The sequence below is a fragment of the Lontra canadensis genome, unplaced genomic scaffold (genome assembly GCF_010015895.1).
Source record: "Lontra canadensis isolate GAN:19392208 unplaced genomic scaffold, GSC_riverotter_1.0 scaffold44, whole genome shotgun sequence".
NCBI classification, from domain to species: domain Eukaryota; kingdom Metazoa; phylum Chordata; class Mammalia; order Carnivora; family Mustelidae; genus Lontra; species Lontra canadensis.
The window spans coordinates 12768442-12840530 of NW_022631038.1; the positions used below are offsets into that span (position 1 = coordinate 12768442).

The 72089-nt window shown below is 38.9% G+C and overlaps 1 protein-coding gene across 1 annotated transcript; it reads right to left on the reverse strand.

Annotated features, from left to right (window-relative positions):
* Window positions 1–22412: 22412 nt before the first annotated feature.
* SERPINB7 (serpin family B member 7) lies at window positions 22413–52105 on the reverse strand. Its single transcript, XM_032872162.1, has 8 exons — window positions 52052–52105; window positions 46788–46973; window positions 40048–40098; window positions 39338–39454; window positions 30859–30976; window positions 27331–27473; window positions 25307–25453; window positions 22413–22869 (listed from the first exon to the last, which is right to left on the reverse strand). The coding sequence occupies exons 2-8, from the start codon at window positions 46953–46955 to the stop codon at window positions 22471–22473; spliced, it is 1143 nt and encodes a 380-aa protein (XP_032728053.1). The 5' UTR covers window positions 46956–46973; window positions 52052–52105; the 3' UTR covers window positions 22413–22470.
* Between the last annotated feature and the right edge of the window lie 19984 nt (window positions 52106–72089).

The window sequence follows — 72089 nt, forward strand, 5'->3', positions numbered from 1 at the left end:
TGGTCAAGGCCTGGGGTCTCATGTCAGACTTTCTGGATTTGAAAATCCAGTCTGTCTTTTTTTATCTGTGTGTTGAATGACTAAGCCCAAGCCTCAGGTTCCCATCTTTAAAACAGATGAAACTGATTTCTGCCTTTGAGGGTTTCGATGAGAATTAGATGAATTCATGCCTGTGAGTGACAGGCACATGCCTCATGCCCAGCGAGGGTTAGCTCAGTCACTAATACCATACATAGTTCAGTTACAGATGAGGTAAATGAGTTTTGAAGAATTCATGTGGTGACCTAATCATACTAAATAACATTGTTTCTTTGGAAAAAGGCATTCTGAGTTTTAGCACCCTATGAATGAGGTTTCTGAGTGAGTCAAAGACTACCAAAGAAAGAAGCAGTGTTGATCCTAATTTTTTAGTAAGTACAACTCATGGCATGCTATAACTTCTTTAACCAATGTAAACCAACCCAAGGACGAATGAGTTGGATATTCTACACGAGATAGTTGAAAGAAAAACATTGCTATGAAGCCTGATTTACATCCTTCAATTGGAACTCTCCTGAAAGTTTTCTTCAAGTTCATAAAATCCAACTAATTTGAAGAATGAGAGTGGTTTGAGTATAAATTCATTCCCTTCCTTAAGGGGTGTAGATTCTGCCACAGAAGAGAAATGTCTTAGTTTCCTTGTGTAAGATAAAGAAGAGGAAAGGACCACCCACCTTGAAGATATCAGGATTTTCCACTTTGCTGGTTTGGTTGGTAAGTGTTAACTCTAACCACCCTCAGAAACCTCGAGCATGGCCTTACAGGTTATCCTGGAGACCACAAAGCCTCTTCCTCCAGTTTTGCCAGACAAGTTAGCCCTCGAGGGTCAAAGACATCATCATTCCCAAAGCCATTAATACGGAAGTTACATTTTCACGACACCCGTCAAGTCCGAGCGGGTGCTGAGCCACAGCTGTGTCATTCATGTCAGCTGAACCTATCCAGTACTTCAATTTCTCCTAAGTGATTTCCTTGGTAACCTATGAGAAAGAAAGCAGGAAGCAAAATATAAAAAAATGTTTTTAGAAAAAAAATATACACAAATGTGAAGCATTCTAAGGGCTGGGTGTGAGGTTCTGAATAGGTCAGATCACTTTCCCTTGTCATTTTGGAAAGCAGGTTCTATAAGAACACGTGGGGGAAATGCAGTCGTGTGCAGGAACTGCACCTGATGCATGTGAGCCCTGGAATCTACGCCTTGACACACCATCCCAAAGTCACGCGGGAAAAAATAAATCATCACAGGGAATTGTTACTCTCTTCCCTTTATGACCCCTCTCTAAGTAGCACAACATGTATAATAATTGTACATTTTATGTAAGTGCCTACCCCTTTCATCTACACTAAAAAGACACCCTTTAAAAATAAATAAATAAATAAAAATAAGAAGACACCCTTGAGGGACACCTGCATGGCTCAGTCAGTTAGGCATCTGACTTTGACTCAGGTCATGATCTCAGGCTCCTGGGATTGAGTCCCCCATCAGGCTCCTTGCTAAATAGGGAGTCCGCTTCTCCCTCTGCCTGCCACGCCCCCTGCCTGTGCACTCTCTCTCTCTCTCTGACAAGTAAGTAAAGAAAATCTTTTTTTTTTTTTTTATAAAAACACCTTTGGAACCTGATATCCTCTGATCTTAATGACATAAATTATAACTCTAGAATCACCAATTTACTTTTCTACCTCAACTCAAACCAACATTCTCATTAGTCAGGCATCTACAGAGGCTGAATTTATATCAAAGCAACATTCGTAAATGATTAGAATGAAATAATCTTAAATTTGAAAGAGACCTTCGAGGAGTGTCTCTCACAGCATTGGTGTCACCAACCAGCACCCACATGAGAAGCCCTTGTGTCAGTGTTCCACCTCTTTATAAAAATAGCTGGGTTCTGTGTTTGCCCAGCTCGGCTTGCAAGAAAGGCCCTTCCCATTTTGGCCACTTCTTCCCTGTAATTCCCACCTATTTGTCTTAATTTTCATTTGGGGAGCCACAGAACACTATGCATTCCTTCTTCCACAGGGCCGTAAAATATTGTAAGACAGCCCACATGCTCCCTAACACCAGGCCGCTGTCCTCATTCCCTCTCCACAGGGCATCTTCTCCGGCTTCTCCTCATTCCAGTTGTCCTTGTTGGGAGGAGGTTTAAGTGTTCCATGTCTCCTTTAGATTGCCTTGGGGTTGGAATCTATCAGGAGGTAGGCAGACTAGACACAAACCAATGCAATCTCAAGCAGAAAAAAAAAGTTTGTTTTTCGTGGAATTGACATCTGCCATATACTGCCTTCAACTCATACTCATTTACAAAACCAGGGATGACTGTCCTCACACACAGAGATGAATTAATATGATGTACCATAACAGGAGATAATTGGTTGACCACAAAGACCTACTAATTGTACCCCATTCCCTCTTTAAGATCATTTCATCCAACTGTGATTGTACTTCAGAATTTGCTTACTTCTCATAGATCTTAACATTATTCTAAAATGTTCCAATTTTATGACTCCTGTCAAGGAAACTGAAGGACACCACAAAGTACTGACAGTGTAATCATGTAGTTTATTTTAGTTGGATGCCACTTGACTGAGCTTTTATGAGATTATCAAACTTAAGAGCTAAAAGGAACCATAGGAATCATTTATTGTAACGTCTTCATGGTGTGAAAAACGTGAGGTTTGGAGAGATTAACTGACTGTCCCACAGCCCTGCAGTGAGTTTGTGGCAAAAACCATGGTCAGGTTTCAATGTTGCCACCTACAAATTCAGCATTCATGCATTATCTAACCATGGGAAAGGAAGTCTATAATAATAATACTACGTAGCATTCATAATTTTTAATGAGCAGTAATTCAAACCTCACTTATCAAAAAGGTTTTCCCTTGTCCAATATAAAATATACGCTCACCAACCCTGTCTTTTCCATGTCTGTCTTGATTTTCTTCACAGTCTACAGCAATCATATTTCTACATTTGCTTATGCAGAAATATATTTATATATAATAAATGAGATTTTGATTTTCAGCCATGTTCACAACACATCTGAATAACTTGAACACCAAGCCAGAGTGGACTGAGAAGCCAGGGAACTGGGCTCTCGTGACATTATAGACACAAGTTTCTATGAAATACTGAGCAAATCATGGCTTGGTTTCTTTTCCAGGTTTCTTTCCCCCTGATGGGCTGCCAGTGCATGCCTGTTGTCTCACAGGACCAGTGATCCTTGCCACCAGGGATGAAGAAAGAGTGAAGGGAAAGATGAGAATTCTGTAGCCAGAGAGAAACAGATGGGAGCAATGTGAACTTGAGAGATGCATAAAATGCAGAAGCAAAGGAGGAAAGAGGGGGAATTTAAAGAAAGCTGCAGGGGCTAGATCTTTTCAATGCTGGGAGCAAGAAGACACCATCACAGTGTGGAGCAAAACACCCACTAGGGGCTCAGGGGAAAGTACCAGAGAAGGTAGCACAGGGAAAAGCCTGAACATTGAGTTTGTATGTTTGGGCCCTGTGCATTCATGGAAGTCAATTTAGTTGGTTGGTAGCAGGTCCAAAAGACATGTCAATGTGTAATATTAAAAAAAAAAAAAAGTGTAAACCAACAACCAGCCATGAGCCAAGTAAAATGTGACTAATCTGTACTAATTATAGTTGACTATAACAAATTTCAAGTTGACCAATAATTTCAAGCATTTGTTGGCAATGCAATTGAGAGAATACACACATTTGATAGTTTAAGGACTGAGTTATAAAATACAAATCCATTCTTTCTTATTAAATGACATGTCTTATTTTGGTTTCAGCCTGATATCTTGGACACCTTTGGGCGACTAAGAAAAGAAGTTGAAGAAAAGAAGACTGGAGATAGGAGTAAGACAGCACACCTGGAAACTTCTATTGTGTTTGTGAATCTTGTTCCCCAGTTTGGCTTTGCTTAAGGTCACACCCATTTTACAAATGACCTGCCCATTATTTCTGAAAGTGTCAGTTCCTTATTCTCCATCATCTGCCTCATTTCCAATTTGCAGTTAGAGAATTCTTTAATAATGATTCAAGCTTGACCCAAAGCCCAAAGCCATTTTAAACTTTTCCAAGACCTATATTTTATACCACTTCTTCATTTTAAAACTGGAATCCAAAAATAGTGTTTCTATTTTCAGATAGTGTAAAAATACCATGAAGAATTTAGAAGAAGGCTTAATAGCAAAACCAACATTTTACAAATCCAACACTGCACTTAGTTGAGTATGCAGGTAGGACAATCACTTGGAAATTCATTATCTGCCTAAAGACAGAAACAATGTAATATGTTTTAAGGACAAAATTGTTGAGAATTACCTTGAAGAGAAAAATTAATTAGGACACAAGATTACCTCATCCAACCTGAAAGCCACAGCTTTGGTTTGGTCTTTCTGAAAGGCACAATGATGGTGCTAACCAGCCATCAATAATGGGGCGCCATGAGGTTGTTGGGTGATGAGGGTCTGCATTTCACCTTTGGGGAGAGAAACACACCTAATCAGCCATCAGTTAGGAATTAGCCCCACTGGCTTTAGATGAGACAGTAGATGTTATAAATGTGAAAGACAGAACAGTCTGTGATGTAGATGAAATGTCATATGAGGATTCACCACCACCACTATTTAACAGATAGGAAAGGGGTTTAAAAAGTTAGGAATCCTGTTGAAGTTTAAAAAAAACAAACAAACTAATGTACATGATGATTAAGTTGCCCAGTTAGGAGGTGGTTTAGAGATACTAACACATTAACCATTCGGCTCTGGATTTCCTGTCACGTTTCTCCTCCTACCACCATACGCTGAAAACATGAAGGTTGGAGTAGGTGGTTTTGCAGATCATCACTGTCAACTGAAAATGACTTTCTGCTCAAATCAAGCAAAAGAGAAAATGCAGAAGAAAGATTTTATTCTTGTTATGCCTCCTTGCTTCTCAATAGTGAAATTAAAAAGAAACTGTCATGGGTTTTCATTTTATGAAATGAAAAATGTCTTTAGATTGTCATCAAATTATTTTAAAACTACTGGTTATTCACATGGAAAAAAGAAAGAGCCTTTACCCTTATTTCACCTCCTACGTAGAAGTCAATTTGAGGTAGATCATAAACCTGAATGTAAACACTAAAACAATAAATGGAAAAGAAGACTAAAGAGAATATCTTGGTGACCTTGGGATAAGCAGAACTTTCTTAGAGAATATACAGAAAGCACAAACCATAAAAGAAACATGCTGATAAATTGGACTTCACTGAAATTAAAAACAACTGCTCATCAAAAACACAAAATTAAGAAAATAAATACACAAGACACAGACTGGGAGAAAATATTAACAATATATGCCTCTGATAAAATTATTTGCCTCCAGAATATGTAAAGAGTTCCCATAACTTAACAATCAAAAGAAAACCCAACTGAAAAGTCTTTATAAAGAAAAATATATTAGGGCCAAGAAACATATGAAAAATGATAGTCGATGTCATTAGTTATCAGAGAAATGTGAATTAAGGCCATAATGAGATACTCCTACAAACCTACTGAAGTGGTTAAACGAAACATATTCACAATGCTAAAAACTGGAGAGGATGTGGAGCACCTGAAACTTTCATATAGTGCTGGTGAGAATGTAAAATTGTTCAACCACTTTGGGAAAAAATTTGCCAGTTTTTAAGAAGTTAAACATGTCTCTAGACTAGGACCTAGCAATTCTACTATTAAGTACACAAGAAAAATTAACAGATATGTACACAAAATGCCTTTTACAAAAATGTTCACAGCAACTTTACTCATCATAACCCCAAAATGAAAACAGCTCAAATGTCTATCAACAGGAGAATGGATAAACAAACTGTGGTATATTCATACATGGAGTTCTACTCAGCAATAAAAAGGCACAAGCCATTGATACATCTAAAAACCTGAGTGGATCTAAAAATAACATGCTAAAGGAAAAAAGAAGTCCACAAAAAAGTGCATACTGTATTATTGCATTTATTTAGAATTTTAGAACAGACAAAACTAACCTCTGATGATAGAATCAAATCAATGGTTGCTTGGTGGCACAAAGAAACTTTTCAGGATGATCAACATATTCTGTGTCTTGATACACATTTGCCAAAACTGTCCAAGCATACTTTTTAAAATCAGAGCATTTCACTGAATGTAAATTATTCCTAAAAGAAGAAGAAGGGAAGAAGGAGGAGATTGATAAAAAGAAGTCTTAGGTCTCTTACCTTTTGTCTTATTTTCAATCCATGAGTTAATCTGAATCCTGGCCCCTTCCAAATTATTTTTGAAATCCAAATTTTCAGGTTTCAGTTTATATGATTTTTCAGCACAGTCTAAATATTCCTACACAGTGAACATAGAAAAAGAAGAGACATGGCAAATAAATTATTATTTTAATACATTTAGACCATACATGGTAAAAGTCATACATAAATAAAGGCAGAAATATATAAAATGCAAGTATGCAGGACTAGGCCCAACTAATAAAAATACATGCATTTGTCATGTTTGAAGAATATAGTGAAGTAAAATTAACAAATTACTATAAGATTTTTTTTTCAATGACAAAGACATTTCTCATTTTTCTCAGACTCAGAGGGTGAACTGCATAATTAGGAGAATCTGACAGGAGAATTAGTGTCGGATATCTTGGGTTCCAAGATACCAATTCCTTTTTTTATTATTACTGATACCAAGATTTTGTCAGTGTCATTTTTAATCATAAACTATGTAAAATGTATTATGTTTTGATATATCTGAAACATGATTGAACCTGTCACAAATTAGCATCTGAAAATTAGAATCCTAAACCCTTCTATATGAAATAAATGCATATATAAATTATATTGTATATTCTCTACTTAGCAATATCTATATCTATATATATATATATATAGGTGTATCTTTTTTATTTTCCTACACTTTTGAAAACATAAACAGTGCTAGAATAAATTAAATAAATAAAGGAAGGAAAGTCTTCTACCTTACTTACAGAAATATGTTTTACTTTATCTCCCCAGGAGGAACTTCTGCAAACATCCCACTTGCCATGTGGACTTGACTGGACATATTGATTTCTGGGGAAAGTGTTTGAATGTGTGAATGGACCCCAGTTTCTTGTTCACACTAGGATGAAGTTAGAAAATACTTGAAAACAGGGACCTTAGTATCACCCACCTAACTGTCAGCTGAGGTTAGATGAGAGGGTTTTGTGTTTGCATTAGGACATGAAATTTCATGAAAAAAAAATGGAATCAAAGAATACTTGTTCCACCATTTGGACATATTGAAATTTTTGCCTTTCACTGACCATGTTGTCTGACAATTAGACCATGCTCGGAGAGCAGGTGCCACGACATGTCACAATCACTTAATGGGCATGAGGGATAATAACACAGCCCATGCCTTGGGCAGAGCTTGCCCTGTGTCTTTCACAAGATGGGCACACATTCATACGGACATATTAATTACAGTATAGTTAGCATTAGTGAAGAACGTGTTTGCTATATTTTGTAATAAATAAGTATTCTGGGCAATGAAGTTTGGTCTTAGTAGCCCACCAGATAATAATGGGAAGGTCATATCTTCTAAAAAGCAGTAGACAGGGTGCTTGGGTGGCTCACTTGGTTAAGCGATTGCCTTCAGCTCAGGTTATGATCCTGGAGTCCTAGGATTGAGTCCCACATCAGGCCCTTCTCAGCAGGGAGTCTGTTTCTCCTTCTAATCCTCTCCTCTCTCATGCTCACTCTCGTTCTCTCTCTCTCATTCTCTCTCAAATACCTAAATAAATAATCTTAAAAAAAATAAAAAGCTATAGATCTCCTTACATAAATGAATACATTACCTTGTATCTTTAGAAATTACTAATATGGAAAAGCATTTAACAATAAAGCTTACAAAAATAAGCCATCTTTAGTTATCTTTTCAGAAAATAATATAATTATATATTTTGAGCACTTACTATGGTCCAGGCACTTCTATTGTCCAGGTAGGTTTTGGATTCCACTATGAAGTCACTCTGACTCTACACTCCCTTCTGCACTTACTGTTCAAGGAAAAGAATAACCCTTCTTAAATATTGTCTCTCCCTCAATTTTTTGACAGTGTCATCGTCTCCTGTTTCCAGACCTCAGGATGATTATTTTAACACAGCATGTACAGGAGTTTAACTATACATATCTATATTCTAGACTCAAAGGACATGTGTAATAAATGTCCTCTTTTATTGCCTTAAACCTTTCATCCTCATGCACTAAAGATAAACTGCCATAAGAGAAATGAAAACAGAAGTAGGAATTATACATATCTCTGTGTTTAAAGAATTTGTCATTCTTATTAATTCACTCAAGTGAAGCACCTACCATGGAAAACAAAGAATTATTTTCAAAGGCTATTCAAATGCTACTCCAAGAGACCCAATGGTGACATAGGAAAACAATTTCTTGCCATGAATGTTAAGCTGTTTACATCTTTATGAAATTTCTGTTATTCATTGTACCTTTCTCATATCTATTTCTTAGTTTTGTTCCACATTTTAAAAAAAAAGAAATTATTTCAAAGAGGAAAGGTGAGTTTGCAAATCAAAATCTTTCATGTGTTCTTAAGCAGGAGTCTGAGGTTACAGTGTTAGGGATGAGGTGTAGGTACTTAGCCGTGTGTGTATTTGCCTGTATATTCCCTGTGATAGAATGTAAGACAGGTTTAAAGAGGTGCTTAAAAGTAATTCAGGCTTATTCATTTGTGTTTTCACTTCATTTTTTTTTTCTTAGGGAAGTACATATATTTCTTCTTTTTTAAATTTTTTATTTCTTTTCAGCGTAACAGTATTCATTGTTTTTGTACCACGCCCAGTGCTCCATGCAATCCATGCCCTCTCTAATACCCACCACCTGGTTCCCCCAACCTCGCACCCCCTGCCCCTTCAAAACCCTCAGATTGGTTTTCAGAGTCCATAGTCTCTCATGGTTCACCTCCCCTTCCAATTTCCCTCAACTCTCTTCTCCTCTCCATCTCCCCTTGTCCTCCATGCTATTTGCTATACTCCACAAATAAGTGAAACCATATGATAATTCTCTCTGCTTGACTTATTTCACTCAGCATAATCTCTTCCAGTCCTGTCCATATTGCTACAAAAATTGGGTATTCATCCTTTCTGATGGAGGCATGGTATTCCATAGTGTATATGGACCACATCTTCCTTATCCATTCATCCGTTGAAAGGGCATCTTGGTTCTTTCCACAGTTTGGCGACCGTGGCCATTGCTGCTATAAACATTGGGGTACAGATGGCCCTTCTTTTCACTACATCTGTATCTTTGGGGTAAATACCCAGTAGTGTCACTTCCTTTTGTTCATCTGTACATTCTCAGTTGTGAAACATAGTAGGAAGGCCATAAGTATGTGCTGAATGAAGAACGAATTATTATGCAGATTAATGAATGGATCTTAACGTCATTTGCACACTTTTAATACTATTGTTACTCACCAAGCATGCAAAGATAATCATTAAATTCATATAAGAGGTAATTATTGCCAAGTTATGTTCACAAACATTATCTGATTTGATGTTCATAGTATCCCTTTGAGATTCCAGTACCTTCTATCATTTTCTCCACAAATAGTTAATAAGTTTCCTGAAGTCCTATTGACTAACCCAAGGTGAAACTGTAGTTTCCTAAGACCTTTACAAGAGAACAGCTGAAATAAAACATTGCAACTCTCTTCAGATCTTGAAAGGGTGAGTATATTTAACATGCTTTGTAGAAATGGGATAAAGAAATAGCTGATCCAGAGCAGCTATTTCAATTTTCTTAAAATACACATGCAAGACAGGGCACCTGGGTGGCTCAGTGGGTTAAGCCTCTGCCTTCAGCTCAGGTCATGATCTCAGGGTCCTGGGATCGAGTCCCGCATCGGGCTCTCCGCTCATCAGGGAGCCTGCTTCCTCCTCTCTCTCTCTCTCTCTCTCTCTGCCTGCTTGTGATCTCTCTCTGTCAAATAAATAAATAAAATCTTAAAAAAAATACACATGCAAGAGGATACAATTTTTGTGTACGTCTTTTAAGAATGGAAAATGATAAAGGAGCAATGGTTACAGAGAGGTAGACTTTAGCTCAAGGCTAGGAAGAACTTTCTACAATGTTGAACTCTCTGAACGTTTGTTAAAAAGCTATCTCACCCTCTCAAGCTCTGCCTTATTGGAGGAACTTGAAGAACTGACCAGCCTCTTGCCTGCTGGCTTCCAGTGGAGATGGAAGTGGGGAGCGGAGAGTGACTCCAGCTAGCTCTGAGCTGGCCTGGCAATTTCCTATATCATAGGACAGAACTGGTCCATAATCCCTGAACTCTGCATGAATGGCACCCCCTGGTATTGTTTCAGTGGTCCACCTTCTCTTCATCAAAAGAAAGTGCAATTGTGTGTATCTGGCTGGGTCTGTGAATGCTGTGAGGGAGAATCATTAAGGGGACAAAAATATAAGGGATTTTTCTCCATTTTGTATGGGAAGAAGCAAGGGAAAAAATGTGAACTCTTTGGATCTCTGCAAACTCAGGCTGCTTGGCTGCCAGAAGAGACAATGAATTATACCTGCTTCAGGCTCTCTGCTTGACTTGTACCCTCAGCACAGTGGGCCAGACCATCTCTCTGGTGGCCAAACCCAAAGAAAGCAGCAGTGTAGAAGGAGCCCCCAGCCACCAGATCGTCCCTTGTTTTGAAGGAGGGGTGACAGGAAGAGATGGCTCTGCACATACTCATCCTACAACGTGTACAGAGTCCTCAGCACTCCCTTATGCTCCTATTTCTCGCCCACCACAGACAAGTATTTATTGAGCACCTACTATGGGTAAGACACTTGGAACCTAATCTCCCAATTCACAGAAACAGGATAAAATTGAACACAAGAGCTTTTACATTTAATTTGGGGGGATTAAATATATCACTAAACTCAGAGTTTGACTTCAGCTTTTCAAATTCATTCTCATTTTAAATCCTGACTGGGGAGAAGCTTGGTTCCACTAGTTACCCATTCCCTCTACAATAAGCAGAGAGATGATGAAGGCATGTTGACGGAGTATGTACATAGGACTATTTCTCCCAGTCACCCAGAATCATTGGCTGAATTAAAGCACTCATAATCTCTTTGAAAATGTAACTGTATAGATTGTAAATCTTTGAAAATATTCTTTATGTGACACATCAGAGGAAGGCCCTGGGAGGATGCATCTGGGTGGGCATGGAGGTACGGATATCAATTCTGCTGTGGGTCAGACTTGCCTCGATGAGTGCCTCCCCTGTTTGGCTTCTGCTGTGCTCTCTTATCACTTGCCCCCCAGAACAGAGCTATGGGAAATCCTACCTTTTGAACTCTTTTTGAAAGAGCCAATTTGATAGGTAACTTGAAGTGAAGGTGGACACTCCCCTATGTTTAGATTTGGGCATCTATGGGTGATCCTCTCACAGGACAGTGCTTGGAATCATCACGTGATTGTCTTCTAGACATGACTGAAAGCGTGACATACCTTTTCCATCTGAGATGCACTGGTGGCTGCTAGCCCAGAAGACAAGGGAAAAAAGAAGAGATTCTCAGTGTTGTCGTCATAGCTTGTCTTCTTAAAAACATCAAAGCAGAACTGTGCATTTTCTCCATGAGTGAGCTCATTCCTTTAGCTAGGTTTGGAATACAAAGGCAAACACAAAAGTGTACCTCAAACCACCACTATGTAGCGGTTTATTTCAAATCAGGGAAATAGTTACTTTGATTTTGTGAAATCAAAATGCTCTAAAAGGGGCTTTATGCGAGCAAAAAGAACACAGACTTTGGGACAAAATGCATTTTCATCTCAGCCACCTTCTAGCTTTTTGATCCTGGGAGAGTTAGTTCAGTTCTCCCAGTGTCTACGTTCTCTCTGGTTGTGGCTAAGTAAACAGCTTTCTTACAGGATTCCTGTGAGGATGAAATCATGTAATATCTGTAAATTTCAGGAAGCACTGTGCACTCAGAGTCAGACGCAGGGCCAGCACCTAAGAATGGGTGCCTCCTTAACTTTTGTTCCTTTGGAAACTTGCTTGCCTGCCCCTGCTCCTGGCCCTGCTTGGGATGCCACATCAGGGTTTTGGATGCAGGAGGCTGGCTGCAGGTCTGTATTTCTGCTGGCTGTAGTTACATTGTTCTATGGACATGTTAGGGGCTTCCACTAAGATATTCAAATCAGTGTGAAATTCTCTCTTCATCTGTTGTTCATGTAAATGGAGTATCTCAGTCTTAGAAAGTCTAAATGTTTTAGGAAGATGATTTCTTGATCCTATCCATTTTAAGAGGAGATAGAACCCAATATGGTACATTTCTTTAAAAAGCATCTGAAAAGGAAAACATGTTGTTACCAAGTTTGAGTGAGGATACAAATAGAAAAGTCGTCATTTTTTCTGCTGAAGTATTTAAATTATACAATGTCTTGCCAACATCAGAGGCCCAGAAGCAACTTTTCCAGCCCAGGGGTGTGGTTCCAATAAAACAGACTTAAGAGTTCCTACACAAAGATCAAGTTTGAATAATTTGGACAGCTAGGTCGCATTTCAAAGGGACTGGAAATGTTACCACTTCCTTAAAAGCTACCACTCTCTTCTCATTAACACGAAGTAAAATCTTCTAAGACAATGTATTCCTGTATGTTCTAGAAATGGAATTGGGGGAGGAAGAAAAATATGAGTCAGATGGGTTTCAAGTTCACAAGAAACTAGCAACAGATGAACAAACCAAGATCTGTTCCTCAGAATTTGGGAGACACTGACCCACTGTTTATCCCCCACCCCTGCTGCACACACATACTCAACTGTTTGGGAAGTCTATTTCCTGGTAACACACCCAGTCACCCTACAATCAAAAACCATCCTCTGGCTATACCCATTAATTCTAGTTGGATCCAAAGAATCTGAAAAATAGGATTGCTCTGCTGAAGGGACAATTAGTTGAAATGGCCAAGCATGGGTTTTGATAACAGAGAGCCTTTAAACCTGAAAAGGTTGATTTCTTTTCTTTTTTCTTTTTTCTTTTTTTTGAGAGGTAAAAGGTTGATTTCTAATGTGAACCTCACCTTCTGTTATGCATGTAACTTACTTGACTTCTCTGAACCTATCTATAAAATAAATATCTTATTATAAAATAGGAGTCACCAGACAAGGTCGTTCTGAGTGTGAAATGTGATAATATATATAAAGCCTCTAAATAGGAACATTATTCAATACTATTATCTTCCTTCCCTCTTCTAGAATTTATGGATTAACTCAAACTAGAGTCATAGATTTCAGGAGGAAAGAATAAAGTCCCAAAATTAATTCTACAAATGTGGAAACTGAAGTGAACCTAGAAGGGTTAGTATGACTTCCTCAAGTCTGCAAAGCTAGAAAACACCCAATTCAAAATGAACACCCAGTTTTCCTGACTCAAGACCCCGCATCTCTCCCCCTAATTTACCAGATAAAGACACAACCTAGAAAAAGAGGATCTAGATTTGGTACCACATAGCACAGTTTCCTTTTAGGTGTTAGAGCCATTTACTAGTAACTTTCTCACCTAGTCTCAGTTCAGCCATCCTGAAAGTCCTCACCTTGACCTGGTAATAAATATTGCTGACAGGAATGGCTCTCATCAGTACTGGAAATCACGACATCAGAAAGCTCCCTCAGTGAGTGTGAAGGGGGGAAAAGAGAACTATACTGCCTCGTTTTACATTCATGCCTCCCTACCGCTGTCCCCCAAACCATGGCACTTCCACTGCCCTTTTCCTTTGATTATAACTAAATATTTTCTCTTACACTTTTTGAGACAAGTTATCACCAGTTACAAAAATCATGTCAAAGTAGATATGACGATTTAGAGTTTGCATTTTTACCTTGTCTTCAGGTTGGCTGAAATTCTTCTCTGTGAGCCCACAGCTGTGTCTGCAACACACACAGACTACCTGGCACCCAGAGTTTCCTCCTCTCGTCTTCTCAGAATCTGGAGGCACAGGTCATTTCTCCTTGCACTGTGAAGTGATTTAAAGTATTTATACCAAGCATAGAGAGTGAGCCACCTGACATACACAAGGTAAAATACACTGTTTCTCTGGTCAACTGTGACCCAAGAGATGTGGAAGACTTAACAAAATGTTTAATGCTGTGGATTTTATACAATAAATTGTGTGCTATTTCATAATTATGGAATATTTTAGATGTTGAAAAATTGATTTGCATATATATATTACACGTACAACATATTATCAATGTTTAAAAGACAGAGACAAGGTGTTTTGTCTTGGGAACTGGAAACAGGTTTCTTTCCTCGACTCTTAAGACGATGAAGTGTTGCTCTGTCTGAAATAGAGGCATCCAGGGATGGAGTAACCCTTGTTTGGTAAAAATTTCAAGCATCTCAAGGCAAAGGCTGGCAGGATTCCCTCGGGAAGCAAGTTACAGATCAGTTGTGGCTCTAACTCAGACACTAATATAGTGTACTAGAATGTGAGAGATGGGACAACTTGGCATCTCTTCAGAGATTTTTAACCCAACAAAGAAGTACTTGTGATCCAGACCATGTGTTCAAAATGGAAACAAGAGTTCCACAAAAAATACTTCCTCTTAGAGTTAATGACACATTCTGATTGTTCTTTTCCTATTTTCTCCTTTTTCATGTTTCAAACACTGACAGCAATTCACTAAATTGTTTTTAAAACCCACTAATTGGTCCCATCCCGCAGCTGGAAAATGCTGATCTAGCCCAATGGTCTCATCTTGCAAAAGAGGAATCTAAGCCCTAATATAACTAAGTATTCATTTAACACAGTGCAGAGACTAGAATGGATTAGTGTTTTCAAATTGTTCAGTATAGAGAAGTAACATGGAAAAGATAATTGTGGGTGTTGGTGTTCAACTGGAGATTTCATCTATGTATTGATATTAGGCCTCCTGGTTGAGTTCATGCATTTCATCTGAATTCCCTAACCACTTTCTGCTTTCATTTACCCCTACTGGTTATAACCACTATACTATAAAAATATTTTTTGCTAAAAATAAAGGCACCTATTTTTGCCTTTTTTGTAAAGAATCCCCCCAATAAATGATTATCTGGCATTAATTGGGCTCAATTAAAGTCAGAGCTAACCATTTGTACTAACTCTTTTATCAAATTATACATACATATACATACATAGAGAAGCTTCTACTTTTAAAAAGTTATATCAAAAATACAAATATATCCAGAGGAAGAAGAGGTTAATTAATGGAAGAAAAAGATTCAAGACAGTGAAAAAGAAATAAAAAAGAGGCAGGATTTAAGTCTTTTGTATTTCCATTAAATGACACTTGATTTGTTTAGGTAACATAAAAACAGACACCAAATATAGTTACCACAGGACACAAATCCAATAGTTCCCTTTATAAAATTTTAGAGTGAATTGATAGCAAATTTTATAAAATTATTGTACACACAGGAATAAAAACTTGGATTGGGGTCTTCACAAAACAGAATTGTCAAATGCCCACCATATCGGACCACTAAGCAGTGTTTGGCTTCACCCTACTGAGTGAAAAGGCAATGCACACAAGAAATGCTTCTTTGTTCCACTGGGTTCTCAGATTCTCAGAAGGTAAAGTGAAGAAATGAAACAATTTAATTACATATAACGTAAGCGAGAGACATTCAGGATGCTCAGACTATATTCTCAAAAGTCCACTCACCTCAGGTTGCAATCCTCCCTCTGGGTAGAGTCCCATCTATAGGGGATGCAGGAGACGTGGTATCCTTCGTTGAGGAGCGGAAGTCCTCTGTAGGGACTCTGAAGCCAGGAAAGGGTCAGTGTTCTTCATGCTCCCAGAGAGAAAAGAACTACTAAATGACTCAAAATCTCTAGACTCTCAAAGAAATATACCTTGAATCATTTTGCCCACCAATAAAGAGAACTTTGCTTCTCTCATATACAGTCTTCAGGAGAATTTGGATTCAAGAAGGAGAAGGGGTTCACGATAAAAAAAAAAAATTCTATCAATCTCCTAGGACTTTGATTCATCTGCAGATCCTGTTCCCCAGGAGACCCAAGGAAGAGATACTTTTTTTTTTTTAAGTCAATAATTCACTTGTTGACTATTGACAAAACCAGGGGGTCATTTGCAAAGAGATGGCTGGGCCAGCCCAATAACTTCTGTGCTATTACCTTAAAAATGTTATTAACAAAGGAACATTTACTGGCTTCTCTTGCACATTAAAGCTTCTTCTCTATAAAGACTCTGACTCACAGATTCGAGTGAGGGTGTGTATTCCTGCCTATTGTACCAGTTGTTTAAATGGACAGGTCACTGTCTATGGTCACCCCTGGAGCCCCCATTCCACAGAAGTTGTACCTAGTGGACCATGGATCTTGTAGTTTTCTTGGTGTTACAGTGGACAGTTTCCACCCCAAGTGCATTAACTTAGGTATAGAAAACAATGACTTTTAATCTAGCAGATATATGGATGAGATTCAAGAGGTCTTTGAACTTAAATTTGTATACCTAAGTTCTTATATGTGTGCATGCTTTGATACTTTGATTCTCAAAGGGAGTATTTACTTCAAAAAGTGAAGGATCATGACTATCAAAGCTCCTAGTGGCCTCACATGCCCCCCCCAGCTGCACTTCAGCTTTCTCTTTCTCTGATGCCCACCCTCTCTGTTCCGGCTGTTTGACGTCACCGTCATTTAAAGACTGCCAGATCGAATCTTGAGAAGTCTTTATCTTTTGCCCTCAAATTTACTGTCACAAAGCTGTGATCCCAGATTCATTAAATCAAAGACTGCCTCCTAAATCTGTCAGTTTCTCTTCGTTCTGTCTACCTTACAACCTGCATTGTTGTCTAGACTTTTGGCGCTTCCCAGCTGGACCACTGCCCAGTTCTGCCAGTCTTGGAGCACTCTAGCTCAGCATCACACACCAAACACAATCCTTCAAAATGCAAACCTGAAAGTATCACTTCCCTCCTTGAAGCCCTTCCTGCCCTTGCACCAAACTTAGAAGAAAGATAAATTCCATATAGTGGTGCCCATGGACAACACCTGCTTCCCGCTCCTCCCAGCCCACCTTTAAGAGCCCTCTGCCCTCTGCATCCAATGGTTGCCCCTGCAGATTTCAGAGGAGCCCATGGTCTTTCTTCTGTGGGCCTTGAACATGCTCATGCCTCTAATGAGCCCCTCATCCCCTCTCCTCCCAGTCCCTTTACCTCCTCATTCTTTTTGGTTTGCGCTACAACGGTCCTTCCTCCAGGAAGCCTTCCTATCCTTCCAGGACTGATTTAGAAGCCCCTACTGCACCATCCCACAGCATCTCTTCCCTCATTTAAAGAACTCACCCTGTCACGACTTGCAAAATTTGTGATAATTCCGTCCAGCCTAAGACTCAAACTCTTAGCAACATTGACAAGTCTTGTCTGAACAGACACACTTGGAGAGAAATTTTGCATTTAAAAATGAACTATTTCTAAAATACCTAGAATTTCTGTTCATCTTCTTTTCCCTCTAAATACTTTCCATTCTTCTCCCTTTTCTCTCCCTCCCAACACTGAGTGTATCAAGGCATATTATTTTGCTTTGTTCAAATTATAAACCAGCAGTAAAAGTTAATATTTACAAAAGATTAGTCATCTTTGGTTTCACTAAAGAACTTTCATGTTTCAAGTTCAATGGTTTTCTTGTTTTGGTTCACAATGCCACAGGCAAGAAACAAGGAGAAGAAAAGAGAGTATCAAAGGAATGTCTCATGACACAATTAAGCTCTGATAGCCAACACTTTCCACTTTTAGGTAAGCTCGCTGATGCCTTCTCTTCTTCAAGGTGCTGCTGGGGTCTACAGGAAGATTAAGCTTATGAATGCTCTTCTAGTCCTGGGTCTTTACAAATTCTAGGATATCTGCAGGGACAGAAATGAAATATTAGTGCCAAAAGATAACAAGATGATTACAGAACATATGCTGCCTTTCTCTGCTAATGAGTAGAAGCTGTCAATCCGTGAAGGGGTATAGAATGTGCTGGAGAGAAATTACAAAGTGAGCAGAAAATAACTGTCCCTTGTTTCAGAGAGTTTATACTTAGGAGGGTTTATGATTAGAAGAGTTCGTACTATCATTATCAATCCTATATAACTCTCAAAAATTTATTATTCAGATAAATAATAGGCAGTCAGATTAAGTCACCCAAATCATAAAAGTGTAAATGACCCAAATATAAGAACACAGAGTCATTTAATTATGGATTTGCCCAAGTTTATAAGAGGTGTGGTGTCTCAGGAAAGCCTGAGCTCATCAGAGACACATGGTGTCAGCCAGTAGGTATGCCAAAGAAGGAGTGAGCCATGCGAGGCATTGGAGATGAGAGGACGCTGAGCAGAGCCAAGGCACAAGTGAGATTCTTGAAGTCCAAGGCAGCAGGGAATGATGGAAAGGGCGCATATGATCTTAAGCAATTGGCAACCTCTCTGACCCTAATTATAATTATGAAATGAAAGTAATATTAATAATCATAAGAGTTTCCATCTTAAAGGACTGTAGGGAGAATTGCGATGTCACAGTGAGTGGCACTGAAAACATTTTGTAAATAATAAAGCAGCGATGGTGGTGAAGAAGATGACAACACCGCTCTTCCTTTTCATTGAAAAATGGGTGGAAAAAAGCTTCTTTCTGCTCCTGCAGAGACAGAAGTTCTGACAATGCTCTTCTGTCCACTTTAGAGATCTTGCCTTATAGACGCTTTGGCATATGACTGGCAGAAAACAGCGTGCTTTCAAGGAGGCGCTGGTGGAGGTGGGACCAAAAGGCGAGCAAGGGCCCCTGTTATCTGGCCAGAGTCTCCATCTGCACTACACCCTCTGGCTGATTTTTGTCCTTTCTTGGGACCTTAAGGGAAATCTACTCATTTAAAATGAAGAAGGGATACCCACTGTATGCCATACCTACTGCCCTTTAAGAGCTTATACTCTAGCAAACCATGTGCACACCACACACAATGCACCACATATGCACATGTGTACACACACACATGCAAACAGAAGATAGCAGGAAATTTGAGCATAGCTCTCATAAAAGGAGGCATGGTGTGTTTTGTGAGTCCACATTTCCTGGGAGCTCTTCCAGGGAACATAAAAGTGGTCAGCTGCTTAAACAATTCAAAGATGGAGAGAGTGTGATATTTAGAGGGGACAGGTTGAACAACATGAAATAGTAGATTGGGTTTTCTTTTTTTTTAATTAAATTAAATTAAATTTATTTTCAGTGACTCATAATTCATTGTTTATGCACCACACCCACTGCTCCACGCAGTATGTGCCCTCCATAATACCCACCATTAGTCCATATTATGTTGAGCTCAGTCTTTGGCAGAGAATGGCAAGACTAGATGGAATAGAGGATAAGGAAAACTGTGGAAGGTCAGGAGGGTCATGCTGAAGTTTTGACTCCCTCCTTAGGTGGTAAAGAGCCATCGGTGCTTTATAAGATATGTTCCGATATGTGTTTCAGGAAGGTAACTGGTGTCTACAGATGAAAACATAGAAATCTGGGATGCCTGGGTGGCTTAGTGGGTTAAGCCTCTGCCTTCACTCAGGTCATGATCCCAGGGTCCTGGGATCGAGTCCCACATCAGGCTCTCTGCTCAGCGGGGGGCCTGCTTCCCCCTCCCTCTCTGCCTGCTTCTCTCCCTACTTGTGATCTCTCTCTCTGTCAAATAAATAAATAAAATCTTAAAAAAAAAAAACAACCATAGAAATCTTCATGACTTTGGGCTTAAGAGTGAAAGGGAAATGCATGTCACAAGAGGCAGAGAGAACAGGCAGGAAACAAACTACGGATGTGAACAGTCTATACTCAAGCAGTGCTGATGGGAAGAAAGAAAAGGAGATAAATTCAAGAGACATTTTCATGGTAACACCGGTGAACAGTCCCAGTGTGAAAAAAAAGAAATATATAAGCATAATCTTGATGGTTTGAGCTTGGTTTTAGACAATATTTGTCCTTTATTAGAAGCAGGCCCCCAAGATCATGTGGAGGATGGTGATGTGTTTTAGCTGAGACATGTTTAATTTTACTCCAGTTCAGTGGACTTTTCAGGAGGCAGTCGTGAATTTAGATGAAGTTAACCATATAGCTATGTGTCATCAGCTATCATGGAAGCCATGTATTCAGATGGGATCACATAGAGAATTTTGGGAAAGAGGAGAAAAGCTTTGGAAATACCTATGTTTAAATAATATTGAAAAAACATGTCCCTAAAAGATAAAAAGTCATCTTTGTTTGAAAAGAAATCGGTTACAAGATCAATGACTTGATCTTATACCAAAGTGGTCTGTGAGGTCTCTTGGGACTTCCAACTACATTTATCCTGAAGACACGCTGAGTGCCCACTATATGTTAAGTACTGTTCTATGGATGTTGGGATGCAAAACGAATCAGTCATGGCTTCTGCTCCAAGAAGCATGAAGCTCAATGCCAAGACAGAGGTTCAACAGCTGTTACTTCTGCTGTCACTGAGCTGAGGTGTAATGACAACGTTCACAGGAAACATCATGCTTCCACAACTGCCACAGTTTCAGAAGCTGTTCAGCTTGTGGAAGTAACACCAAATGAAGCCTGGATCATGACTGGATAAGGTAGCCCTTCTCTGCATGAACTGGGGCCCTTAACCATGAAGTAGACATGTGGATGGGCAGGACCAACCAACTGAAGTTGTAGCAAAAGATCACACCAGTTTTTCCATACTATTTCCTCACAGACCTGACCCTCACTCTCCCTGGATGCTTGCTTCAAACCTCAGCAGTTATGAGTCCTACCATGGCTGCCCAGGAATCCCTACCAACAGACAAGAATGTCCATGCTTCTGAACAGCATGGCTGCCATCAGAATTCACACTCCTTCACCCTCTTCTTATATCTTTACTGCCTAAGGACAGAGTCTAGAAATATGTCATTTTTGAATGGCAATAAGTGGGAATGGGGTTAATCAGAAAAAATCAGCTTCTTAAAAAAATACAGATAGATAGATAGATAGATAGAGACATACCACTGCATACTGGTTATTATCACTCCCCCCAAAAATAGTCTCTGAAAGACATAATAGTTATTTCAGGCATGGCAGGTTAGCATTTAAAATTATTTTGATTGGAAGCCTTTTTACATCTCTTAAATCATGTCACATTAACACATTTGTGCCATATTCATGGATTCTACATTTGCTGAAAATCGAAAAGCTGCAAGGTCTAGCATTATGCACCACAGTGACATGCTATAGACTATTCCAGATTTATTTCATTCCTATTCGGGTGAAAGTCTTTTGTGATAAAAAAAAAAAAAACAATTCAATAACCTGCTTATAAAATCCTAAGTGAGTTCAGCTTGGTCTATTGATTCTCAATTTATTTTTGATCTGTTTTGTGAACTTAAATCTTAGTACTTAAAATTGTTTAAAATGACCTTATCAGACTATGCATCTGTAAAAGTAACTTGCATGTGTAATAAATTAGCAACATTGAACCAAATCAGATTTATATTTTAAAAGCATTCTTTCTATTCATTGCTAATTTGCTTGGCCTAGCAAACAAAGGAAGTACTAGTAGTCCACAACTGGTCAGAGGAAAACAATCACACTGTACAGCCATGTTGTATTTATTTTTCTGACAAACAGAGAATAAACTATACACCACGTGAACTATATACTGTAAATAACAAATGGCAAAGTTCAAAGATACATAATGTTGGAAAAACTATGTACATGTTAAGTCTTTATCAAGGAAAAAAAGTCTCTATCAAGGAAAGCCCAAAAGATAGGAACTTGAAATTATTAATGAAATATCTCAGTTGTCCCCCAATCCCAAATCTCTATTTTTTTGGCATCTAAATTCAACACTGATTTCAAATCAGATATGTGGAAGGAAACTCTCCAGTGTCTTCTTAGGTCAGCAGGGAAAGGTTATCCTTCACACCGACATTCAGTAGCTGGGCTTCCTTCCAAGCCCATTTTGCAATGAAACTGGAATAACTGGGATAACTATAGAGTTTCAGGCAAATCCCTAGGCTGCTTCCACATTATCATTACCAGAAGTTCCCCGACGTGATGCCCAGCTCCAGGTTGCAAGGGGATATGGGGATGGGAGTGAGGAGGCGGGGAGGAATGATGGGAATGAGTTGGGGCAGAAAGAGAATGAACTTAGAAATACATGAGGCACACAGTGGTAGATAGGCTAAAGCAGAGTCAGGACAATCAACCAAATGTCTGCAAAGGGTCAAGTCTCCAAAGTCATCTGCCGATCGATATTAAAAGGAAATCAACACAAAGGAAACACACGTTTCAATTACACCTAAATCTATCCTCTTGTGGTGGTTCCTTAATGTGGTAGGGACTACTATAATAGAAACCAACTGGATTTTCAAGGGCAAGACACTTTGCCACTAAACAAGATGATGTCATCCTTCCTGATGACAAAGAGGAACGGGCGATCAGCTCTGAACACCCTGGACTCGGGCAGCTGCTTTTCTACGATGTTATTTCCTGTGGCAGCAGTGGCCTCCGTGCCCTCCTCAGTGACCTCGATGTAGGACTTATGCATCATTTTGGACACATACAGACGGCCTCCTGAAGCTATACCAGAGAGATCAGCTCTGGATTCATCAAAGATGTCTTTCAGCCCTAGGGCTCTTAAGTGGTGTTTGATTTCATAATTCTTCTCGATCTTGAACTGAGGAAGAAACACCTCAACGTACTGAGAGCTCATTTTTCTTGGATTGGTCCACTCCATTAGATTCTGAAAGGTCAGTCTGTTTTCAATCTGTAGGAATATTGAAAAGGCAATTCAATATGCTTAAGGGACAGATAAAACACCAACTACAAAGATAGATGGTTTTCCATAATTATTCTCTTCTGGATATTTGAGTGAAAGTATGTCAGTGGGTCCAGAGGATTCTGAAAATGGGAAATTATTAGCACAAATAATTCAAGCACTCTTTAACAAATCATGTGTAATTTTCTCTGCTATGACAAGGTGTGACTTACTTGTATTTCAAGGCATTTCTTTTCTCTGCCCACATATGAACAAATACAGCCAAAGTGGAACAACGGGCAGGTGAAGGAATTAGGGTAGCAGAGATCATCAGAGGGTGAAAGGAGCTCAGTGGTCATTTAAGTCAGCATTTCTTGACCATTTCCCATCATGAACGACATAGAAAATGGTAATGTTTGCATAGCTTGCCAGAATAACCAATGGAACGGCAGGTGGCCCAAAGCAAGGAGCCCAGAGCTCTAGCTTTCAGAGTTTAGGTGATCAGTACCTACTAGCATAGTCGCCTACACCACTGGGGGGCTTGGATCCAAAAACATCCTCCTATTCCACACATGGGACAAGTGAAGTTCAAGACATTGTAGGAAATATGCCAAATTGCATAGCTGGACACGTCAGTTACATAGCTAGGAGCCCATTGCCCTCTCTCCAGCACCACTGCTGCCCTCAATGATTCCCAAATGGAATGCACCAACTCTTGAATACTGATAATTGATCAGGGACCAGTCCAGATGTACACAGGGAAGATTTTTCATGCACATTGCTTATAAATCTTATATGTAGATATTTATTCTCAAATTCAGTCTTACTGGAATTTTAAAGAGCTTTTCAGTTATCCTCATCAAGGACCTAAATTTGTTTAATTGAATTTTGTCTGATTAAAATTTTATGTGTGTAAATTATCTAGTTTATGGTTAATCTATAATAACTTCTCATTCTGAATTAGAATTGTTTCCTCATTTAGCTCACTATAAAGCCAACTTCCCCATTATTTCATTACATAGGACTATATAGGTCTATAGGATAATGTAGGAATGTAGGTTTATACTCATCTGATCTAAACATTATTAGGAAGATCTATTACAGAAAAGAAAAACTTAGACAATAAGTATAAGAACAAATCTATCTTTCATGTTATCTGCCATTTGTTTTATATGGGCTAATTTTTCTGTTATGGTAGATTATTTCAAGTTAAAATAACTGATGTATGCTATGCTAAAATCGAATTGTGATAAAGATTGTCAAGTGAATTATTGGTTTAATATGAGTATCAATATTTTATATTGTCACTTTAGGTTTAACAATAGCAACTTCATGACATTCCTCTTGCTGTTCATCAAAAAGAGGTAATTAAAATGAAACTAAATGAAAATCATTATAATGATTCAGTGGTTTTGTCCATTTAGAAACTGTATTTCTAAAGTTCTAAAATCATGTTTCTAAATCATAGAAAAAGGATGGATAGAAGTTATGCCTCTAGGTAGGAGGAGAACTTCTTTATATTCTTTGTAGTTTCCCAGTTATTTTACAAGGAAGAGTCAATATTTTACTAATCAAAACACAAAAAAATATTTTAAACTTTAGGTGTAACATTTTAGGGTAGCTGATAGGTGTGTACACACACACATATTTGTACATATGTATGTATCTATCAGATAAATTGATCAAATTCCATGACCCTCCTTTCCCTGCCCCACATGACTGCTGTATGGATCAAATGAGATAACATAAATGCAGCTCAGAGTACATGGCCTGGCACATAGTAGATGCTCAATGAATGGTGTCTATTATTACTTTTGATTGGAAATACAGAGAGGGATGTTGACAACCAGGCTTCTGGGATTTTAGGTCACAGGCTCAGGAGGCTATATTGATAGGCCTAAAAAAGGATCAGGATCTGAGATACGGTGATTCTTTCTGGCTTTGCAGGACTATCACTCTTTGCCTCTTGTACCATGCTGGTCTATTGTCCTAGTCACACCAGTCACAGGGCAGTCCCTAACTTCTGCTTTTCCCAGAGACACAGCAGCTCAGAATGAGACCATACATTTCAATGCAGACTCCAGATCCCACAGTATCATTCCTGCCTGAAAATTGTCTGTTCAAATTCCAATAATACATGAAACACTATTTTCATGGCCAAGTGCAAAGACCTAAACTCGTGCCATTTTCTCTCCAAAGCTGAGATTTGAGAGGGTTCCAATTTCATAGCTATTCAACTAAAACTATGTTAAATGGAAATAAGTCAATCTCAGTAACAACAGCACCTGGCACAGAGTAGGTACTCCTTAAATATTTGTCAAATGAATAGGGGTAAATCTCTAATTCTTACAACCCAAAATTGTAAAGTTGATGCATAAAAACACAATCAATAATATCCTACAAATCTTCTAATTCCCCAGTAGTGAAAGTGGCAGTAGCAACTTACTTGGGACAGGTCATTTTCAGGCAGCATAATGAACATGCTTATGCCACCATGATACTTGAGCTCAAGAACCTGTAGGGGTGGGTCTCTAATGACAGAAAAATTGAACTTCCGTTCTTGATGCATCATGGCGACTGATTTCCCAGTACACTGAAAGTCAAGTCACAAAACAATTTTTATTAATCTACCTTATTTCACTTATAAGAATAGTGTTTCAGTTTTCATTTGGTTGATCCTGTAGATTTTTCCTGACTTTTGCCAATAGTGGTTGCAGTGGTTCACGGCTTAGGGGTACAAGCACAGGCTTTGAGATTAACTGCCTGAATTTAAAACTTCCAGCATGCAATTTTGGGCGAGTTACGTCACCTTTCTGTGCCTCCCTTTCTTCATCAATATAATGGAGGTAAAACAGTCTCTACTGTTCAGGACTGTTGTAAAGATCATGTGAGTTAATGTACTTAGAACTTGGTTCATTTCTTTGCACTTAGCATTTTATCTGAAAATGTCTATATAGTAAGCAACAAATAATTATTAAATAGCATTGTATTCAAAAATGGATGCTATAGATTTTTTATTTTTATAAGACCTCATTCTTTTTTAAAAAAAGATTTTATTTATTTATTTGACAGAGAGAGAACACAAGACAGGGAGTGGGAGAGGGAAAAGCAGGCTTCCTGTTGAGCAGAGAGCCAGATGCGTGGCTCAATCCCAGGACCGTGGGATCATGCACCAAAGGCAGAAACTTAACAACTGAGCCACCGAGGTGCCCCTAAGACCTCATTCTTAAATTGTGTGGTTTTGATACTATGGGTCTGTAATTGACTTCTGATGAAAGAAAAAAAAATCTATACTATTCATAGCGATACTTATCACTCATTCAGCGATCTTTGATTTCTACCAGCTCTCACCACTCCTGTATCTAAAAGTTCTGATGTGGAAGAATGCAGAAAGAACATTTCAATAAATAAAACTAAATTTAAAAGTTTAATCTGAGTTTCTCTGTTTCAACACAAAAGGCTGAGTGACTGAAAGAAACTTTAGAGGTCAGTTAGTGGAATTGCCTCATTTGTGAGGATGGGAAGGTCTGCAGTGGTTAAGTGAACTTGCCTAAGACAAAGCAGATTGGCATTGGAGCAAGGCAAGGACCCCAACACGGTATTTCTGACTCCAAAGCCCCTGATGTTCCTTCGGCTCAGGTCATGACTGCAAGGTCCTGGGATCAAACCCCTCATCGGCTCCCTACTTGGCAGGAAGTCTGCTTCTCCCTCTCCCACTCCCCCTGCTTGTGTTCCCTCTCTCACTGTGTCTCTCTCTGTTAAATAAATAAATAAAATCTTTTTAAATTTTTTTTAAAAAGACTGACACTTGAGAATGCATAACTTTACTAAACATAACTTTTTCCTTTGTAAAAGGAAACACATCCTGGCTTTGACTCAGGAAAAACCACTGATGTTAAATGACTAGAATTATCTACCCCATAGTTAGAATCACAAAAAATGAAAAGCACACTTTTGTAATATTTTCTTCTTATAGGCATCCAACTAGATTATCTTAAAATGAATTCACATGTTATTACCTTTCTCAAATTTGAACATATTTTAAGAAATATCAATTTATTGGGCACCTCCAATAGTGTACCATAACCTGCATTATCAGGAAAATAGGTTGTTTTATAAGCAAGTCACCATATAGTATTGGGTAACCTATAGAAGAAATAAGTAAAGAAATAATGAATCCATCATTTGTCTATGCAAATACCATAATTTCTGCAAAGGAATATTATGACCAAAAAAAAAAACCCTTTTTTTAAGATCTTATATTTATTTGAGAGAGAAAGCACAGAGGAGAGTAAGAGGGAGAAGCAAACTTCTCACGGAGCAGAGAGCCTGATGTGGGGCTTGATCTCAGGACCCTGACCCTGAGATCATGACCTAAGCCAAAGGCAGATGCTTAACCAACTGAGACACCCAGGTCTCCTGGCAAAAAAAAAAAAAAAAAAAAAAAAAATCTAAAAAATATTCCCATACCTTGGGAGATTTGAACAGGCAATTTACAGTTTCATTCTTGGTGAAGGCCAGCTCCCACTTGCCTTTGAAGTACACAGCATTCACCAGCACCATTACAGCCGAAGAACTTATGCTACCTGCTCGAAAGATGTTCTTGATTTTGCCTTTTGAAATATAAATGGAGAAAATATGTTAAGTTTTAATGTATTTTTAAATTTTTTTTTAGATTCATTTATTTATTCGGGAGAGAAGAAGAGAGAGCAGGAGGAGGGACAGAGGCAGAGGGAGAGATAATCTCAAGCAGACTCCCCACTGAGGATGCCCCCTCCACCCCCGCTGTGGTAGGGCTTGATCTCACCACCCTGAGATCACAGTCTGAGCCGAAATCAAGAAGTGAATGCTTAACCAACTGAGCCACCTGAGTGCCCCATTAAAATAATTTTTTAAAAAAGACGTGAACATGATATTTTCCTTACAACATAATTATAATAACAATGATATTGTAATAACCTATGAGCAATTCCTCCGTCCAGTACTCTCTGAACACTTTATGTACAATGTTCACGATTTAATCCTCACAAAATCTCTGTGAGGTGGGCAATTTTCTGCTGAGGAAGGTGAAACACAGAGAAATGAAGTAATTCATACAAAATCACACAACAAGAAAGTTAGGGCACCAGGATTCTGACCCAGAAAAACAATTCCCAAAGCCCCTCCTTGCTGTTAAGCACCAAACTACCTTTACTGCCTAGGCAAGGCCACAGCACTTCAGATATAATTTAACTCCATTCTGTTGGACTAATTTCTTCCTTCCTTCCACATGAACAAGATTTTTCTGGATGTCAACCCTATTCTCGATACTTGAATCACAACCATGAAAGGCACAGTCCTTGCCATCGTTGGGCTCACGGTGCGCTGCAGGGGAGCAGCTGTACACATGGGTACCACAGCCACATGCTGAGTGTGCTGTGGGGGCACAGATGAGGGGCCCCCATCTCAGGCTTGGCCCTCTGCTTGAGGGGATGGCAAGGTGGGAGGGGGAGAGAATCTGCATACAGCAGAGGCTGTTTACCTGAACACATGGAAGCACGGAAGAGCACAGTATATTTGGAGAAACCCTAAGTCATTCCAATGCGTAGGGAAAGTAGGGTTGGAAAGGTTAGAGGCAGGGACCAATAATGAAGAGCCTTGAATGTCTGGTAATAATTTTGGGTTATCCTGAAGGCAATGGAAAATAGTTGTTCAAGATTCATTGGAAGATAAGAAAGGACATGGTCATGATGGGTCACATTTACCTTTGAAGAGGACTGTTTTGGTAGTGTGTGGAGGGTGGAGTTGGGGTGATAGGATTTGGGTGGGTTTGTTGAAATGTTGACAGCATTTTGAAGTGTGCCCTCCAAATGAGTATTGAGAACTAATGCTTATCAAAATAAGAATAATTTTTGAAATATATTTGCATGAAAAAAGAAAGAAGAGAAATGAATAATTGGTCCAGATGGAAAAAGATACTAGCAATCTGATACCCTTAAAAACTACACACTAAATAGAATTCCATTCAGTTATTAGGAAAAGCAATTACACAGTTCCTCTTCATTTGTGAATAGTATATTTGGAACATGTGGTGGCTAATGGTCCAAGTAACCCTCTACTGAGGTAATGATGAATGAATAAACAAAAGAAAACTGGGACACTGTATTCTTGTTCCCAGGATGAGTTGTAGTATGTCAAATGTTTTTAAGTCACATGTTTCATACTTTTGAGACAGAACCACACTCAGCAAATACTTGTATAATGTTCAGAGTATAAATCCAAGTCAAGCCTTAAGTAAAGAAATGACTAGGTTTGGGATCAATTGATTAACAAAATAGCAATGAATACATTTCCTTATTTGTTTTGAACTCAACAAGAACATCTGCTGGAACTCAGTTTTTAGCTGTATGAAAACACTTACCAATAAAGCAATGTACTTTTTCTGGAAGGTACCACTTTTGTCACATACATTATTTTGATACATGAAGAGGGTTTTAAATGAAAGATAAACAATGCATCTTTTAGAGGAAGCAATGATATAAAACATATTTCCCAAATAGTAATTTATGAATGGTCATAATGAAATCAATATTTGTTTCATAGGCTTGTTTCCCAATCCAATGAGATAATGTAATAGGTAAGATTTCTGAAAAGTATAAAGCATTCAAATTATTAAGATTATTCAGAACCACATTGTGGACAAATACTAAAGCAATTTTCTTTCTTCTTTTATTTAATAATTTATTTGATGTAACCAATATAACCTAAATATTACCACTCCACCAAATAGTAAATATAAAAAACTATTAAGGGTGTTTACATTCTTTACTTCATACTTGACCTATGCAATTAAATGGTCATGAAAATTGCAAAGTATTCTCTAAAATTATGGGAGATAGAATGTGAAGAAAAAAAATATAAACACAGATGTGAACGTAGACTCCGAACATAACTAGGTCAACTTATTTTTTGTGTATAAAGCCAAGGACTAGAATAGAAAATGGGAAAAGGTAGCATTGATTTTTTGAGGTGCTAGGATTGTGTTAAAAAACATATACCATCAAATTTACCATCTTAACAGATCAGTTGTATTAACCATATATGCCTTGTGGTATATCACATTTTCAGAACTTACTTCACTTTACAAAACTGAAACTCTAAATATATCAAACAACTCCCCTTCACACAACAATCCCCAAAGCCTAGTAACCACCATTCTTGGTTTTTTTTTTTTAATTGAAGTATAATTAACATACAGTGTTATATTAAGTTTCAGGTATACAATATAATAATCCAATAATTCTACACATTACTCAGTGCTCATCAAGTTAATTGTACTCACCTATTTCTCCCATCCCCCAACACACCTCGCCTAACCATCTGTTTGTTCTCTGTATTTAAAAGTCGGTTTTTTGTTTGCCTCTTTTTTTCTTTGTTTTGTTTCTTAAATTCCACACGTAAATGAAATGATATTTGCCTTTCTCTGTCTGACTTATTTCACTTAGCATTATACCCTTTAGGTGTGTCCACATTGTTGCAAATGGTAATATCTCATCCTTTTTATGGCTGAGTAATATTCCTATCTATCTATCTATCTATGAGATATATATCACATCTTATTCATCCATTAATCTACTGATGGACATGTGGGATGCTTCCACATCTTGGCTACTGTAAATAACAGTGCAATAACCACAGGCATACATGTATTTTTTCAAATCAGTGTTTTTCATTTCCTTTGGATAAATACCCAGTAGTGGAATTACTAGATGATATTGATAGCTCTGTTTTTAGTTTTTGAGGTACCTCCATTATGTTTTCCATAGTGGTTGCACCAATTTGTCTTACCACCAAAAGTGCATGAGTAATATTCAATAGCATCAATCATTACTTTGGATTAGGAGGAACTGTTCCTTGCATGTTTTACAAAAGATGTCCAGCTCTAAAGTTGGCCATTCTCAGTATTCACATATCACTGGCAAATCTTGTAAAAAAAAAAAAAAATAGGGTTGCACTCACCATGTGTTTCATTTTCAATCCATTTATTGATTTTATATCTGGTATCTTCTACATCATTTGTGAAGTCAACTCGTTCCACTTTGGCATTGTATAATTTTTCAGCACACTCAATATAGTTCTATAAATATAAATAATTACAGTTCTGTAAGTGATACATAGTTCTTATAGTCACAAGTCACCATTAACTAAGCATATAAAAACTCTGTTTTTCAACTTGTCTCTTCATTTCCACCATTTTACTCAAAGACTCATTCCCCACTCAAAGGTGAGGAAATATGGATAGAAATATGAAAATATGGCCAGATAGGTTGCTGGAGAACCTGAAATTGAATTTGCACAGCAAGCACACGATTTGAACCTAAGTTTATCTGAAGTGGATTAGGGGAGGCTAACAGGGATTATGGCTAAAGCCCACTTCCTTGGCTTTAGCACTGTTTTCTCACCATAAGTATTTCAACAGTGTCCTTGCTCATCTCCCTTGCTTGTGTCACCCGCTTCCTACTGAAAGCATTAAGAAGGTTTCCAGGCAACTTCTTGTACTTAAGATAAAGCTCAAGCCCCTGGACCTGGCCTGCATTTGAAAGAAAAAAAAAGAAGTCAAGTTGAAGAGGATGAGCAGAAAAGGTAAGGTCCTAAGCAGTAGTACACTCAGAGGAGAAAGAGTATCTTTGCACACTCAGGAGACCCACAGGAATTTGTGATGACTGAAGCATGTGGTGAAAGGGGAAAATGGAGGACAGGAGCCAGGACAAAGGAAGAGCATGACTGTCTTGTTTCCCTGGAAAAGGAGCTTTCATTTTATTTTAGGGAGAGTTATTAAAAGGATTTAAACAGGAGAGTAATATAATTAAATATGCATTTCATAAAGGTGACTCTGAAATCAGCATAGGGAAAAAAATGAATGGAAATAGAGGGACTTACTAAAATGTCCTTATAGTTTATCCTTAGGAATATAAAGAGGTCCTGAACTGAAGCACTGGCAGTTTCCAGGGCCATGGGGAGGACAAAACAAATTTTAGAGATACACTAAGAAGGTAGAACTAACTCTTTCTTGTCCCCTAACCTTCCCTTTCCTTGTTGAACAGCTGAGACTCAAAGCCATTAGGAGGGGCAAATCTAGGCAGGTACACATCTCAGGGTGGGGAGGACCAGTGTGGCAGAGCTGGATGGATGGCAGAGCTCCATCATGGTGAGGAGAAATTCAACACAAAGTATTAGCAGCCAAAGGAGACAAAGAACACATTGCCTTGTCGGGGAAGCCCAGCTCTGGAATTCAAGCTTAGGCAGAATCCAGAGGCATTCCTGAGGAGGGGTGGCCTCATGCAGCTGTTAGATCCTAAATAGTGTGAAGTGGACAATCTTGTGGGGTGTCAAAGCCCAAAAAAAGTGACAGGAACACAGACACATCTCTGTGGTGGGCAATCACCATGGGATGTGGGGGACTAAGATGAGGGAAGACGTATACTCCTAGTATGCGTGTGTGTGTGTGTGTGTGTGTGTGTGTGTGTGTGTGTGTGTATGCAGCCTAGCAGGGAGGGGCAGATCTCTCATGGGATGAAGAAGGTGTTTTCACATTGGGAGGAGCAACAGCATCCTTCAGTGATGGGAAATGGGTTACATAGAGGGAGATTGATCAAGCAAGTAAATATGTAAGAATAATACAGCCAGATTTCTCAATGCTGGAGAAGGGAGTTAAATGAACACAGAAAAAGAGAAAAAAAAATGAACCCTGTGGTGTTTGATGGAAATTGGAGATATCAGTAGGAACTCATGGGTTTCGCTATATTTGGGTAAAAAGATGAACATTGATTTAATATGTGCATGTATTTTCCTAAAAAGGAACTAGGGCTCCTGGAGAAATGGCTGATTCTAGGGCTGAGGCAGGGAAAGAAGGTGAGATTGGAAATTCTCATGGTGCCAGAAAGAAAGTGCTCAAATGAGGTGGGCTTGTCAAACAAATATAGATGTCAATAGAAGGGATAATTTGAGCATGAAAATAATATGATGGATTAACCCTTTGGCTAAAACAAGACACCATGAGTCCATATTATTATAAATAAACAAATAAATATCTTTTATCAAGAATGAGATATTTACACAGCCTGAAAGCCATTCCTCACAAGATACTTAACAACAAAGAGAAAAAGAGTAACTTCACAGCAGAGAAACCCAGCATACATCCCTGTAATCATGTGACCAAAGATGGCAGGACAAGCAACAGGATAAATCAGAATCCTGCCAGTGTGCCACAGGGATAACACAACAAAAACAAACAGGCTTCGTTGGATGTTTTCATCAAATCTGGTGCAAATGTTAGCTAATATTATGGTGATAATTCTTGCATAATATGTAAGTGAATCAAATCAACATGTTCTATACCTTAAACTTATACTATATTATATATCAATCATAATTCAGAAATGCTGGGAGAAAATAGGACTCTAATCATGAAGACATATCAAAAAAACCCACACTGAGGGGCATTCTAAAATATAACTGGCCTAAAACTGGACACTAAATAATCATCAAAAGTGTCAAGATCATGAAAGTCAAGACAGGCTATGAACTGTTCCAAACCGAAGGAGACTAAAAGTGAGTCAACAACAGAATATAATGATTGATTCTGAGCTAAGTCCTTTGCTATGAGGGATGATGTTGGGCTGATCGGTGACACCCAAAAGGATCTGAAGATGGGCTGAATGTACACTGTTAACTTCCTGATCTTGATGGTTGTATGGTGACTATGTAGAAGAATGCCATTGTAGGAATTACATGAAAGTATTCAAACATGATAAAGCATCTTAATTGCTTCAGGAGGAAAGTGTTCTTTCTATAATACTTGGAACTTCTATGTGAGTTTGAAATTATTTCAAATAACTTTTCTTTGAAAGTAGAAGGAAAATCAATTAATGCTTCTTCACTGATGGACAGTGAAGCTCCAGGGAAAGGAAATGTCAAAGTTGATCAAAATACCTGGTAGGTCATTCACTGAAAGAGAACCCAGAGGAAAGAGAATATGTGGGGATAAGAGAGATGCTGTGTTGAAGAACCTGTAAATGCCCACTTGAAGACTGGCAGTAGGCAGGCAGAAAGATGAGCATGACATTGAGGGTGAGGAATGAATGAGCTGTGGAGGTACGGAGGATAACATCAAGTTAAACTTTCTAAATCAATCATCTCTTCTTAGGTGAGACAGTAGACTCAAAGTGGAAGAGGCCAGAGGGCAGAACCCTAAAGAGCAACAGTATTTCAGAGATGAATAAAGGAATAAAGATAAACAAAGGAAAGTGAAATGAAGAGAAGGTAGAAAACCAGGAGAAATCAATGCCATAGAAACCATGAGAGGAGAAAGTTTCAGGGATCTCCAATAGCATTGAATACTAAAGAGGCAGGTAAGACACAGACTGCAAAGTGCCCATAGCTTGGTGTCCACTGGAAGCCATTAGTCACCTTGGTAAGAGCAGCTTCAGGAGAATGTGGAAGGTAGAAGCTAGTTTGCAATAGATGGAGCAGTGAAAGAGGGTGAAAAAAAAGGATTCTGCCTGTACATATCATCCTTCAAATAGTATTTTTCAAGTTTAGACTGTCAGAGTGAGAAACACAGAAATGGAAAGAATCATGGGGTAACTTTAAAAAACAAGGAGAGAAAAATTGAGAAGATGTGTATCTGGAGCACATTTATATGTGATGAAGAAGAAGAAAACAGAGTGACAGAAGTTCAGGAAAAATACAGAAACAGCACCAAGAAACTGGGGGCAAGTGAGGGGTTAAGGTGGCAAGGAGAAATGGAGGACTTATCCATTAAACAAAGTGTTCCCCCTGATATTGAAGGGAAAAGGGAAAGAGAGCAGGGTGTTATTTGGAGTATGGATCTGGCCTGATTGCCTATTTTCTTTGTCAAGTAGAAGACAAGTGGAGATGGAAATTTATTGCTTAAATAGGAAAATGACATTGTTAAAATGTCTACACTGCCTAGAGCAATCTATACTTTCAATGCCATCCTGATCAAAATTCCACTGGCATTTTTCAAAGAGCTGGAGCAAACAATCCTAAAATTTGTATGGAACAAGAAGAGACCCCGAATTGCTAAGGAAATGTTGAAAAAGAAAAACAATACTGGGGGCATCACATTGCCTGATTTCAAGCTTTACTACAAAGCTGTGATCACCAACACAGCATGGTACTGGCACAAGATCAGTGAAACAGAGTAGAGAGCCCAGATATGGACCCTCAACTTTATGGTCAAATAATCTTCAACAAAGTAGGAAAAATATACAGTGGAAAAAAGATAATCTCTTCAATAAATTGTGCTGGGAAAATTGGACAGCTATGTGTAGAAGAATGAAACTTGACCATTCTCTTAAACCATACACAAAGATAAACTCAAAATGGATAAAAGACCTCAACATGAGGCAGGAATCCATCAGAATCCTAGAGGAGAACATAGGCAGTAACCTCTTTGACTTTGGCCACAGCAACTTCTTTCAAGATATGTCTCCAAAGGCAAAGGAAACAAAAGCGAAAATGAACTTTTGGGACTTCATCAAGATCAAAAGCTTCTGCATAGCAAAGGAAACAGTCAACAAAACAAAGAGGCAACCCATGGAATGGGAGAAGATATTCGCAAATGACACTACAGACAAAGGGCTGATATCCAAGATCTACAAAGAACTCCTCAAACTCAACACACAAAAAACAGATAATCACATCAAAAAATGGGCAGAAGACATGAACAGACACTTCTCCAAAGAAGATATACAAATGGCTAACAGACACATGAAAAAATGTTCAACATCATTAGTCATCAGCGAGATTCAAATCAAAACCACACTGAGATATCCCCTTACACCAGTTAGAATGGTCAAAATAAACAAGACAGTAAACAACATGTGTTGGAGAGGATGTGCAGAAAGGGGAACCCTCTTACACTGTTGGTGGGAATGCAAGTTGGTGCAGCCACTTTGGAAAACAGTGTGGAGATTCCTTAAGAAATTAAAAATAGAGCTTCCCTATGATCCTGCAATTGCACTACTGGGTATTTACCCAAAAGATACAGATGTAGTGAAAAGAAGGGCCATATGTACTCCAATGTTCATAGCAGCAATGGCCACAGTTGCCAAGCTGTGGAAAGAACCAAGATGCCCTTCAACGGAAGAATGAATAAAAAAGATATGGTCCATATATACAATGGAGTATTATGCCTCCATCAGAAAGGATGAATACCAAACTTTTGTATCAACATGGATGGGACAGGAAGAGATTATGCTAAGTGAAATAAGTCAAGCAGAGAGTCAATTATCATATGGTTTCACTTACTTGTGGAGCAGAAGGAATAACACAGAGGACATTGGGAGATGGGCATGTGAAGTGAGTTGGGGGAAATTAGAGGGTGAGACGAACCATGAGAGACTGTGGACTCTGAGAAACAAACTGAAGGTTTTGGAAGGGAGGGGGGTAGAGGGAGGGGTGAGCCTGGTGGTGGGTATTAAGGAGGGCACATATTGCATGAAGCACTGGGCGTGGTGATTAAACAATGAATTCTGGGACACTGAAAAGAAATTTAAAAAAAAAAGAAAGTGCATTATTCTGAGGCAGATTTGTTTCTACCTATAGAAGAGAAGCTGGAATATAAGACAACTCAAGTCTAGTTTTTTTCTCTAGATACAATTTGTTCCAAGAACTTATATGATGTATTCACCTTTAAGAAAGAGACACTGTTGTTTTGTCTCTTAAAAATTCTTCCATTAATTTTAAGAAGAACAAATGGTCTATCCAGAGCTAAAATATTCATCCTATGTATATTACACGTATTTCCATTTCAGTATTAAAGTAAGTTCCTATTTAAAAAAAGAGAGAGAGAGAAGAAGAAGCTTGAAAGCTAAAAGTGCTTGTGTAATATGGGAATTCTATTTTTGAGGTGAACACAACAAATGGCTATAAAATTTAGGAACTAAGTCCCAGTGTTGGGTTTTGGGTAGGCGGAGAGCAGTAGGCGTGCAGGCAGTCACCTCAGGAACCCAGAGCAGCAATTCTGAGGAGCACAGGGGTGTCACCCTGAGGTCTCAGGCTATCCCAGATGACCCAGACGTCCACCCACCCACCCACCCCACCCAAAGGCAGTGGTGACACCCTGTTACTGCTGTAATTCTGATAACCAGGGGAAGCAGGATGTGCACTAAAGAAAACCCAGGGCCATTTCCACCAACTCCCATGGCTTCTAGTCCTTACCTGAGCTCCCACAGCACTGGGCCCTTTTCCTGCTCCAGGACCAACTAAACAAATCTAAGAAAGCAGAGATTAAAGCTCCTGGTATAGACCTAGTTGAAACTGATGGTGGCCATAAGTGGTTGCTGGGAAATGGAGAGAAACAGAAGAGCTTTCAGAAACTGGTGTGAGGAATGAGAGAAATTACTGTGAGTGCCCAGCTAACTGCTGGACAGCATGGAGGACACCTAGCAGGGCTAGGAGCCCGTGGTTTCCTGGTGGTGACCACACACACCGAGGCTTGGCACAAGTGTCACCTATGGGCCGAGGCACAGCTGCTGAGGGAAGTCATGGGACTGATCCGGGTGGGGCTATGTTGGGGGAGAGAGAGAGCTCATATGTTGAGATGATTAGAGATGGAAAAATTGCATAACTCGATGTAGTTGAAGAACAGGTAGAGTGGGACTGAAAAAATGAGAGAATGAGAAGCATGAAATGATGTGGCCACTGACAGGGCAACTCCAGCTGTAGATTGGAATGAACAGTTCTGGGTGTTGATGAGTTTCAGGGTGGGGCTTGGGCATTTGTTACTGTAATGGCATAGGGAGAGAGGGTCAGGAGACTGTAAGGAGGGAAACTAAGCTCACAGTTGGCTGTTACAGGGATACTGAAGTCACCCTCAATGGTGGCAGAGCTTGGGGCAATAGGGAATGACATTCACAGAGGTCTGACCAAGACAGATTTAGCATAGATTCGGGGAGGAGAGTGGAGAAAAGTATCAGAGATGGCGGCTGGATCTTCTCCATACATTTTGTAAAGAAAATTTGTACATTATTATTATCTTCCTCAGTTCAAATAGACTCCTTCATATTCAAATATGAGTAAAAAAAACTGTTACACAACAAAATGTAGAAAATTTGGAGACGATCTATCTTTGTACTGCACTGACAACTGAAAGGCAAGTCACATGCTTTTAATCAAAAGTAGTTTTTAGAATAGCTGTGTTTGTAAATGTTTGGGAGGAAAAACAATGGCAGCGTCTATTTTCCATGCTGGTGATTGGATCGCACCTTTCCTGTGCTGCGTGCATGCTCTGAGTCCCAGATTAAGGAACATGGAAATATGCTATAAATAGTAACATGACAGACACATCAACTTCCAGGTTAAAAGGGTTAACAGTCCCTCAGGGAGTCCGCAGTACGTGTGGGAAAAGAGACACGAAATGTGGAGTTGAACACACAAGGCGGCCCTGGAAAGCTTGTGTAGGACGCTTTTGGAAGGATTAAAACACAAAGTGGCCTAGTGCTTCATACCTGGCAGGCTGCCGAAGGGCTTGGGCGCGGTGTAGGAGGGGACAAAGATCTGTGTGGGTGACAGGAGACAATAATGGTTGGGTGGAGCACGGACAGCTGGCACAGACACAAGTGGAGATCAGCCAGAGATGTCACGGAAGCAGAGCTTTATGGTCGTCTGACGAGTGGAGAATTACAGGGGCACAAACACGCCCTGGAAATCTCGGCCACTGCAGCTGCCGAACCGCGCTAACCAGCTTCCGGCTGTCTCCGCGACCGTGGCTGTACGCACGCGCGGGCGTGCGAGGAGCCGGGGAGCTTATAGGGTACAGTCTGGGTCTCCCTGGTCTTTGCGTGAGCAGAGAGCCACGGTGAGTGAACTGAAAGCACGGAAACCACCCAGTAACGTGGAAACTTCACCCGCTGACCTCACGTGAGCCAGACCCTGCCTCTGGACCAGCCTGAGCCGCTCCTCCGCCAGCCGCGGGCTGTATCCGCCCATGTCCCCTACCAGGACACTCACGGCCGTAAATGATCCCATGGCGAACTTCCTGTTGGCAGGAGGGGTGAAAGGGCGTGGCTGAGAACAGAGGAGGTGAACTCAGCCCTGGGGATCCACAACGATCCCAGGAGACACAAAGCTCAGAGGAAAAGCTGCTAGACTTTTTCCTCTGCTGCCCACGGACGACCCTAAGTGGGCTGCCTGCTCCTCCCTCCCCATCACTGCCAGAGGACAAGGTCTCCTGTTTTGGAGACTCTCAGTCTGGGGACCCTGAATATGGGGAGTGCTCAGCTCCAGTAAAGCTGTACTCTAGAAACAGGAGAGATGACATTTCAAAGATGTCTGGGAACATAATTAGCAGCTATAAGAAAAAATAAATCACCACTGTATGCTCTGTAGAAAGACAAAAACCTTTTGCAGATGATGGATTGAACTGGGGTCCAGAGTGGAAATAACCTGTGACAGGGGAGGCCACACTTACCTTATGAAAGTCAAACACTTTTTCTGTAAAAAGACCATTGGCGATGTGGAGTTCGTAATCCCTATGGGATGTGTTTATATCAGAGAGAACTCTTTTCAGTTGAGACTGAAGTCCTGGCTGTTATTAAAAAGATGTATAAAAATGTATTACAGGACTGCAAATATATCCACACTCTTATTTACACATAACACAAGATATGTATATTATACCATGAAAGAACTGAAAAATAATGATGTTTGTAAATTCAGCAACACCACCTCTATTTACAATTTCTTGCCCTTTCTCAAATAGTACCTGTGATCAAAGTTAATTACAAACTTTACTAAAATAGTTAACTTGAGTGCTCACTTCGGCAGCACATACAAAATAATTAACTTAAGAATAAAATTATTAACAGCAGATAATGAATTTGCCTTGCATGTATACTAAATAGTTCATTTTACCAATGTAAGTTGGCTGTGAATATCAAAGGATAAAAACAAAACATTTATTTCCAAACTATCTTGCCAAAATCTGGCCAAAACAGAAGTAAAATATTGGTAAGTTAATAATTAACACTGTCCTTAAGATGTCACAAGATGGAAATCTGAGTGAGACACATTCCTTTGCTTTGAAGGATGGTTAAGCATAATTAAATATATCAGTGCGATGGTGATTTCTCTAAAGTCAGTCTCACACTCTCTCTCCCTGAAAGAACATGTTGTCTTTACCTGAGCCTGAGAAGAGCTTCCCCATCCTGAGGCTGTGTTGAAGTGAAGCATCTGTAAACAGGGAGTAAGGAAATCAGTTAGCAGGTCCTGCTCGAGGGGAAGGGACCCCACAAAATAAAGGAAGGAAGGGACTCATTGTTAGTGGTTGTGTTTGCATGTGTGTTTCGTAGCAAAAAATAGGTAGCTATTGACTTGGTTAGAATACAGATCATGACTGTGATCTACTGACAGAACACAGATCATGCATTGGGGAAAGCGCCCAGCAGCTGGCAGAGTAAATAAATCAATGGCTACAAAATGAATTGTGTCTACAAATCATTTTGGTTTGCTCACTCTCACGGAGCAATTTAACAATTACTCACTGATTAAACCTAGACAAGGATTTAAAAAGCATCAAATGAGAAATTTTATTTGCCCACATGGCAGGCAAGATTAAGGCTAATGATGCAGGCACGAAGATATAAAAGAGAGACAAAGATACTGGATATCTAGGAAATCCTAAATGAAGCGAAATTGGGACTTGAGAGATGTGAAAACAAAATAAAACAAAAAAAGATCCTACAATTATTTGAAATTAAGTAGTTTTAGGCTTTTCCTTTTCCAGTGTGGCTCTCATAATCCCATTATTCTACTAATTGCTATTCTGCCCAAGCTTTAATTTTCTATTGCACTTTATCTATTATCTATTACCTATTGCACTCTTAATTTCCCCAGGCCCTTATGTCCATGGGATCTGAAACACAAAACGGCTTCTCTACAAGGAAGTGATAAAGGGTGCTACGCAGTGATAATCATTTATGCAACCATCTGGAGCAAAATGAATGCGCACTGACAGAGACAGGTAAGATTTTCTGTAAAGAGATGTAGGTTTTCTTTAAGGCGTCATATGCAGGGGCACCTGCGTGGCCCAGAGGGTTAAGAGTCTGCCTTTGGCTCGGGTTATGATCCCAGTGTCCTGGAATGGAGCCCCAGGTCAGGCTTCCTGCTCAGCATGGAGTCTGTTTCTCCCTCTCCCTCTGCCTGCTGCTCCCCCTGCTTGTGGTCTCTCTTTCTCTCTCTCAAATGAATAAATAAAATCTTAAAAAAAGAGGGGAAGGTCATGCGTGCTATTCTTGAACCATATCCCTGGTGGGAGGTAGAAGTACGGAGAAGAGGTAAAGGACCACTCTGACACTGGGTAAAGAAATTATGGATGGGAATCTAATTAAGTCAATGTTATTATTTGTGTGTCTGTGGAGGCATTCAACTTCAAGACTTTGGACCCCTAATCAATAGCACCATCTTATTGGCTAGGATGAAATGGAAGAGCTATGTAAGATAGATGAAAACGTATGAAGGCAATGAGTGTCATTATTAGTCTTAATAGGTCACAGAGAATTGGAACCTACCTTAATTTCTACATCCTCTTAATCTGAAATAATAATTAACATGAGATGTAATAAGAGATAAGGCAAAGGCAACAAGGCAAATTTGATATACAAATTAGTAGTCAATTTAAAATTCACTGGTGGGGTCTCTGCAGGCATGGAGGCACCATGCTTCATGCCCCAGATGTCATTCTGTCCCCCAGGTTCGATGCCACTATGGAATATGAAACATATCAGGTTCCTTTCTCATTTTGCCTTGGCATTGGATAGACTGGTATTTGGGAATATATGGAGGTACCAGAAACATAAAATATCATGGGACAGTGTCAGGACTCAAAAATGCTAATGTCTTTTCTGAACTAATTGTTGTGGAACCAAGGAAATATTGTAAAAATTATATGAATCCCCAGAAGTCATTCTTTTTTAACTTTTTGAAAAAAACTTTAACGAGTAAAAATATTTAATATTATTCTTTGATCATTTATAATTTTACTCTATTTTGATAATAATCTAGTTGCCTCTTCTGACATTCCTAATTGGCTTTTAGTAAACTGGGCTGGTACAATATTGAGGTGATGCATATATTTTTTTATATTTTCAAAAATTCTAAGATATTACAAATTCAACAATAAAACTACCATGACTAAAGGTGAATAGTGATACTAGTAAATATTCAAATGTAACAGTATTAAATAAAATATCAAAGGGCATATTCATCACAATCCAAAATGCCGGCAGTCCTGTGCTCTCATATCCCCTGACTAACCCTATGAAAGAAAATCAGAATTTCTTTTTCTTGTTCATAACTGATAACATATTCAGATAATGGCAAATAAGGAAAATCATGGGCCATCACAATTTAAGAAATTTTAGGATCTTCTGACTGAAGTTTAAAAAAAAAAAAGATTATGAATTGTTGCATCCCAGTGGCCTTCTACCTGTGTATTCATGACAAATTATAAAACTATTATGTTTTCTCACAAAAGTGGTAGAATAAGTAACATATTAAAATTATTTTTTGAAATGTCGGTAAAACCCAATTATTTTAAAGAAAATTCTTATTTGGGTGCCTGGGTGGCTCAGTTGGTTAGGCAACTGCCTTCAGCTCAGGTCATGATCCAGGAGACCTGGGATAGAGTCCTACATCGGGCTCCCAGCTCTGTGGGGAGTCTGCCGCTCCCTCTGACCTCTCCTCTAATGCTCTCTCTCAATCTGTCTCTCTCTCTCTCTCTCTCAAATAAATAAATAAAATCTTAAAAAAAAAGAAAATTCATATTTGTATACCTTCTAAATAACACTGTAATATAAAGACATGATTAAAGATAAAAAAAATTATGACATACTTTATTTCAATGAAATGTTATGTGAAAGAAAAGAGAAGAGTAGGTAGCTCAAAGAAAAGAAAAATACGTTTGAAAAAGCACTATATTAGTGTGAGCAGAAGTGTTTCTGTCTGTTGCCAAACTCCTGTTTACTAGAAGGATCACCAAATCATTTTCTGTAAGCTATAAAACAAAATCCATGAGGTCACTAATTTAGAAGGGAAGAAAAAAAAAGGTTTCTGGATCTTTATTTTGCTTGGTTTTGTTTTATATACAAGGGCCTGGTTTTTAAGCTGTGGAGTTGGGAGAGGTGGTTTGGATAAGAACTTTGAATACTTCCTTGTGGCTATCTGTTTCTGGCCAAGAAGATGTGGATATGCATTTCTTGGAAAACACATTACATCTTCCAACTAGGAGGATGCTCCTGCAAATACATGGGAGGTAATGCTCCATGGCTTCCCATACCCACTCACTAGCTGCCACGATGGGCCCTGAGGCTCTCGGAAGCAGAGGCACAGGACATCCTTACAGTGACAGTGGCATTCTCTCTCAAAGGAAAAGGGGGCTTCAGTTGCACCAAATACAAGTATCCAGGAATGAACATTGAAGGATGAATTGCTGCCTTCTTAATTAAGACAGTTATTAAGTACTAGATTCGGAAAACATCTGTTTATATAGAATAAGATGGAATGAGAGCCTAAAGTCAGTCTTGCTTATTTACCCCCTGAAATAACACAGCCCTATTGAGATAATCCCTCGGCAACAAAGGTCAAAGGAGAAAACTTAAGCAACTCAGGGCTGAGCTATGATTCCTTTAAAACAAAGAGGAGCAACCTCCCCACCACCACCACCACCACCACCACCACCAAATACCACTTTGGCCTAAGGGCCTTTGTAGTAAGCTCTCTTCCCACTCTTGCTTGAGTACCTTATCATTTTGATAAGGACCTTGTTCTCTTTTTACCAGCTTATTACTTGAAATGATAATGTAGGCTATTTGCCTATGTTTGGTGTTTTAAGGCTGTGACATATTTTCCAAGTGTTTCAGTCCTGAAAAAATAAATAAGGTTTAGCTTTAAATAAAAAAATTAAAATAAAATAAAAAACATTATATTAAAATATATTTTATATATTTTATATATTATGTATGTAATAGGTAATATATATTATTCTGTTTCACTGAGAGTGGGAGACCTGACCTATCTTGAGCCAAGAAAATTCAGAACAGGCCCAGAACATCGTGTTGTCAATTAGCAAAGAATTAGAATCATCTGAAAGGATTGTTTAAAAATGACAAGTTTAAAGAGATTTCTATTGGCCCAACTGTGACCATCTGAGCATTGAAAACAAGAATGAACACTGGTCCACGGCAAGGCTTAAGAGAAAAGGATGGATGATGCCATAAATTACAAGTAAAGTGACCGAGGCTTGATTTCTTTAAAAATATACATACGTGACCCATAGTGTCAAGCGTCGGGTATTGCAAGGAGAAACTATCTGGGACAGAGTTTGGGGACTGGAGGGGGAGGCTTTACAATTAACTTCCAAGACGGTTTACTGCAGATGACTAAATTTTGTACCAATGAATTATATGAATGTTTCTGTGTCTACAGTTGCATTTTTCCCTTTTCCGTGTTTCTTATAGGAGGTTACAATAGCAAGAGGTATAAAAAGTAACTCAGGAAAGGCACTGATTCCAGTGGTGACGGAAGAGCAGACCCCAGTAAGATAGGCTCTCTGAATCCACTGTGACCTACCTCCCATGAGCGGTTGACCCTTGTCCACCAGGCTGCTGGGCCACAAGGAGACCTTGGGAAATGAATCAGGCAATAGCCCAGGAATGTTCCTAACCCGAAATCATACAATAACAAGTAACTGTGTCTTCTGTTGGGTTAAAGGTGTGGGGTTTTGTCATAGGTGTGGAGCCTACACATCTTTGTCTAGTTCTGAGCTACTCATTAAGAGGATACCCCCAAATCAACCCCCATAGTTTATAGGTGAGGATACTGAGGCCCACATGGATGAACCAATTTTTCCAAATCAGAATTTGGATCTGATTTTTTTTTTTTAGATATTATATATTTATTTGACACAGAAAGAGAGAGATCAAAAGTAGGGATAGAGGCAGAGAGAGAGGGGGTAAGCAGGCTCCCTGCTGAGCAGAGAGCCTGATGTAGGGCTCAATCCCAGGACCCTGAGACCATGACCTGAGCCAAAGGCAAAGGCCTAAACCACTGAGCCACCCAGGCACCCCTGGATCTGATTTTCTAACTCCCAGACCAGTGTTTTGTTTCTGTGACACCACGTTGCTTTACTTGGTTCTAAAACATTATGTACTTATACCAATGAATGAATACATTTTTTTATTGGTTACTAAGTTTTTTTTCTCTAAAGGCTTTATATTTTATACTAACTTTAAAATAAATGAGGCTTTGCAATAATGTACTTTGGGCTGCATTTCAGTTTGGTGGCTTTAAGCCAAATAGTTCTCAACTGTGGGTTGACTCTGCTTCCTGGGGGATATCTGGCACTATCTGGGGACATTTTTGATTGTCATGACTGGACAGAGGTACAGTAATGGTATCCAGTGGGAAAAGGCCAGAGATACCACTAAACCTTCTACAATACACACCAAAGCCTCTTCATGACAAAGAATTATCTGGCTTAAAATGTTGGTGGGGCTGAGATTTAGAAACCCTGTTTTAGAAGATCACCCTGAGTTTGAATCATAGTGCTGACACTTACTAAGATGGCACAGGAACACAAAAATCAGGGTAATAGTGCCTACTCCGGAGCTATTGGGAGCAGCCAATAAGATACCCTTAGAGCTTATCCCAGAGCGGTACACTGATGAAACTTCCAGCAGTTAGCTGTTATCATCTCATTAAAAGTGTTCAATGCACTGTGGTTGCGAATCACTCCAGCTCTTGGGAAAATGCTGTCCTGAGACTCTGGTTATTCCTTAGCAATAAATACTCACTGAGCTACCCAGATTGAGAAATGAATTGTCCTAGCTTAGATTATCTGAGCAAACAATCTTCAACAACTGCTTAGTTGTGATGGGTTGCAACACAGATAATCTTCCTCTAGCTCTCATTTATAAACTAAAATATGGGGGGAACCAGGAGGCAGAAAGGGATAACAAAGACCTCCACAGGCAGCCTGGGATCTCACCTGCTACTGAGCTACTACAGTTCTGTGACTGTGTCACTTCCCTGCACAGCCTGGCTCAGGGTAGTATACAAGGGTGAGTTAAAAAGCACTTTCTACACGTGTTGGTGACAATGTGATAACCATTCAGGTAGGTTACTATTATCTGGAATATACTATTATGTCATTGGTACCCATGTCACCTGTGTTTAAAGTGGGACTTCAGGGGCACCTGGGTGGCTCTGTCGTTAAGCATCTGCCTTGGGCTCAGGTCATGATCTCAGGGTCCTGGGATCGAGCCCTACATCGGGCTCCCTGCTTGGGAGGAAGCCTGCTTCTCCCTCTCCCACTCCCTCTGCTTGGGTTCCCTCTCTTGCTGTGTCTCTCTCTGTCAAATAAATAAACAAAATCTTTAAAAAATAAATAAATAAAAATAAAGTGGGACTTCACTAGTATCTTCCTGTTGCCCTCCTTTCTCATCTACATCTACTCAAGCAGTGGTTCCCAAGCTTTAGTGCACACCTGGAGAGTTTATTTAAACCACAGATTGCTGGGTTCCATCCCCATGGTTTCTGATTCAGTAAGTCTCAGTGGGGCCCAACCGTTCGCATTTCTAACAAGTTCTCCAGGTGATGCTAATGCTACTGGTCTAGGAAACGCATTTTGAGAAGCACTGTACTAAAGAAAAGCATCAAAGCGGTGGTTCTGAGAATATTTCTGTTGTCTCCCATCTCAAAAGCAAGTGCTACAAGCAGTATGGGTTCTTCACACCCAGAGAGGGACTCACTGAGATATCTTCATTTACATGGTACCATTGCAGTAGAATGTGCTCTTATAGGAAACAATTTGCCCTAACTGATGAATCACAGAAACCATGGGTGGTGGCACAACTGAGACTGACCTTATCAATCTGAGAGACACAGTCACCTCGTGCACCCAAACGGACCAGGGCCAGGGCAGTGAAGATGCTCAGAGAAGAGAAGAACACATTTTCACTTCCTTGATTGTTATCCATCTGTCTGAACAGATTGAAACAAAACTCTGCATTTGCAGCAGCAAGGGAGGCCATTGTGGAATGGAGCGCCGCCTAGAGGACAAAGAGAAATGGAATGAGTGCCAAGTACGTTTTGGAGGCATATGATGATTTTTCTAGTCATTGATTTTTGTATTTGAAGCTTCATTTCTTCAATCTTGGCTATAACCATCAAATAACTTAGAACAAAAAGAAAAATTTCCTTTGGTCCTGTATCCTTGTTAACAACACTCTAAAACTCTGTTCTTCCAACAACGTCACGATACGCTCACTTTTTTTACACTGATATTCTTTGGTGCAGCGTTTCTGTGTTTCTGCCTATGCTCTCACACTCATATTCCCACTTCTCCTTGACGTGACTTTGCCTGCCCACATCAGTGGCCTCTGAGTTGTTTTCAACCCCTAAGCAGACACATTTCCAACATCTACCTTTTATCAAATCACCCCCATTTTCTAAGCTGAAACAGAGCAAAAGAGCTCTTTGCAGTAAAACGAAGAGTACAGCATTAAATGGTCTCTTAAAGGGACTACAGTCCGTGCCTTTCCAATCTGTAATTTTAAAAAACATTAACATTTAGAGATTTAACACATAATTTCCTTACTCCTTCTCTCTAGAAGAGTCACCATACATGTGTTTAATCATACATCCTAACTCTTCTCAGGACTGTCCTAATTTCAAACATTATGCATCCTTGATCCTGTATTTATTATTTTCACACCACTTTCTAATTTTTTTGGAATGGAAAGTGTGATTAACCATATTATGTATCACAAACATGCACATGACTTTCCAACACAAAGATCTATCTCTTACTGGAGAACCTGATATATAATAGCAAATGTAGAATCCAGGATGAAAATGAGATTGTCTTCAAATTCTTGATAATGTTGTTTCTGAAATATAGAGGGCTACCACTACTGCATGGCATTTTTCAGGAGTCTACTTTGGTATTTCTTTGCAGAATTTTTCCACAATACTAAACTGATTCTAGTACCACAGTTGGAGTTGTCAGAGACTAAATGAATTCCCATGGGTCCTCCAAATTATTCTCCTTGAATACTCTGTGACATTATGCCTAATGTGTGGTGGGTTCCAAGACTCACGGACGCATAAGAGACCTAGTCTTAAACCCAAACTTGTTGCTAAAAGTTGTATGATCTGGGTTAAGTCTTAACTTCTCTAAGTTCCTAAATTACCTCTTATTCAATAATATGATCAATTTACAAGACAAAAAAAAATGTCTGCTTCCTCCCTACAGCTGTTAAAGGACAGCATGATGTCCAAGCTCTGGGGAGCAGGATAAAGGCATGGTATAGAAAAGGAAGAATGCCAAAAGAAGAGGGATATGTGTGGTTTGAACAAATAATATCCTACAACTGCTATGGTGTTGATTTTGTTGAAGTCACAAAAATTTAATGCCTTTCAAAGTTACAAATGTCATTAAAATAAGTTTTCGATTTATATTTTATCCAATGGAAGCTTGAGTCTAAACAAAAATGAAAAACAATCTAGCATAATGCCTGATTCATTGTAAACAGTGAATTGAAGCTGTCCCCATATTCATTATTCTTTATTAAATGGTAATAAATTTGCTCTTCCTAAAAGACCACAAACTGGACATTTCCAGAGTATGCCTGAGGAAACTGTATTCTGCACTTTGGAATTCCAACCACTGAGAACGTCACTGAGGCACAAGGCCATAAATGATGCTGTTTTGCAAGGTCAAATTCAGCTACTTTTAATTCATTACAGGTCCCACTCCTCAGTTATGCCCCCAGAAATAAAGGGTGAAAATATCATTCACACCCCAAACACTCTTCACTCCAAGAAAGAACATCTATGTTTTTTTAATGGTTATCCATAAAACTTAATGATTTCATATCAAATCCATGTAAACTAAGGGGACATGTAGTGGCAGCTTTGATTGGAAGGAGAAACCCCTTCTTGTAAGGGCAAGAAGGAAACAGAGCAAGGAGAGGACACAGGATGAGAGATACAGGACAGTTTTAGCCAGTGAGTGATATTGGCAGGAACTAAGGTACCCAAACTTTCAGGGGCTCAAAATCACATTCTACATCGGAAAAGTTTTTTTTTTTTTTTTAATTTTTAAAAATGACAAAATTGAAGTTAGTGTATATATAAGTAAATATATTTATATTGAAGCATATACTTAAATTGGAACTTAAATTGAAACATATTGATTTTTTATATTAAATTTTGTACTTATAAGAAGTTCCTTAATTTTAAAGTGAAATTGTGTGCTAGATTCTGTCACTTCAGTTTCCAAGACTTCATATTGATTGCTGAAAAGCATAGTAAATGAAATTAATCACTCTTAGAAAAGTAACTTTAAAAGCAAAATTATAGTAATCATTTCCAAGTATGTATAGCGAAAATTATACTTAATAGAGGATTGTGGAATTATTTTAATATATTCTATATTATTTATTTGATATATTTGATGTAATATATTCAATATATATTGAAATTTTAAGATCTGCAATATTTAAAAATGACCCTGTTTGGGGACCTGCCTGTGTGAGACAGTGGAGAGTGGAAGTTACTTGGTTAGTATCATATCCCAAAGTACAAAATTTCAGTGCACTTTTATTTGGTCAAACCCCAGTTCTGTTTGATGCTTTACGAAAGTATGTCTTACTGGGGCACCTGGGTGACACAGTGGGTTAAATGTCCTGAACTTGGTTTCAGCTCAGTTAGTGATCTTAGGGTGATGGGATCAAGCCCTGCACAGAGCCCTATGCTCAGCATGGAGTCTGCTTGGGACTCCCTCTCCCTCTGCCCCTCCCAGTCCACGTACTCTCAAATAATTAAATAAATCTTAAATTTTTTTTATTTTTAAAGATTTTATTTATTTATTTATTTATTTATTTATTTACTTGAGAGCGAGAGAACACAAGCAGGGGGAGCAGCAGAGGGAGAAGCAGGCTCCCCACTGAGCAGAGAGCCAGATGCAGGACTTGATTCCAGGACCCTGGGATCATGACCTAAGATGAAGGCAGACGCTTAACAGATTGAGCCACCCAGGAGCCCCAATCTCTAAAAAATTTTTAAAAATAAAAAAGTATATCATACTATTTTACCCCTAGGCAAGGTGGGGGGTCTTTCATGTCTTTTAAAACCATTTCTTAAATCATGTTCTAAGCAATAATTACAAATGTTCATTTTCTAATTTTTCAATCATCCTGATGACTTTCACAAAACTATCATTGTACTAGAGAGAAGAGAAGCTACACAGGAATTTGTTCATTGAGGCAACTGAGTACACATTTTTACGAGTTAGATAAATTTTATGGAAGAGGCAAATAAACATAAAAAAAATGAGCTGAGACTTTCCTAGACCAATATAAATGCTCAAGCAATGACTTTTAAAATGATAAATGGTACTAGATCATATATCTTTAAACATTCCTGTACAGAGGTGTTTATGCACTTTGAAAATAAATACCAAGTAGCATGTTCCACTTCACATAATTGTTTTTATCTTTCTCTCTGCAGGTGCACTGCAGTTTCTAGAAATGAAAGCAAGATTCTTTCCTTCTCTTTTGATATAAAGTTTAAATCGCACTGGCAAATAGATAAACAATATTTAAGGGTGAGTTACTTTTTTATGCTCCCAAGCTTCTATCAGGTGACAGATGAATAAATATTAGCATTAGTACCAAAACTGTGGTTTTCCTTTCTCCTATAATTACTTTTTATCCCAACTTTAAAGAAAATAATAAGCACCAAGAGAAATAAATTAAGTTCAAATAAGCCATTCAAAAGTATCCAGTGATTTGGGTCCCAGTTAAATAACTACAGGAAATGGAAAAGGAAAATAAATTACTTTAAGCCACAGAAGGTATCAGTATGATACGACCCAGGACCCAGGATGCCTTTGTCCAGACATAGCAATACAGAAATATGCTTTCCAAATCCGGAAAGAACTTGGCTTCAGATTAATTTTCATCCCACTAAAAAAACACTGCATTCTTACATTCTTTACACAAATATTTTAGTTTATTATACAGATATGTAATTTATCATTTTCAAGTTAACACAAATTAACAAAGATTCCTAAAGCTTTTTAAATCCCAAGCGTCTACCTTGAGGGACTAAAACTCCACAGGAACTCAAAGCTTATTTGTTTACTTATGGTATATTTTAATCCAAGAAAATTCTTACCCCTTCCTTCCTATAGTCAACATTTTTTATGTCAAAACAAAAAAATACATGTTGTCACTAAAGTTTTTTTTGAAGTCTAATAAAAGGCAAGAAAAATAATTTTTACAAAAAGTACAGGAAAAACTAGGGACAAAGCACAATAAAAAAAACATGAAATTATAATGACATTTTATGGCCCTAAACGTACTATACCTGATTGATAAGTTATGTGTCTTAAATCTTTGATAAAAATATTACCGAATCTCAGGATAATTTTGTCTGTACAAGGAAAAGTAGCTCTATGTCATGGTACATTACTGAAGGAAAAAAAAAAAAAAACCTTGTATTTAAAATTAAATACATATTGGGGAAAAAATGAGTAACTACTATCGAGCATGCTTAATTTTAATTCTTATCATAGAAGTCAATTGTAATGCTATCAATAGTTACTCCTCTGCAGAAGTATTTTCAAATCTTTCCATTTATCTTAAAATCTGGTTTCAAATTTTGGTAAACCCCTAAGCAGACAAACGCCAGGCTACGTGATTTTTTTAAGTTCAATTCCAATCTCAAAGCCGAGTTTTTCCCATGCTATATTTAAAAATTCTAACTTACAATGCCTAAAGTAAGAACACTGGGAATATAGAATCTAGATTTGTACATAATTCCCCAGATGCTATTTATCTATTCCAAAATGGAATATGAGGTTCAGCTCATCTGATCCCCTGCATGGCCTTCTCCCCATGATACCACAGAAAGTCAGCCATCAGACCACCATAAGAGGAGCCCTAAGAAAGAGAAAGCTGAGGGCAGGACTAGGCAATGATTCTGATATTGTATGATGAGTTCAGACCCTCAGATACAAATAGCCATTGTTTTCTCTCTCTCCTCTCTCTCACCCTCTTTGTCTCTCTCTCATTCAAAGTGTCTGGCCAGACTTTAAGTTGTGGGCTTCAGAAATATTTACCTTACTCTCTTCATAGAGGAAGTTAGCAGCTGGTTGGGTGAGTCTGAAAGAGTTCCTTGCATTACTCTGAAATATAAAGCCTCTGACTCAGACACTCCCTGCTTCCTTTTGTGATGACCATGGAAGTTTTAAATAATGGCATCAAAATATAATTATGTTAAGGCCCTTTATAAATCAGATTAAGAGAAATGTGTAGCATGTGTGCTACAGATCCAATTCAAAGTGGTCAAAGTAGCTATGTTTTAATAAGTATAATAATGTATATATTATATATAAGTATAATTTAGTATGAAATTTTATTTAATTTGATATTAACATCACATAGTATTTTTATGTAGTATATGCAAAATTCATATATTGTGCTACACTGGTATTTTTCTATAGGGAAAGGTGTGTTTTTGAGATTCAACCACTGATTTTTGTTACTGCTATTGTTGGATTCCACCTCCTCTTTGGATTTTGGTATCTAACAATACTGCAGAGCCCCACATAGAAGGGCATCAGTGGCCCCCTAGAGAAGCGAGAGGGCAAAGAGCTTGGGGACAGAGTGGGGACAGCAAGCACCGCTCTGGCTCAGAGACAGGATTTCTGTATTTGAGGACAGGATTTCTGTATTTGAGGAAAGCTCACTCTTTCACAGCTCCTTTGGTTTTCCTTGATACAGTGTTTCTGACTTTACCTTATCATTATTCCTACAAGCGTTTGCCCACCCTGCCTTAATTTTAATTGCATGTTTTAATACTAGAAGTTTTAATACTGGAAGATTGTTTAAAGTTCTCTAAGGTGAATATCCTATTAGAATAGATGTGTTTGAATATATTAAACACGTGGGGAGAGACCTACCTTCACCAGAAGACGGATAAGCTAGTGATCAGAACACTGAAAACTAAACCAAAAAAAATTAGGAAAAAAATATAATTATTAACTCAAGGGAAAACAAAGATACACAGTGAAAGGTATAGCCTACTACACTTTATAGTTCAGCTGAGGGTAATAGTCTCTTAGTTGTAATGATTTAAATATTAAGTATGAGCTAAACAAGACTCATGATGTATCTCTGTAAGGATGCCAGGAGGAAACTATGGGTAGGGGTCAGGTGGGGAATATGGTATCCAAGAGACACATCTTCCTTCCATGAAAGGAAGTCTTTAGTATAAGCCTTTTTAAAGGTAAAATGCAAAAAATAGCAGCATTAGCATGGTATTTAGATATCTGGAGGAAGATACAAGCCAGCATTAAAAGCTCTTGAGATTGGAGATAAGTATACACCTATGAAATCACCACCATAGTCAATCATACTTCAATTAAGTGGTTTTAAAAACAAAAGCATTGAGAGTTGTTTTTCCTGTTATGTGAGAAGCAGGGTAAGAGGGGGAGGGAAGAGGGCACTGCTGGTCTACTTGATCAGCTCTGTGGTCTCATTTTGACTCCTCACTGCTTAGATCATATCTAAACTTGCAGTGGATGAAGGATAAAATACTAGATCTAGGGTTAAGTTCCAGCTTGGCACCTCTACTATGACCTTGAGCCAATGACCTTGAGCCAATAACTTAGTTTCTCTGAGCTCCCATTTTTCTATCCATAATATCAGAATTCAGATCAATTCTATTTTTATTTAAAGACATATGAATATATGTATATATCTACAGGTACTATATACTACACCACAGGTACTATGTATATATACCACAATAGTGTTTGGTGCAGGAGAGGCCCTCAAAAATTTTAATCCCCCTCCATGCTCACTCTATCCTGGCTGTATTATATTATATGTGATTACATACAACATAGGAAGTTGGATCACCTCAACGGTTTGTATATAGCATTTTACCTTCGAGAATCTGGAGTTTTACTGCTATTATCTCTCTAGTGTGATAGTTCCATCCTCCTGAAAATAATACAATGATAAATAATACATGGAGATTTTCATCATGGGAGGAATGGAAAGGGCTTTGAGGAAAAATAGGCAGTTGGGAGTGCAGGCTCAGAGTTAAGAAGTGGGGAAGGGACCTGCTGGCATGGAGGTTGAGGTCTGAGCAAAGAACCAGGGTGCTCAATTGGTTCCAATTTGCCTGAGATGTTCTTGGGTTTAGTGCTGAAAGTCCCACCTCCCGGGACACCCTCAGTCCTGGTAGGACAAACACTGGGGCACATTTTCTCCCTTCAGCCACAGTTCCCAGACCACCGCTTATCTAGCACATCCCAAAACTCCACACCAGGTCATGCTCATTCAATTCAAACTATCTTGAGACACAGGAAATATAATGCTGATACCCAAAATACATCCTCATCTGCTCACTGATGCCTGAAATCGCTGCAACAGGACAAATGTGGTCCTAAACCACAGTCAGAAGAAAAGCACAAAAGAAAACACACATTGTGATTTCCTTTATGAGAAGTCAGGCCAAGCAAAATTGTTTTTAAGGATGCTTATGTAGGTGGGCAGACTGTGTTAAGGAATGATTGCCTTTACTTGGCTCCTCTTACCTCTTAGGGGGAGGAAAGGTTTTTTGGTAAAAGGATGAGGGAGTCTTCAGAGATATTGGCAATGTTCTATTTGTTAAATTCTATGCATATATTTTATGTGTCCAATTTATATTTCATAATTTTAAAAAGTCAATCAAAACATATAAGGAAATAAATACCTCAGAAATAGGATGTAACCAATAACAGATCTGCTCCTGAGGGCAGATTTTGATGGGGGGAGGGGCAACCTGAACTGAAGATAAACGGAGTGGCAGTGAGGTGAAGAAGGATGCCAAGGAAGACTGGAGCTCAGACAGACATGGTGCAGGATGGGAGACCAGGGGTCCCAGTGTTCCCTCCAGCAACCCCCAAACCCAGAAATCCCTCCAGAGATTTCACACCTCTGCATGTAATCAGCCATTTTTGACATCTTTCTTGAGATTCACCACAAAGCATACCTCTCACCTACACCTGCAGAAACAGGAGCAGCCTTTTGAACATGCAGATCAAGATTGCATTCACACCAGCCTCCTGGCACACACACACAGTGATGAAACTCTGATCTCCTTTCTCAAACTGATGCATTCTCACTCACAAAGAAAGTGTTTTCATACCACTCTGGACCGTTCAGCCTTACCGTGTTTTCCCAAGGCACTGAGGAAGGGGACAAAGAAGAGGGGAGCTGAAAGCCTGATTTACCACTATCTAATAAAAAGAAGCAAGCATTTCTAAGCTGAGTATTTTCCTAAAAACATTAGAATTAGTTTTTAAAGGCTGTCCGTAGGTGCCGTCTACACCCTCCCTGCCCCACCAACTGCTTATTGATGTGTAGACTTAGCTTCTGGGATGGATTCCCTATGACTCACAGTAAGCACAGTCCCTAAAGAAGTTAATAAGCATTAAGCCTTTGCACCAAGTTTCAAAATAGTATCTAAGGCAGTCATTACGGGGTTCTCTCAGTTTGGATGTGAATGAGATTTAAAGGGGGAATTGGCCCATCTCTCTTCTTTACAGTGCCAATGGTTTTAATGTAAGTATACACAAAATTTCAGGATCTATAGCATTTATTAGCCTGTCTCAAAACATACCCTCTGCTTGTGAGAGGGATCATCAGTAAACTAAAGCAAGACATCAGGGACTTCTGTGAATTTTGTATGAAATTTTATAGCAACTTGTCATTGCTCTCTTGTGGTCTAATTCCTTTCAACCTTACGCTGTGTAGGTAAGCTTAACATAAGAACCTAAAATAGAATTTAACATAGTATCTTCATCATTCCTCAAACTCAGGTGTTCATCTGGACCTCAAACCATTTTAACTGGCTTCTTTTTGTGCTATCCTCCATCCTTCTCCTACTTCCTCTTCATCCCAGTTTTTTCTGGCCTGGAATTTTCCAGATACATATCTGTTGGGTTTGTAATCTCAACTGGCTTCTCTAGATGCTTACCTTAACTGAGCAGCTTCAGAGAGAAGCTGAAACTTGGGATGTTAATTCATTCTTGTCACCTGGCCAGATTCCTCTCCACCCTTCTGATCTGGCAATGAATGGAAAGCCACATCTGTAATATCTAGATCCTCCCTGCTATAATACAGGCTACAGTTCATGGAAATGGGTTTGTCCCTTGATAAGTGGCCATGTGTAGGCAAAGGTAGGTTTGCCATTGGAATATACCACACAGGGCAACCCTGTCAGGTCCCCTTCCCTCCTCGGGAGCTTTGCCCCGTACAGGGGCATCCATTTCAGTCCCAGTGCTAGCATCACATGGTTGAACTCTGTGACCCCGGCATCTGTTGTGCACAGAAGGAACTGCAAGCTGGTTCTTTTGGCTGAATGTTTTCTAGTATACAGCCAATGCTTACCCAAATGACTGAGTCTTCTACTGTAAAAAGCTACTGGAATCTGAAGGGGCCACAAGCTTACAGTGGCTTATCAATTTTATCTAGTTTTGTTTCTTGCCAAGGAAGAAAGGGAGCCAGTTAGCTTATCAGAAATCAAATAGTTTTTGTTCACTTCCATGATGGTTTATGAGTAATATAATAATAGAGAAAAATAAAGTCACATAAAAATCCTTGAAACTTATTTTGATTTAGTAGTTTCAATAAATTTTCTGGTGAAGGGTGTTGTTAATACTGAAAACAGGATTACAAATGGATTTCCTATTCTCTGTGTCCTGACCGCATGGAGCTGAAATATGTTTAGTTCCATATTCTATCACCCGCCTACTGTAGGCATAAAGTACTTTCAAGTGGCAAAACAACCAGTAGGTAAAAGGTAAGCAATCCAAGTGACACATGAACTGGATAATCCTCCTGGAATTACCAAGAGTCAACCATAATTAAAGTTCTTCTCACCAATGTTTTCTTCTCCACTTTAACTCAGACAACCTAACTACTACTGTGTTTGCAACAGTTTATGTAGAACTAACCAATCTTCAAGTGACAGAAGTCTGAAAAGGAAGCTCAGCCATGGGAACTGGTATATCATATCAATTCTTTTCTCTTGCCATACAATGGTAACCCAAATTTCCATAGACTTACCAGTTCATGAGTAGAGATGAGATCACATGAATTATAATAACCTAAACTTGACTGTCCCTTGTCCTCACTTATTTACCCAGGACTGAAGCCTGGGATGATATTTGCGGGTTCCCAAGGAAACAAGTTTGCTCACCCGTTAGAGCCACCATATGAGCCTACCATATTTCTCTTCTGTTCTGGTACCTTCGTCAATATCCTCTGTCTCCAGGATTCTTGAGGATCCCCTCACCTTTGTTACCACTCAATGAAGGAACACTGCTATCCCCACCAAAAATATTATTTCCTGGTGTCCTCACAATTGTTGGGGGGAAGGGTTCAACACCTTCATTTGGTCCCATGAAGAAATGGGAAGAAGGTCCCTTTGTCACTTTTGTTACCAGGTACCTGGCAGAGATGCATCTCCCAGGATTTGTGATCTCAACTGTCTCTGGCTGATGCTTATCCTTGGGACCAGGTGAATAACAGAGATTCTACCATTTTGTTTTGTTCTTTCTCACTCACCCATGATGCCCATTAATACCCATGCATAAACATCCTTTGGATAGGCTCCTTGCCTCAATTAAATTACAATTGTAAGTATGCATTTTGGGTAACTACCAAACCATCATATGACCCAAATATGTCTACATTGTCTTTACTGTTACTACTGAACTTTCAATCTTTAACATTTTATATGAAGGCTTTATCTGAAGCTTATTCTCCTATTACTATCCTCAAATGAACTGCTAAGCATATCTTCTCTTTAAAGGCATAAAGTAAAGTGAATAAAATGCCCACCTTTCCGAACAGAAGGCTGGGAAATTAAGTAATCTATCCAGACCAAAGTCATTCCTTTTTCTTCCCTCATGTATATGACAGTGTCTGATACTATATTCAGCCTTCATAAATGCTATTGAATTAATGAAATGACTTAGGGTAAAATAAGTGTTATGACAGAAAAGCAACACAAGTGAGAGCTCTGAAAGAGAAATAATTAATTGGAAGTGAGGGGATTAGGTAGGCCTCACAAGTGAGCAAGCATCTGATCTGAATCTTGAGGAATAAGGATGAGAATTCCAGGGATAGAGAACAGCCTGAGTAAGGGCCCATGGGAACTAGTGGACATGATATGTTCTGGGAATAGCTGGCAAATATCTAGTGAGATGGTGTAGAGGGGTGGAGGGACGGCAAGCTCTGCTGCCTAGATGGAGGATGATGCCATCGACAGAGACAAAGGATCCAGCAGGAACAGCATATGGGACAGAAGAAGAAAAAAGAGATAACGGGGTCTGCTTCTGATATATTGAATTTGAGATGCTATAGGACACCCAGCTAGAAAAGTAGTTGGAAATTCAGTTCCATATATAAAAGAGGTGGTTGGTGAGACAGATGCTAATTCAGCAGTCTTTGACACAGAGATGTCAAAGATAATTAAAACCATGAAGGAGATTACCAAAAGTAAGAAGAGTAAAAGCTCACTGGGAAGGCCCCTGAGAAATTCCTACATTTACAGGACAGGCAAAGTAAGGATCCAGACCCCTAGAAGAGTCAGGTAATATGGCTACATGACTTTTCTTCAGTAGCACCAGGAAGCCCAAGGGCAGCACAGAGGGAAAAAAAATGGTTGGGTTTTGAATTACAAATGTAAATGATGTGGAATCAGATTTAGTGTTAATGAGTGCATTTGAAATGGTGGACCCTGAAGTCCAGGTTCAACAGAGCATCATAAAGAGAGAGCATAACCCTCTTAAAATTTCCCAGAGCAGAGATGTTTGCAGAACTCTGCACATCAGCACATGAGGCTCCAGCCCCAAACTCCTATCCTTGCAGTGAGTGTGGTGAACATTGGCAGGCTACCTAAAGGGTGAACCATAAGTTTATGCACATCATTATGCTGGAAGACAAGATGTTATTAAGCATGTTTAATGGGAATGTGGACCCCAAAAAGGTCAGTAAGTGTGACTGGGGTAAAAAGCTCAAAACTCTAGAAGTGGATCCCCTCTAGCCAATAACAAGGTCCACATGTGCTCAGAGAAGAGGCCTGCAGAGGAACACAAGAGGCTAAATAGTAGATGGTATACCAACATGAATGTTCAAGCCAGGGACACTCCAAAAGAAAAATTGCAAATAGTAACTAAGACCCAGATGCCAAAGTCCTCTAGAGTTCTCAGGGCATAACTAAGAGTCTGGCAGATGGGAAGTTCCCAGGCTGGGAGAAAAGGGGTAGATGTAGCTGTTTAGAGTTTCAAAGGAGAAAGGGCAATAGAAGAAGATGAAAATGCTCTGAAAGTGTTGGTGGAGAGCCAGAGAAAAGCTCTTACCTTCTCCTCCTGGCCTCAGACAAGGAGGAAAAAAACAGCTTCCACTTGAGAAGACTTTCAAGCAAGTACTAGGAGTAAATACAGGATTATATAAGGTATGGGTTGAGAAGGCTGTGAACTCTGGTTAGAGCTCTGTATTTGGGCTAAGAATACACCATTTCTGCAGTGACAGTATACTAATACTAACGGGCATAGAAAAGGGTGTGGATCAAAGTGGTGCTCTCAAAGGTGAATGGCCTAGGGATTAGTGATGATTTTTCCAAAGAACAGAACAAAAACTCTTTATCATGTGCCTTCCGTTAGTCAGATAGTAAAGTAGGCAATATAAAGGCACACATATGGAAAATGAAAAAAAAAAAATCCCTGCCTTCATGGAATTTTCAGTATACTTAGGGTTAAAAGACATTAAAATGCATAAAAATAATGAGAATTACAGAGTGGCATAAGGTCAATAACACAATCTAGGTGTGTAGAGTTTAAGGAGGCTGAGATCCTTGTAGGAGGAAGCGGCCATGTTGGCATCGTGGATGATCCACAAGAGCCAGGTCTGCAGAACAGAGACGTTTAGAATGAAGAGAAGTGGGCGGGCTACTCCAGGAGATGATGCCTCCATCAGAAAGACCTGAAAGCGCTGGGGTACTGGGTGGCTCAGTGGGTTTAAGCCTCTGCCTTCGGCTCAGGTCATGAGCCCAGGGCTTTCTGCTCAGTGGGGAGCCTGCCTCCTCCTCTGCCTCTCTGCCTGCTTGTGATCTGTCTGTCAAATAAATAAATAAAATCTTTAAAAAAAAAAAAAAGAAAGAAAGAAAGAAAGAAAGACCTGAAAGCATTAAAATGGATACTTATTAAGGATTTGTTTCAAACAACCCCATGTTGTGGCAAAATGAAAAAGGAGTAGAGATGAAATAAAGGACAGAGAGGAAACGAGACTGGCCACAGGCTGCTTACTGTGGAATTTGGCTAATGGGTAGAAGGTTTGCTGTAGACTATTTTCTTCCTTTCTGAGCATGCTTGAAAAATTCCATGAACAATAAAATAGAATTTAAATTTTTCTATTGGAATGATGGTGTAGGAAGAGAGCAATAGCATACTAATTAAATCCAAGTAAAAAATAAAAAAAATTTTTAAAAAAAGAATAAACAGTGCCTAAAAACTAAAAACAGAAATATACATTTCATGTCCTGACAGCATGAAGGGGAAAAAGACAAGTTTGGGTGCGTTACAGCATCTGCATGTGGGTCAAGTTCAATAGCTCAACAGAGGCCTGCGGGACGTCCCTGAGGACTGCACTTCTGTATTCTGACTGTTTCCTCTCCCACACCACAACCATCATCATCTTCTTACTAAAGACCATCAATAAGAACAGCAATAAAATATCACTAAAGGGAAATTTCCTACACATCCTAAAATAGATTAGAATATTCTCTGGAAGCTCCAGTCATTTTTTCTGTTTTGCTTGGTGTTTTGTTTCTTTGTTCTGAATTGCAGACATTGAAATTTTGTTATAAACTGTGTTTACCGAATCTAATCCTCTAATCTAAGTTATCTATTTGAATAAAACCTTGCAGTAGCAAGTTCCATGGCTTAATTTCATGTTGTATCATGGTTTATTCATCCTAAATGCTTTGAATGTTAGGTCTATTTTTATTACTTGATGTATTCTTTGTTGTTGCACGATGGGCAGGGCACAAAAGAATTCCATTAGTCTACATCTCCTATTTACATGTCAATATTTACCCTATCTTTCCTTCTTGCTCTACCTCCTCCACTTTCTTCTTCCCTCTTTTATTTTCAAAATGAATAATGTTAGCTCTCCCCTGGCCATGAATACCAAGATGGAGTACTCTCCTCAGACATTTAAATGAATGCAGTCATTGGAACTTCCTACGATCTCTTCTCATCAGAATTTCAAATATCCGAGGCCTTATCGGTTTCCACTTATTTGTGCCATGTCATTTCATCACATCTCATGGCCACAAACAATAGAATAATGAATGGTAAATTCCCGAAGAACTGAGTCATCACTATGGCTTTTACTAGTAACCTTTCTTATTTGAACTCTTAGTTCTCTGATATTTATGAACAGACTGAGACAGGGAGGCTTCCTAAATAAAATCCAGTTCTAGTTTCTTTTTTAAGACTTTATTTATTTATTTTGATGTGGGAAGCCGAGGCAGAGGAAAAATTATTAAATTTCCTTACCCACTGACAAGCCCTTAAAACAGGCAGAGCAACATTCCTCTAGGGACTCAACTCTAGGGGAGCAACCTTAACAACCTTAACACTTTGCTAAGGGCAAAGGGCAATCATAGCCTGACGACCCCTACCCCCTACCAGGATCCTGAAGTCTACTTTAATAATTCCTTTAAAAACGTTATCTCTAAACCCTCCAAGATACATGTTGACAATTGTTCCCAAGCATATGGCCCACTGATATACATCTAAAGGGTCTCATGACAAAGGTCTTATTACTAATGAACGACATTTTTCCTGACAATAGCTAGCCCCTCAAGGTCCTGGAAACCTTGCTTCCAAAATTCCTTAGAGACTTACACATTCCCTGACGCCCTCCCAACTTGCAAGCACATAATGGACCACTCCTCACAACCCCGGGGCAGCAGCTCTTTCTGCCCACGGGTCCTATCCCCGTGCTTTAATAAACCACCATTCTGCACCAAAGATGTCTCAAGAATTCTTTCTTGGTTGTCAGCTCCAGACCTCACCCCACCAAACCACACTTATATTCTAAGACTTCATCAATTTGACAAAGAGAGACACAGTGAGAGACGGAACACAAGCAGTGGGAGTCAGAGAGGGAGAAGCAGGCTTCTTGCTGAGCAGGAAGCCTGTTGCAGGGTTCGATTCCAGGACCCTGGGATCATGACCTGAGCCAAAAACAGACACTTAACACTGAGCCACCCAGGTGCTCCCAGTTCTAGTTTCTTAAGAAGCAAATTAGAGTCCACTTTTCCATCTCAGAATGTCAATTTGCCAAATAAATGCAATAATTGGTCCCATTGGATTTCCTGAACTTTTTTCACCCCAATTGAATGCCATCATCTTTCATGAAATATAATCCCAGGTTCATTAAGCTTTAATCAATTTCAGTGGCATAGTTCAAAGTAAATTATGTAAGGGCATCACCTACTCAAAAGTCTGCATTAAGCCACTTGGCTTTTACGAAAGACCTGCGTTAGTAGCTGTTTTGCGAACCAAAATAAATCCAAGGAGGACTTTGTCTTTTATGAAAGAAGGTAAAAAATGAAGACAGCATTCAGTGTTTGTTTTGCAAGAGGCACAGCCATTGTAGGGGTAGCTCACCACTCCCCACCCCCAGCAGCAGGGAGAGAGGTGCCACCGGCTCCTTTCCCAGGAAACACACTGGGCATCTCAGCAGCAGCCCCAGTGCTGTGAACTGTATCGTGAGCGTCTGGGCTTTGCGTCCATTTATTTTGTGCATCTGTGTCCTAAGGTATCAGGAATGCCTAAGAGAGGTTATTTTGGGACCAGGAAACATTCAAACATTTTTCCATATAAATTAAGGTAATTGCTTCTTTGCTTCAGGCCATCCCAGCCTACAAAAGGATGGCAGGGGAAACCTGTATTTAGTTTTTCTGTAACCTTTTATTTTGTAATCCTTTAACATCATGGTTCTGGTTCTCTCTGGGCTCATTAAACCTATAATCTAGATGCATTCCTCTACTTGCAGTGTAATTTTAAGATCTCCACTTTAACTTTATTTAAATTTGTGAATTCGGGGACCTGGGAGATAAACATAAATCAATTCTGCCTTTATTAAAGAAAGATATATAATGAGCTAAAGGAAACTTTAGAGATCATTTAAATCTAAATCTCCCATTTTATAATATGAGAAAACTGAGACTCAGAAAGTTTGTGGTTTTTTAAAATAAGAAACTTTGTGGGGGGGGGGGCACCTAAGATGCTCAGTCGGTTAGGCATCAGAGTCTTGATTTCGGCTCAGGTCATGCTCTCAGGGTTGTGAGATCCATGCCTGCATTGGGCTCTGTGCTGGGCATGGAGCCTGCTTGGGATTCTTTCTCTCCCTCGCCCTCTGCCCCTAGCCCCCCCCCCCCCCCCCCCAAAAGAAACATTTGGAACTATACCCCAAGATGTCTGGGATTTTTTTTCTCATTGAACCATAATTTCTCCTGGGTATTTCTGGCTTTTCTGCAAGCATCCCCCAGGCTTCCCCTGAGACTTACTTAGAAGTCAGAGCTAATACAGCTGCCGTCCTGATTTATGCATAAATGTGCCCACCATAGATTTCTACCTCATAGCTAGCAGCCCATCAGTTCTCATAAGGGCCTATGAGAAATAGAGAATCCTATATGATCTCATAGGAAACTGAAGTAAACCAATTCAACTCGGATTTGTTTTCTCACTGTTTTGGGAGTAATAACTTTCCCAACCCATGCAAACCCTTAAAGAGGGGTGCCTTTTTGAGTGGAGTTGTCAAGCGCATAAAGATTCTGGTCTTTAAAGAAAAAAACTATGTGCAGGGTATATGAAACATCAAGAACATATTAAATGAGCATAAACTAATGGTAAGTCTATGAAGATACAGGAAATATTTAAAAATTTCTTTTATTATGGTCATTTCATGTCAAATTATGTTAATTTAATTATGGATAAAATATAAACAAAACTGAGAATACAAACTAGGACCACCAGTATCCAGTCTGTGCAAAAAGTTACATTCAAAGAAAATACACATCCCATTCCATTTATTCAGGCTTCCTTAAAGAGACCATTCAAAAGATTTCACAAAGCATGCCACCTTAAAAAGTCCCTCCTCGATCCTTTTTAGATATCTCTTCCCATCCCCAAACTTTCACTCAGAGCAGCAGCTAACCATCCTTCCCTATACCGCAGATCCTCACAACTAGGCCCCACTTCCCATCCGTCCCCTCCTTTTTTGCACAAGTCCACACTATCCCCATCCACGCAACACCTAATGACAGGAGACCCACCTGCTTGTCTCCTCCATGCAAAGTGCATATACACCTTTTGGAAGCTCAGCCTTTCTCCCACTCTGACTACATTTCATGAGATTCTCATCCTGCTTTGTTCTGGTGAAAGGGAGCGTGGGGTGTGTCTACATGTGTGAGAGAGAGGAATGAAAGAAAATAAGGTCAGATGTTAAAAGATTTAGACAACACAGTCAGTCATCAGAGTAAATCTTATGGAAATCTATGAACTCTATACCTTGATACTGGAGAATACACTCATCTCAAATACCCATGGCTTATTCACAGAAACTGATCATATACTGCATCACAAAGGATCAATAACTTCAGTAAGGGAAAATACTACAAACAACACTGTCTGATCACACTGCAACGAAACTAGAGTTTACTAACAAAAACAAAGCACAAAAGACCTTTCCACATGGGTAGTTAAAATCCTCCTATTTACTTCTGGGTGAAAGAGAAAATTGAAATTAAAATTACAAGGAAAAAAAGTTAATGACAATGGTTTCCAGTTCCAGTCAAAATAGGAAAAACATACCCCACCTCTTTTTTTCCTATAAATCACAACTAAAATCCCTGGCAAAAAGCCATAAAGGAACAAGGAGAAGACTCTGAAAAGAGGAAAAAAAAGAAGGAAGAATGCCTAGAATCTCAGGACTGGAGGTCAACTTAGTGTTAAATTTGCTGTGTTTTTTGTCTTATACATCTCAGCCTGAGTTCCACACTCTGGAACTCCTAAAAGGGACAGGAAAAAATCTTCAAGGAAAGCCTGTTCTCTCTAGCCACAGGTCTAGGAAGAGGGTAGCCCTGTAGGCAAAGCCTTTTAGACTCTACCCACCCAAGTACAGGCAGATGTCATGAGAGAAGCAACACCCCAACCCCTGGCCCAATATCAGTCTGGTTGCTGCAGAGACAGTGGAGTGAAACCACGGTGAGTATCCCCGCTGTACGCCAAGCAAACAGTGTCACATGCCTGGCCACTTGTGGTGGCTGCAGACACGGATAATAGAATCCCACTCCTTCCCACTTGCACTGAGAACACAGTCTGTGAGGTGGGATCTTGTCAACTATCACCACCCCAAAGGAAGTAAAATGAAGAATACGATAGTCAGCAAACAAGTAGTTCCCCCTCCTCCTCCCCACTAGAGAGTTGGAGGCAGAAGATGGAAAAAAGGATCCTTCAAATTTGTATATGAAGTCCCAGTCACACCCCTTTTCCACTCATCTGTAAAAAAGAGAGTCAATAAAGCAGATACTCTGAGAAGTAAATGACGATGCTCTTCCATGCAGGCCTCTGGATAATGCAAAAGTGGGGCAGACCAGAATAACACTGCAAAGAGTTGGACAACTAAACTGATATTAAAACTATAGACCCCAGAGTGAGCCAGGATGTACTCTGTGATCATAAATGTATTAAAACCTACTAAAAGAGAAGATGTAAATGAGATTAGAGTCTCATTACATTATACTCAAAATGTTTGGGTCAAAATACAAAATTAGTCATCTTACCGAAGACCAGGATATTGTCAATTCACATGACAAAAGATGATCAACAGATTTCAATATCAAGATGATATAGGTGTAGGAATTCTCTAACAAGGATTTTAAAGCAGCTATTAGAACATGCTACAACTAGGGCGCTTGGGTGGCTCAATGGGTTAAAGCCTCTGCCTTCGGCTCAGGTCATGATCCCAGGGTCCTGTGGGGCTCTCTGCTCCACGGGGAGCCTGCTTCCTCCCCTCTCTCTCTATGCCTGCCTCTCTGCCTACTTGTGATCTTTCTCTCTGTGTCAAATAAATAAAATCTTTAAAAAAAAGAAGAAGAAGAAGAGAACATGCTACAACTAGCAATTTCCAACACTTCTGTGAGAAATAGAAAATAAATAAATAAATAGATAGATAGATGTAGATACATTGGAAAATCTAGATGAACTGGATAATTTCTTAAAGAAATACAGATTACTAAAACTCGATAAGAGCTGAGAAGCTTGAACAGACCAATTTCCATTAGAGAAACAGCATTATTAAGGAACCACTACTACACAAAAAAAGCATCAGGTATAGATGGTTTAACAGTAGAATTCTACCAAACTTCTGAAGACCAGATAGTCCCAGTGCTCATTGTTCTAAAACACTGAAAAGAAAGGAAACTTCCCATTTCCTTCTATGAAGCAACTCTAACACCAATACCTAAACCAACCAGATGAAGACAGTAGGGCAAGGAGGGGACACATATCACTTGGGAGTATCGATGCAGAAATTCTAAGCAAAGGGATACCTGGGTGGCTCAGTCAGTTAAGCATCTACCTTTGGCTCAGGTCATGATCCTGGGGTTCCTGGATCATGTCCCACATCAGTCTCCCTGCTCAGTGGGGAGCCTGCTGCTCCCTCCACATGCCGCTCCCCCTGCTTGTGTGCATGCCTGCTCACTCTCTCCCTCTCTCACTCTCTGACAAATAAATAAATAAATCTTTTTAAAAATTCTAAGCAAGGTATTAACAAATAGAATCCAGTACTACTTCAAGAAAACAATACATCAATCCCTTGTGGGATTTGAAAGGCAAGGTTAGATCAATATTAGAACATTATTACTGTAATACACCATATTAATAAATCTAAGGAAAAAATCATGACTATTTCAACATATGATGAAAAAGCCACTGACAAAACTCAATACCCATTTTTTATAAAAAAAATTTTTAAGAATTTTTATTTTTAAATTAAATTAAATTAAATTAAATATATTTATCAAGAAAAAAAAGGTGCCCACTCTCTCTGCTACTACTCCATTGCACTGAAAGTATTAGTAAATTCACTTAGACAAAGAGAACTCAATCAGAAGAGTAAGAGTAGATCAAAAAAATAATAAGTTAAATTACCTGTATTTTTACATGTTGTAATAGTATACCTGGAAATCCACAGATAATCAGGGATAAATACAAATCAAACAATAAAAGAAATTCAATGAAGTAGCAACAGAAAAGAAACACACAAGAATCAATAGAAAGTCTACAGCTGCACCCAAATACTTATGGAAAATTAGAATATGAGAAAGGCAGCACCTCAAATCAATGGGATAAAGATAAATATTTAAATAAACAATTCTGGGACAACTGGGTAGTTATTTAGGAAAAGATAACATTAGATCCATATCTCACCCCATACATAGGATAAATGCCAAATGGATTAGGGATCTAAATGTAAGAAATTGAATCATGGAAGTACTAGAAACAAATACTGGTCAATTTCTTTTTTTTTTAATAAAGATTTTATTTATTTATTTGACAGACAAAGATCACAAGTAGGCAGAGAGGCAGGCAGAGAGAGAGGGAAGGCAGGCTCCCCGCTGAGCAGAAAGCCCAATGAGGGGCTCAATCCCAGGACCCTGGGATCATGACCTGAGCTGAAGGCAGAGGCTTAACCCACTGAGCCACCCAGGCACCCCTGGTCAATTTCTCTTTAACTCCTGTGAAGAAAAAGGCTTTCTAAAGATGATTCAAAGTTCAGAAACAATAAAACATTAATAAATTTGACTAAAAAATAAAAACTAGTACATGTCAGAAAATACCAAAAAACAAGTCAAAACACAGAAAAATTAACAACTTACACCACAGACAAAAGGCCTACTTCTAATACAAAAAGAACTCTTAAATGTGAAGGGCAAAAGACCAAAAACTTGACAGAACATTTTAGAAAAGACATGAACAGATAATTCACATATACAAAAAAAAAAAAAAAAATCATCCTTTTAATAGACTTCACTTTTTTTTTTAAAGATTTTATTTATTTATTTGACAGATAGAGAGTACAAGTAGGCAGAGCAGCAGGCAGAGGGAGAGGGAGAAGCAGACTCCCCGCTGAGCAGGGAGCCCGATGCGGGGCTCGATCCCAGGACCCTGGGAATTAGGCTTCACTTTTTAGAGCAATTTTAGGTTTACAACAAAATGGAGTGGAAGGTGGATATTTCCCATATTCACCCTGCCCCCATGCATACCCAGCCTCCCACATAATCAACATCCCCCACCTGAGTGCTACATTCGTTACGACCAGCAAACCTACAATGACATTATTACTCAATACTTATAGTGTATATTAGAGTTCACTCTTGCTGTTGTATATTCTATGGGTTTGGACAAATGTATAATAATATGTAGCTACCATTATATAGAATCATACAGAGAAGTTTCACTGCCATAAAAATCCTCTGTGTTCTGCCTACCTATCCTTCCTCTCCTGCCCACTCCCATTTTACATTTTTATGCAATTAAAAATAGGTGATTTCCTCAATAGCTTTTGTGCTTAGAAACTCTTTGCTCTGAGATCCAATACCTAATTACCCTTGTCTTCTGCTAATTTGTTTTGCTTTGTTTCCTTCTGTTATCCTTTGGTATAAAACAAAGATCTACATGTTTAATAATAATAATAACCAATTATCCTATTAGCATCTCTTTAAACTCTCTCGCCTCCAAATACGTGTAATTCCTATTCATCACAAGCTAAATTTCAACTATGTAACAGTCTGAGTTTACTCCATGCCATTCAGTTGTCCATTTATTTTTTGTCAACTGAAACTGTTTAATAGAAATATATGTCAGTATTTGTTAAGGCAAGTCCTTCAAACTGCTCTTCACTTCCAAAACATTCTTGACTATTTTCATTCATTTAAATTTTCTACAGAATTTTAGATTTATTTTTCAAGGAAAACATCCCACTACAGAGTATAGTGGAATAAATTTCTGTAATTTTAAAAATATATTGAGTTGCGTGTTCCTTAAGGAGAATAGCCTTGTTTCTCAGAAACAGACACTCGTGGAAGACTAGTATGAAGCTTCCTCAGGACACTTCCATCAGCAGCTCAGGAGAAGCAGGAAAGAGCATATATGGGATGTCGAAAGAGATGGGAACAGTCAGAACTCCAACAAGCAGATACATGAATTCCTTCAAAGGGCCAAACTATTCAGTCACTCCATATTTATTTGAATATGAATCAGACAGAACACAAATTTGGCTTTGTGAAACCTCCAAACACAGTGTCATTGGCATACAAGCCACAGAAAAATAGAGGTAGCATCTTAGGTTAGCTAACCAAATCCCATCTGCATTCACGTTATTCTACTGCAGATACTGCGACCAAGGCTGTAAGTGATTGAGAAAAATTTATCCAAATGTATCCGATCATCCATCACTCAACAGAGTCCAAGTCTTGGGAGAATTTTCTTCTACCCTGAAGGTTGGTTAAGTTTCACTCTTGGACCTGCCTTTAATTCAGTTCATACCACATAAATGGCATGCAGTTTCTGTTTTCATAACTTGGGAAATACTACACAACTGTAATTGTATTGTAACGCAATTCTTTATAGTGACCCATTTAGAAACACAGGTCCAACTTGTTCTTTTCTGGATTCCCTGGCCAGGAATATGTTCCCAAGTTGTGGAATTCTCAAAACATGTCATGGTGAGATGCCAGGATTTAAGTCACCATTTAGTAAAAAAAACTTAGTTCATGCTCAAAGGACATGATCTTTAACAAAGGAAAGCAGAGTCTTCTTTGCCCAACGACCACTAATTTCCACCTCACTGAACCCAAATCAAAGGTATCACTACAACCTGCAACTCACGAACATTATGATTCTTTAACCCTGAACTTCTTTTTCTTTCTATTATTTAAAGTGTTCTACATAAATGCTTATTTTCCCATAACACCTTAACATCCCATAATACCTTAAAATTTGGACAAGTAATCATCCTTTAGGTTAAGCATCTGATGACTCTGACCATTACCAAATTTAACTCTGCTGTGATTTCACCAGGATTATTTTTAAATAAAATAAGTTTTTAGACCCACTCGTAAATTTAAAGTGGACTACTACTGGTTTTTTAAATATTAAAAATTAGACCATTCCAAATATAAAATCATTTCAGGTTGAAAAATTTTAAATACTTAATAACAATAGAAAGCCCATATATAGTTCAGTTTAGTCAAGTGACCACATTACTTCCTAGAAGATGTCTTACTTGTTTCCACTTGTCAGCATATTATTTATTCAAAAAAATAAATAAGCAGCAAGAAAGTCTGATGTCAGAGTAGCAAGGGCTGGAGTCTTAGAGGTCTGAGTTTGGCTGGTACACTTGATACTCACTTGTTCTGTGGTTATGAGAATCTGTTTTCTTTACAACCAAATGCTATGAACACTATTACTTTTTGAAAAAAAGAGATGTAAAATAAGGGCGTTATTAATCTTTGCCTTCACCAGAAGCTGAAAGAGGCAAGCCAGGATTTTCCCTAGAACCTTCAGAGCAAGTGCTGGTCTTGCTGACTCTTTGATTTCAGAATTCCGATCCTCAGAACTGTAAGAGAATACATTTGCATTGCTTTAATTAAGCCACAATGTTTGTTGTGGTTTGTTAAGCAGCTCTAGGAACCTAATGCACTCCCTAAGCTCCAATACAGTGATATTTCAATTATTTAAAAGAATTAGCTTTTTCTGCCTCAAAGATTTCTTATAGGTTTCCATCACCAGGAATGAAAGATCTGGCATAAACATCACTTCACCAAAGAGGTTTCTTCAACATCTAATCTAAATTTGGTCCTCCTTCCTATGCTCAGAGATCTTCCCTTTAGTATTTATAAGAGCTTACAACTATGTATCTATGTATTTGTTGAATGTGTCTCTCCTTTACACTTTGGGTTCCATGAAGGCAATGTCTGTGTCTGTTGTATCACCATAATATCCTAGCAGACACTAAAAAGAGACCTTCAATAAAAGAAATCACAGAAATAAAAGACTAAACAAGCTCATTGTGTTGCTAAGTATTCTGAGAAGTGGCTTTTCCCTTGTTAAGTCAGTTGAAATACATCAACCATATTAAAGTTAAATTTTAACTAAACATTGGTAAAATAAATTATATTCCACAGATAGGGGTTAATTAAATTAAGTCAATATAAAATTCCTCTTCGATATTTGATCTGCTGGAGAACAAGTGTAATTGTTTGCATGCACTCATCACCACGTGCACTGGCTAAGACAGCCAACAGACAAAATTCAAAACCATGCCAATGAAAACCATGCAAATTAGATCCTGGCGCATGCAGCTTTTCATGAATGTGCCTGAAGCTAGGATCCTTAATGTATACAATCTTGTCCCATTTTCTTTCAGCCCATAAACATGTCTAGGAGGCCCGTGTGTCTCCTAGCACTTGATAAACATACTAAGGCACATAACAATCTATAAGTCCAATTCAATAATAGTGGAATAAGTCTTGGGCAGGTATGGTCTAAATTAAGATAGAAAGACTATACCACCAGAGATAAGAGAAAAACCTCACAATCTTATTTCAGAAGGAAATTCCATGGACATTTTGGCATTTGCACAAAACAAAAGAAGAATATGAATGGTAATAGAACCTAAGAAGGTTGCCCATTCAAATCCTTCATCTAGTGGCTTTTTCCCCTTCCAGATAGTTCCACTCATCTACTCATTCACCCCACAAATTTGCATCAAGAGCCTACAAGATGCTGGGTCTTGTGTGGTAGGTAAATTTAAAATAACCCTGTCCCTGCCTTCAAAGGATCCAAAGTTTGAAAGGAGATCATATCTGAACCAGCAGGAAATAGAGTTCATGGAGAACTAGAGGGAGCAGAGATACTTAGGAGTGATGAACTAGAATTGATCAGGCCTACAGGGGCAGAAAGGAAGCAAGAGCCACACACACAAGGGTTCAGGGACAGTAGAGAACATGGCAGCCCT

Bases quoted from the DNA above. Each gene is read 5' to 3' on its own strand.
- SERPINB7 (XM_032872162.1), bottom strand. From the start codon at position 46,955: ATGGCCTCCCTTGCTGCTGCAAATGCAGAGTTTTGTTTCAATCTGTTC. The intron at 40,099-46,787 runs GTCAGTCTCAGT...CCCTGTTTACAG, and splicing joins GTGTCTCTCAGATTGATAAG to ATGCTTCACTTCAACACAGC. The intron at 39,455-40,047 runs GTAAAGACAACA...TTTTAATAACAG, and splicing joins GAAGCTCTTCTCAGGCTCAG to CCAGGACTTCAGTCTCAACT.